This window comes from Triturus cristatus, chromosome 6, assembly GCF_964204655.1.
Source record: "Triturus cristatus chromosome 6, aTriCri1.1, whole genome shotgun sequence".
Lineage (NCBI taxonomy): Eukaryota > Metazoa > Chordata > Amphibia > Caudata > Salamandridae > Triturus > Triturus cristatus.
In genome coordinates this window covers 144,982,778-145,054,866 of record NC_140589.1, presented here as the reverse complement: position 1 = coordinate 145,054,866, position 72,089 = coordinate 144,982,778, and positions in this window count along the sequence as shown.

Genomic DNA, 72,089 nt, shown 5'->3' with positions numbered 1-72,089 from the left:
TGCTCCTAAGAGTTTCACAATTAACCAGAATGCCTTCTCATTCACACACTTTCACACCAGAAAATGTAGTACATTCACACAGAATCCTGTCTTTCCTGAGAACAGCGAACAGTCTGTTCTGCTACAGAATTATATCATACGTTAACAAAGCAGCGCTTACCTCTGCTCTGTCCTTAAAACAAGCTCAGAGAATACCTATTACCTTCCTAGTGATAAGTGTTAACGGAAATCCCAAAAGGATCCCTGATACCTAAGACCATAATTTCACAGATAACCTTCGCTATCATACACTCTTCTCGCACACAGAGAATACGTTTCTAATGGTAACACACGGCGATGCTACCGAATCGAATACAGACAATGCGACGCGCAACTTCAATTGTTACACGCTTTCCCCTGCATACATACAGGGCCAACAATTCCGCCTTTCCCGAGAGCAGCGCTTTCCTCTGCCCTACTACGGAATTGTCACCGACTCCCTACATCCCAGAAGCCGTACACACTACATAAAACTCAATACGACTTCAACATATAGTGTTAGTACATATATCAACATCAATCAATAATCAATAAGCTTATGTACACGCAAATTCACCAGATCAAGACAATAGTTAAACCATCATTCTGCTACCAAGAAACTGGTGCAGATCGGAGCTTCCGAATCCCCTCTACTTCCACGGACGGAGTGATTTAGCAGTCACACGCACACACACACATCACACGCTGGTGGGGCCCATTACACCAACATTCAACCTACCACTCTATCCGTGCCATGTATAAGGAGAAACCCTTTTCAATTCTCTGTACCTAACCAATCTGCATATACCCTGAGGTCAATGCGATCAACTGATTGCTATAAATCTGGTGAAACAATTCAAACAGTATGCATTTTCAATAAATCATGACAATGAAATAACCACCCGACACAGTAATTCAAACAGAATATATTTTTATCTAAATTAATTTGTAAGGAAAGCCAAATAATGCAAAGTCATTTCTTCTCATATTTACCTATTCTGGCTAAAAGTCGTTTTCTAAGTCAGAACTGGTCCTCAGCAAAGTTTAAGGTTTCTAGCCGTCATGTAGAGTCACCGTCCTCTCCGTCAGCAGCGGGACCTCTGATCATAGGTTCGGGAAGAAGTGGCACTAGACCTCTCTAGTCTGCTAATATTTATACTAATTTTTACATTCCGAATGTTGCAAACATATCGTACAAATCGGACAAATGGTGGAAATTATGTTGTCTTGGTACATTGGGATACATCAGTAGTTTTTCACACACATTGATCATCAAAAATAAAGAATAAAAATAAGGAGTCCATAACTATTTCGTTACTTCTACGGATGTCTCTTTTGGATAAAAATGTATCATCTCGTGAGACCACTAAAAGTTCATGTAGTCGGATTATTCAGTGGCTACAAATTTTCACATCCAGGGGTATTTGGCTGCCATCCCGGATTTGTCGTCATGTTCATGGCTTTTCAGTTCAAATAGAAGTCAGGGTCGCAGTCCGTGCAAAGCCTCTTTCATTATTATATCTACTCGAATGCAGGCTGCGGATGGTGGCCATCTTTCAGCAGGCCACAATTGTCAACTTAAGAGCAAAGAAACACAAAACATAATTACTGCACAGAAATGATGATACAGTGTTATTCCCCTGCTAATACCCTTATGTGTATGTATTTATCTAGCCATTTGCGACATCAAAAGCCATTAATGCATTTTAATTAAAGCGCAAAACATCACATAAGCAACAACTATGTTGTCAATTTGCTCACCAATTTAGTTCACTTATTATTTTAGCCATGCAATAGCATTCCCGCGTGTAATTCTTCTGTTAATAAGGTTGATTAATCAAATACGACAAACCTTTAGTAGTTACTAATTAATCAGTAGTATTTTTAATAATGACGTACAGATATTTGGGTTTAAAAAGAAAACCCCGCTCCATCACTAGTGCTACATGGCAACAGTACTTGCCTGCAGTAAATACATCCTTGGCTAGCTTTCCCCGGAAGCATGCCTTCTTCCTCTGATGCACTTAGTTTTGTTGCCAGCAGTGCTCCTGCTGGATAACTAACGAGCCGTTTATGAGAACAAAACTAGCATTTTTGGTGGTTTGCTCAATGTTGCGTTGTAGGTGTACTGGGTGGTCTTTCCAAGGGAAATCTCGCGAGGAGGAGGGGACTTGGACCACTGATGTTCGGGGCCTTACAGTAGTGAAATCATCAATTCTATAAAATTGCAGGTACTCAGTACCGGCCCATTTAAAGCACTGGCTGCTTTCATTGTTGCGTCCTCTGGCTGCTTGCATAGGGTATTCTGCAATCTTAGCCAGCGGCGCTCTTGCTGGAATGGAAGTGAAAGGGGAACCCCACAGTATACCAGAGATTTTCTAACACATTTATACATAAAGACATACGCTTGATTGACACAGTAAAGAGTAATTATGGCAAAACATGTATTATAGCATCGAAAGCGCTATCAAGGCATTAAAGTTGCCGGTGGAACAGCATCCACACTCTGACAATTGTTCCAGCACCTCTGGGCGGTGGGGTAAGGGGGCCTATAGATGGCATCGTCTAGAGTAAAATGCTGCGTGATACCTCTGCTACTACCCCTAGCATGTTGGTGAACTGACGTCCATGCGTAGATCAGAGCGCTTTACAGGTTATGCGAAGACCACAAAAAAACATGCATTACAGCATTGAGGTAGTCAACAGTCAAGTAAAAATATATATATACATGTCCTTGGTGTATACGACAAGGAAGGCGAGCTTATCGGCCCTCCTATCAAAAAAGAGAACACAAAGAACAAGGTCTAATTTGATTCTAAACACTGTAAACATGAACTCTCCTCTGCATGGTATTTTTGAAACTCCACATTTTGCAGATTCTATTTCGCCTCAGCAGGTGCAGCCATGCCGTCTGACCCTGGATTTTTATAGCTCCTGTTCTTCCTCTGCGTGCTGTGAGCACACCCCGAGCCCAGCAGCTGCTCAGGCACTGCAGCGTGACCGGTGACCCTGCGTCCGCATAAACCCCTTTGTCCCCGGACAGAATTAAAGGATTACTATGTGCAGCGTCACCGCGCCAGTGCGCTACTGTCCACGCGCCATACGTGCTGACTCGGCCCTGGGCCCGCGCGCGCAGGGACATTTAAAAATAGCTCACGCTGTGATGCGCTCCCCTAAATCCAGCAAGCTCTTCTTGGCACTGTGAGGGAGCAGGAGAGAACAGCCTGTGTGACCGGCTGGGAAGAAATAAAACGCTCCTCCTGACTGGTCAATAGTGAATGACAAGCAGAACAGCAGAACATATTTTCAAAGTTCATTGTTTCAACCAAGTGCACGAAGGATTATTTTTGTGGTAATTGTTTTAGATGCTTAACATAACGTGCTTAGCTCCACTGAGCAGCAGCGGTGGAGTTTACAGGAGGGTGGCAGCTGTTTAGATGGCCAGAAAGGTAACACTTGCATTGCAGGAGGGACATCTCAAACGTAAGGGGCTGTATATAAAATATGATGGTGTGTTTGATCCAGTGGTCGAAGTGGGGGGAAAAATGTAGGGGAACAGTGGGCGGAGAATCAGAGGGTGGGAATAACCCATGGATTGGCTCAGTGGGCGGAGCCAGAGGTGTGGCCAGAATGTGCAAACATCCCAATTTTTAGTATTTGTTTGGCATTTCACTGCCCAGTTTAATCAACCAATGGATACACATGATTATTTAAAGTTATAATGAGTTATTGACATTAAAACACATTCACAAAGTGGGATATGCTTCTAATCACAGAATGTCCCAAATACGATAAAATGTGGAAGCACAAGCCATTTGTCGCCGAGCTATGGAGTTTGTCATCAGCACTTCTCCCGTTTTCCACAACAGCAGTTCAAACATGAATGTCAAAATATCCTAGTTTGCAAAATGTTTTCTATATAATTATGGCTTTGCCATATTAGCCTCCTAATGGAAGATCTGCTGCATGATCTGACCATTTCAACTAATAAACGGTTTATAGCTCAAACGTATCAAAAGTTAATAAAAAATGTGACTTGTTTTCTGCGGAGTAGATGGCTTATTGCAAAGGTTGACTGATCACATTTCTCACTGTTGCATTTGTATGTTACACTGGTACTAATGAGGCAAAATCTTTCCAAAGACTGTTAGCATGTGTACACACGTCAAAATAAAATATCAAAAAATATATTGCATTACCCTGCAGCCTTTTTTTAATGCATAATTTAGTCAACACTGCGGCATAATTTTGTCTTCCTTTGCTGCATATATAATTCCAGTGGCCCCACAGCAAGCAGCACATGTTAAAAGTGCTTGTGAATGAAACAGAGAGACTGTGAAGTTTGCGAACTTAGTTTGGTGTGCGTGCAAATTCTGCATTGCCAATCCCTGGTGAGTTGCAGCTACTACTTCTGAAACAAGGCCAATGGAGGTACCTATGGGTGAGGCAGACTGGCCTGAAGGGCAGGGCCGGCCTAAGCACTGGTGGTGCCCTGTGCATTAATGTTTGTTATTGCCCCCCCAATGACCACCTCTGCCATGGATTCCCTCAAGACCACCCTTTAACAGTGCCCCTCAAGTCTCCATAACCACACTCTCTCTCAGATGCATTTAATTTGATTTATAGCGCCACTCATACTAGTGTAGGGTGTCAGAGCACTTTACATCACACACATTACCCAGAGACAATCAATATGTGTGTAAATCACTGTATAGAAAATGTTACATAAGACTAAGGACTACAAGGTGTAGGAGTCACATGACAACCATACTAGTAGGCTGTATAGTTTAATAGTGATTGGTCTGGAGAAACATAAACTCAGAATTTAAAACGTAATACCATGGTTGGGGGTTCTCTTTAATAAACAGAATTGATTTCTGACCAGAAGAACACTTTTTGCAACATTAGGATAATCAAAGACTGGGGAAAAAACATAACGCTTTAATTTATACCTTGCTGTTTGTATGCAGCTCTTAGATGAAAGTTAATAGCTTACTGTTCTATGTTTAACAAAAGGTAACAGTGGAGCCTTACTGTTCTATGTTAGGATTTTAACTTATAAACTGCAAGTAACAAAAGGATCTCTCTGACAAAAGCAGTAGCCCACTGACCTATTTACATTATGTGCACTTTGTGACCTGCATGATACATGTTCTTTGCAGCAGGCACATTAACCCTCTGAGGTACCTTTCCATGAATCAAAACTTCCACTAGACAAAATGATCTCTCTCTAGGAAGAACATTAAACACCAGAGTCATCATGACATTTTTTATTGCTGTCGACAATTGCTGGAGGCCAGGAAGGAGGCAGCAAGCGCTTTTAAAACCTTAATATACTTGCAAACATAATGCCTCTACCCAAAGTCAGCACCCGGTGCGGTCACACCGGTTGCACTGCCCTAGAGCTGGCCCTTCTCAAGGGTCCTGTGACCACAGTGACAGAGTCACTGTTGTTCTAGGCTGTGCTGCTTCATTGGCCTGCCCACAAGACTGGAGGTGAACATCAGTATGGATTGTGGTGGACAAACCTTGAAGGTTAACCCACACTTGCCACTGCTAGGGTCCACCTGCTGGTGCTAAGACACCTGGGCTTCTAAGGTCTTGCGCAGCCTTCTAAGGTCTAGCATGGGATTGTGATCGCTCAGGAGAGTGGTCTGGTGGACTGGTTATTAAGGCTCAACATGGTTCCCCCGTTCCAAATTCAGCAGCTCTGGCCATAGTGCCACATCCTCTCCCCCACTGAACACCATACTGCCCCACTGAGAAAAACTCACACTGCCTTCAACTACAACCCAATTGCTGCCGGCTATAAACACCTGGATGCGGCTCAATTTGAATGACGCAATAGACAAGAGCAATATGCGGCCTACAAAAAAAAAGTAACAACATCCTGGAAAAAGCAAAATCTCATAGGGAATGCATAATTTAGCAAACCATGTGAAATGTAAGCAGGAACAACATGGTTACCTTAACGCTTTAACACTCACCATTCAGAAATCAGTGAGTGCTTTTGCCTGAAAAGTTAGGGACATGACTACAGGGCCCTGAATAGACCAATTTCAATGTCCATTGCTTATATCCTTACAAAACGTAAGCAGTATGGTAAAAAGACCACATCCCTGGACGCAGAGCCGCAGTACACATTTTGTTTTCCAATCCACACTTTGCAGTACCTCCAGGATTGGTGCACTAGTTGCAAGCCCAGGGAAAACAAAGACATGAAAACAAAAAAAGCGCTTCACTGGCAAACTCTGTAAAATGGCGCTAATGTGTTTTGGTGTGAATAAAATCAATCTGGCCAGTTTGCTACCACTCTGTCTTACTTTATTTCGTTATTTTTCATATTTTTAACCTTTTAATCCAGATGCTGCACTTTGGAATTAAAATACGACATTTCCAGCAACAATGTTTTTCTTTTTTGGATCCATTTCACAGGGGAGCAAATAATCTTGAAGTCAGGGTTTTCAGTAAGAGAAGAACTGCTAGACAGAAAGAGAGGGAAGAAGGAAAGAGTGGGGGCGAGGGGGCAGCTGAAGCGGCAGAGCAGAAGTGGACACTGTATTTTTCTTCTCAGGGCAATAAGGAAAAGACAGAGTCCTGTTAATTCTCATCCGCCCGTCAGGAAACGCCGAGCTTTATTTAAAGGCGATGGTGATTTCTTTTTTTTCTTTTGTTGCATATTTATATAGCGCGAACTCGAACCGAAGGTATTGGAGCGCTTTACATAGCACCGTATTTACATTGCACATTCAGGCACGGGGAGATTAAGTGATTTGCCCAGAATCAAAGGATGTGGACGCGACCTCGAGGCTCGAACCCTGGTTTCCTGCACCAGAGGCGGCAGCGCAGCCGACGAACCACATCCACTCCCCTTCTTGCGTCCTGGGACGCATTTTCAAAATAAACAAGCATTGGCATAGCCAATAGGTCTCGCCTTTGGGACCTTATAAGTGTTTAGCCATGCAACAGTTGCATAACTAAATACTTATAAGGTCCCAAAAGTGAGACCTATTGGCTATGCCAAGCGGCCGTGCGGCCGCGAAAGTGAAAGCAATCGTGGTAAAGTGCGGCACGCGCGCCCGCACACATGCACTGTAGCTCTAGGCTGGCCTGGTAGCACTTTTTTGAGCCCTCTCAATAAGTCTTGCCAGACCAACGCATGCGCTGGGTCAGGCGAGACCTAAAAAGTAGGGGAACGGAATCCTTGGAATTGAAGAAGTAGGGGCACGCCGTGCCCTGCCGATCCTGCCCACTTCGACCACTGATTTGACCCAGCTCAGACCTCATTACCTCCTCGTCCACTTCCTTGTACCAATCCCTACTCTCTGAGGAGGATGCTGCGCCCGGCCTGGTCTGCAAGCCTATAGACAAGCTTGCATTAGTTTGTAATCCCTCCTCTGGCACACTCACTGCTTGATCTTAGGCGACACTTGCATCTAAAGCACATCCTGTTCTAGTTTGCTCCCATCAATCGGTGTTCGCTTACCGATTTTTAAAAACTTTGCTTCTCAGTAACCAGTTTTTTTTCCCAGCTAGTCTTGTCCGAGCCGCATAACACCACATCACAATTTATTACATTTGAATAAAGCTACATGGTGAAGCATTTACTAAGGCTACATTTGTTTCTGACTTCTCGTTTTGGTCGCATTTCAATTGGGGAAAGCAGACGTAAATTACATGTTTTAAAATTGTACCAACGAGTGAAATTAGTGCTTGTCTATATGCACATGTATGTGTGGTGTTAGTTCATGGATTGTACATCTCAATAACATGCCATACCATACTCATACCGTCGAATACGATACAATAAAACGCCATGATATACCAAACTATACCATACAATAATAGACCACAACATACCCTATTATACAATGACAAATCATAACATACCATAGTGTATAATAATAGACCATACCATTTAATATAATGGCATTCCATACTGTAGCACATCATATTATACATAGTATACAATAACAGGCCATACCATTCTAAACAATCATTGGCATAGCCAATAGGTCACTCCTTTGGGACCGCATAAGTGTTTAGCCGTGCAGAGCCGGCTATGACCGATAATAATAGATTGGGGGCAGGTGGGGTTGGTGCGTAAAATAAAATAACTAAGTGAACTAAGGTTGCTTGAAGAAGCCGACAATCTGGTTCTCCAACTGGCCTTTCAGACCTTGGGCTGGGGCTCGCACAATCCGATCATTCAGAAGCGTACGATTTTTGTTTGTTTACAAACATACACTCGCGTGCACACCACCATCAATCTTAAACACAAACTACATCCGCGAGAGCGTGGTCACGTGGGAAGGGAGCAACGTGGCCGGGGAGAAAGGAGCTCGTGGCCAAGGCATTAAGGACTGCACGAGTTAACGATGACTAAAAAGGGGCGGGCAGCTGCCTCGTAAATGGAGAAGTAACAGAGATGCAAGAGTCCTGTCACAGAGATCTAGGGGGGAGAAAGGGGCATAAGAAAAAATATTAAAGACACAGCGGAGGGACAAAGAAGATAGATGGAGGGAGATGGCGCACAGTGCATTAGGGAGTTTTGCAAAGCGAAAAATAAGTAAGTATAGACGTCATACTCTTGGATTGTAGTCTTGACTAATATGTGCATCTGTTTACTTTTCGGCTTTACAAATCCAGCAGTAAGGGCCCTTTTAATGGCTGTGCCGTGCATTTGCACTGCTTGGGCACATTGGTGACAGTGGTTAACGGCGTGGCGCTACATTGAAGTAACGCATGCGCCCTGGGTCGCCTGCCAGCGCGCTGCGGGCTGCTCAGATTTCCACGCGTGCGCACAGGCACGGATGGAGACATTACTGCAGGAGGCGCAGTGACCCAGTGACCCAGATCGGAGAGGGGCTGGGATCTCTAGTCGGGGAGTTATATAAGGAATTAGAGAGATACTGTACGCCAACCTCCGGGAATTAACATCCACCATAACACAACTGTTTGGTTGACAAACGGCTCCCCCCGAGTCCCATCAGCGCACAACAGTGGGAAGAACATAAAATGTATGGTGACAAGCATAACGGAGGCCCATGCGAGACCATTAAGAGGGATAGGGCCACGGCGCGTGAGTGGCAGGTTTAAGAGGAGCAGAGGGATAAGAGGTGGAGGGGAAACGATTGAGTCAATTAGCACTGGCAAACAGTAACACCGGGGAAAAGGAAACAAAGAAAATATTTGCTGGAGGAAATAGAATCAAATAATGAAATAGACAGGAGGGAAAGAGAATGGAAACCGTGGCAGGGGTAAACGAATGCGAATGATGAAGTCGGGGGTCCCGGGCTGCTTTAAAAAAAAAAACAAGCCCGCAAGTGGTATGCGCGCTGTAAGGAATGCAGCTGCCATCGTGCCCGCTTCTGCACGCGAAAGTGAAAGCTAATTAGAAACCTGATCCAGAACAGATGACACCCTGCGCGCACCCGAGACCCCTTGGCCCTGGGACTGAAAGTTTTGAGGAAAGGCGGGACATGCACCCGTCTTTGGCCATTTGCGTGCTTTCAATTATTGAAAGCCACAGGCAAATGCCAATGGGATGTGTAGGAGGAAGCACACCCACACGGAGACGGCTTTTGGGAGTCTGAAGTGATTCCACGAGCCCTCTCCTAGAGCAGCGCATGCGCGCTGGCTAGGCGAGACCTAAATATGGCAGCCCGTATGTAATTTTTGGCTCAAGTGTTTGGCTTCTTCCTTGCACTGTGCACTGCGCGAGGATGTCTTGTGTGTTGTGCAATGTACAAACCTGGTTCCACGATTGGACTCTAAACGATGCGTGCCATCTTTTCACTCCACCATACCATACCATCCCACCCCATACTGTACAAGGACAAGCTGACCTATATCATTCTATACAATCAAGCCACCCTCACCTCCTCTTACCTCTAACTAGCGCTGAACCCTCAAGCCACCCTCCCTTCCTTCTTTACCTCTACCCACCCCTAACCCTCAAGTCACTCTCACCTTCCTTTCCCTATACACACCCACAATCCCTCAAGTCCCTCTCACCCACCAGTACCTCCACCCACCCCAAACCCTCAAGTCACCCTCACCTCCCTTTACCTCTGCTTATCCTCAAACTCTCAAGTCACCCTCACCTCACTTTACCTCTGCTTATCCTCAAACTCTCAAGTCACCCTCACCTCCCTTTACCTCTGCTTATCCTCAAACTCTCAAGTCAACCTCACCTCCCTTTACCTCTGCTTATCCTCGAACTTTCAAGTCACCCTCACCTTCCTTTACCTTTACCCTCCACTGAACCCTCCAGCCACACTCACCTCCCTTTACTTCTATCCACCCCTTAGCCCTCAAGTCACCCTCGCCTCTGCTTAGTCTTGAACCTTAAAGTCGTCCTCAGCTCCCTTTACCTTTACTGATGCCTGAGCCCTCAAATCATCCTCAACTCCCCTCAGTTCTACCAAGACTTGAAGCCTCAATTCACCCTCACTGTACTTTACCTCTACCCAAGCCTGAATCCTCATGTCACTCTCACCCTCACCTCCCTTTACCTCTACTCACCCATTGGCCCTCAAGTCACCCTCATCTCCCTTTACCTCTTCCTACCCTCCAGCCCTCAAGTCACCCTGAACCCTCAAATCACCTTCACATCCCTTTACCTCTACCCCCTGAACCATCAAGTTCACCCTTACCTCTACTCACCCTAAACCTTCATGTCACCCTCACCTCCTTTTGCCACTACCCATGCCTAAACCCTCAAGTCAGCTTCACCTCTCCTTAACTCTACCTATCCCTGAGCCCTCAAGTTATCCTCACCTCTCTTTACTTCTAACCAACCACTGAACCCTCAAGTCACCCTCACCTCACCTCCCTTTACATCTACCTAGCCCTGAATCCTCAAGTCACCCTCACCTCCCTTTAGCTCTACACAGTCTGAGTCCTCAAGTCACCCTCACCTCCCTTTACCTCTACCCATCCCGAGACCTCAAGCCTCAAGAAAGTGCATGTACTGTTGACATCAAGATGTGATGTTTAGTTTACTTAAAGGGGCTGGGAGCCTGCTATTTCTTACCATTAGTTGGCTTCATTGTCACTTTCATTTCCTAGCTCCTCTTTGGCCAGCAATTGCTGGCTTTACTTTCTCTTTGTGTGATTGTCCCTGCTCTGGAGCACAGTCCAAGTTCTGCTTCCCTTGCACAGTGTCCTTACACTGCTTACACTGCTTGTCGCTTTCAAAGGTACTTTATTTTCCTCTTACATGCACATCTTATTTTGTTTCTAACTTTCAGCCGTGATGCACAGCAGTCTTAGGCAAAACTGCTTTGCTTTGTCAATTGTTGAGAATGGTATTCTGCCTAGATCTAAGAATGTAAGTCTCTACCACACTCCTACTGATTCTTACATAACTTTAAATGCTTAACTATGTACCCAATTATGACTTTGGTGTCACTATGGTAGATCTGAACTCCTAAGTACGAAAAAGTCCCTTGCTCCAGTCTAAGGGGTATGCTTGGCAATTCATTGACGTGAAATGCATTAGAGATTGAAGGGGGAAGAGGCAAAATGTGCTTATATTGTATTGTATTTTTCGGTGAGTAGCACGCTACTTTGGAACCCAGAAAGGATTAGTGGTGAATTAGTATAGTGAAAATAGGAAAGTAATTTGAGCGGTGCATATGTTAATCACTTATTTGGATTGAGAAGGATAGTGGAGGGATAGAGAAGGTAAAAGGGTTTGCATTTATAGAGCGCTTGCTACCCCTCTTGGGGGGTTGAAGTGCTTTTTTTCGGCGAGTAGCACGCTACCCTGGAACTCATGCAGTGTTAGTGGTGAATTAGTATATTGAAATATGAAAATCAATTTGAGTGGTGGAATGTTAGTCTGTTACTTGGATTGAAAAGGAAAGTGGAGGGATATAAGGGAAGGATTTAGATTGTTTTATATTTTAGGAATACCCCCGCCATTGTTTATCACTCAAACAGCAGATTTAAATGTATTTTGAAAAACCAACCATTCTTCTCCAAACATCAGCCTATTCTGAAATTACACAGATTTTGATCTTGAATACTCACTTTTTAATTAAGGGATATATGTATTAACTTAACCAAGCAAAGGCCTCTGGGTAGGCACCTAGGAGAGGTCCTCCCAGGCAGGGGGAGAGACACTCTTTAGAGGTTTTCCCTGGCCATGGTGACAGCAGAGGCACCTGTGCCCAGGGCTCAAGTGGAGGGTAGATGCCTCCACCCTGCTGCAAGGCTGTCCACTTCCTTTCCTACTTCTCCCAGAATTCACAGAATATGAACTCAGGAGCAGCAATGTGCAGGTGGGGAAGGGGCTTGTCAGATTCCAGCTGGGACCCAGTGGCATAATGAAGTACATACAGGGCCCCCAAGCTCTAGATCCTGTCCGGAGCTCCCAGACCAGGGCGGTGTCACTGTTGGAGGGGGTCCCATGGAGCTCGGTCTCACCTTCTAAAGTACATGCACAGAGCCCCCCCACGCTCCGGACCCAGTACAGCGCTATCAGCCTAGGGATCTGCCAGTGCCGAGGGGGCTCCCTGGATCTTGGTCCCCCCTTGCAAAGTACATGTACGGAGCCCCCCACGCACTGGACCCGGTACGGAGCTCTCAGCCTAGGGACCTGCCAGTGCCGAGGGGGCTCCCTGGATCTTGGTCCCCGCTTGCAAAGTACATGCACGGAGCCCCCCACGCTCCGGACCCAGTACGGAGCTCTCAGCCTAGGGACCTACCAGTGCCGAGGGGGCTCCCTGGATCTTGGTCTCCTCTTGCAAAGTACATGCACATTCACTCATAATGGTCCTGACGAGACAACAATTTAAATCAGGAAAACAAATTCACCAGTGAAATAAAAGCGAGGCATCAATTGTCACTTAATAATCTCTGTGGAGAAATAAGAGAAGACAAGAAATACAACACTAGAGCCAAACTTTGGAAATATTGTATTTATTGAAGTTTTTTATATTTTATACACATAATTGAAAGAATGATAGCGGTTGCCCCATTGAGTGAAAAAAGTACAAAAAAGGTGCTCGTGCAAAGTGACAAGTGATCAATATTTACAAACAAAAATATGGATTGCAATTCCAGTGCACACAAGCAACTGCATTGGGCTTGTCAGAGCTGGGGTTGAATATCCTAATCAGTATCCTTTAGAAAGAGGTAATGTTCCACTCAATCTAGATCCTCTGACAAGATAAAGATACAATCCAGGCCAAGCAGTAGGATGTTGAGGTTTTGACCTAAAACATAAGTGGTCTCTCATAACTTTCACATGGGTATTCATCAGGACAGGTGAATGGTGCAACCTGTTCGGGGATATTACCTTGTTCTCCTATACCTATCATGCAAAACTCACCTAGAGTCGCATAGCACACCCCTCATATGGGCGTGATCATGGCTTTAAGTGGGCTGTGTCTCACCGGTGCTGAGCACCAGCAGTTTTTTTTAAAGGGGGCTCGAAACGGGTCTCTATTGGGCTCTGTTTTGTGCCCTGGCACAGGCGGTCTGTTTTTTTCCGGACTGCAGTGACAGCAGGCACATGGTGCTCACACTGCCCACTTCTCACTAGTGGGGAAGTTACGGCTTGACAGTTCATAGATCCAGCAGTTTCTGGAGGGCTGGAAAAATCCACGTCAACCAATATTTCTGCCAGATTAAAAGGAAAGGTTACCTATTGCTGCCGTGGAGGCGCTCACCCATACTAAAACAATTAGTTTGCTGGTGCGGCATTAGAACAAATCCTTCTTTATAAATGTAACCAGGGATAAAAAGAAGAAATTAAGAATCGTGCTTAGCCCAATGGGGCAGCCAATGTATGCATGTTGAGGTTAAACGCTTCATTAGGTACCATGTCAAAATAAATTAATGCAGAGCACACGCCGTATCTCGTTAATTATCTGTGAAATGTTCGGGTGGGAGAAGAGCCCTTCGCAATTACTGCAGGAAGGGCTGTAATCAGCAATAATATAATGCTACTAACATGTTCCAGTTTAGTAACAAAGTGGCCACAAAATTGAAACCAAACTTTCAGAACAGCATCACTGTAATCTTACTGCTTGAACCACAAGCATTTCCTCCTCCCGCTCTGCCGCACTGAGAGTGAGCAGGCCCGAGGGAGGGGGAATAAAGGGAGGCGCTCCGTCGCGTGAGCATGCACGCAATCGGATGGCGCTTGTTTCTGGGCTCCTATCGCACTGCAGCGGTCTAGATGGAAATCAATGTGCGCATCTTTCTGTAAACATATCATATATGTAACATTGTGTAAGTTGCATCTTTTTTTGGCCATGAGTCACTATATACCTGTCAGGGTGAAAGGCAAGAATAGTTGCATAGAATTTAGGCAGTGCTTAGTTTCTAAATATTTCCAAGGGCCCTCCTTGGAACACCAGGGCAGCCTACACCACTCATACCCTGCCTGCACCGCCAACATAGCCCCCTAACCATCGAACTCCTACAAGTGTGACAATTCTATTTCAGGCCACACAAAGCTATATTAATGGCTTGAGAGGCTGGTATTATTAATTTTCAATGCATATTGACTTAATAATGATGGTTGGTGAGCTCTTCTCTCAATTAAAGAGACAGTGCTATTATGTTGTTGGCTGTCTAGAGCCGGTGCTGACAATTAAGTGCCGGAGTCGAGCACCGGAAACCACAGGCGCAAATTAAGCACTGAATTTAGGTAACGCCACTGCACACAGCCATTTTTTAGGACCCGAGGTGCCCAACTAAACTACATGATAGTTCTAAGCTGACTGTGCCCATGGTATGATAAAGATGTCTCATTTTGCATAGTATCGATAACAGACGACACAATGTTATTCAAACTGTAAATGTGAGAAGACAACATATTAATGCAATTATCAACAACAGCAAGTGCTTTATCCAAATTATCTTGATCTTATCTTTATCAATTTGCCTTAAACGTGCAGCTGCTTCCATTTGTGAAACTTTCCAAATTTCATCGTAAGTAACATTAATAAATCTTTTTGAGCGCAGAGGCTTAGGGCCCAACAAGAAATCAGTTAGGTCCATGTCTTCCGACAGGAGGGAAAAATGTTGTTTTACTGCAGACAGTGTGGAATTTTCCAACCATTATTGGCTTAATTTCCCTATCGAATAGGTGGTGACTATCTGTTAGACCTCTCAGCCTTAGAGTAGTCTTCCCCCAAACTTTTTGCCTGCTTTGCTGTTCTGTTTTGTTGTCCTTAGGACTCTGGGCACTTTACCACTGCTAACCAGTGCTAAAGTGCATGTGCTCACTCCCCTAAAACATGGTAGCATTGGTGTAACCACAATTAGCATATTTAATTTAGTCCCTTGTAAAGTTCACTATATGTACCCAGGGCCTGTAAATTAAATGCTACTAGTGGGCCCGCAGCACTGATTGTGCCACCCACTAAGTAGCCCTTCAAACATGTCTCAGGCCTAACACTGCAGTGCCTGTATGTGCAGTTTCACTGCCATGTTGACTTGGCATTTAAAACCCCTTGCCAAGCGTTAAACTCCCCTTTTATTACATATATGTCACCCCTAAGGTAAGCCCTAGGTAGCCCATAGGGCAGGGGGCTGTGTAAGTAAAAGGCAGGACATATACTTTTTAGTTGTACATGTACTGGTAGTGAAAAACTCCCAAATGTGTCTTTCACGACTGTGAGGCCTACCCCTCTAATAGGTTAATATTGGGGATTACTCAACATATCTATTAAGTATAAATCCTGATTGAGCAGGATAGTCATGTTTGGTACCTATGAACTTCTAATGATAAACACTCTTAAAATGCAAAGTCAAATTTATCATTACAAGTTTGAAAATGCCACCTTTAGAAAGTTGGCATTTTCCTGCCCTTAGCCATTTGTGTCTGCAGCCTTTCTTGGTTCACATGACTAGGTGTAGCTGACAGTTAGACTTTGTGAATTCCCTCCAGACAGTCACACAATAGTGGGATTAGCAGAGCCTGAATTGCCAATTAACTTTGCTTAACGGGGAGTAGGTGGGGGGCGGAGCTAAACAGAGCCCCACTGGAACCTCCATAGGCTGTGCCCTGACTCCACACAATAGGCTTAATGACTCTGATTTGTCAGTGCAGGCAGCTTGGAGCCAGGACTGGGGAGGCAAGAAACTCCTAGAACTTCAAGGACTTTTCCAGAAACTTTTCCCTCCTTCTAGGAGCAGGGGGGCAGAGCAGAAATACTGGACCTCAGACAGCACCACTTCAGTACACTGTTGGACCTGTGGATACTCAGCTAGGAAGAAGGACTGCTGTGAGGCTGACGGACTGCTGCTCTGTAGAACTGCTGCTATGAGAGAACTGTTTTTCTGCTGTGCTGCCCTGCCTGTTGCTTTTTGCTTGGGAGAGAAGGACTGGACTTTCACCATTTGAACCCAAAGTAACTCAAAGGGATGCCTCCTGTTCTGCAGTCTCAGGGACATCAAAGACTGCCTGCAACTTTCAATCCAGCACCTGGACTCTGCTAGCTGTGAGTCCTACCCTGCCAAGTGGCGCCACCCCAGTCCTGGACCCTTGGAAGTGGGCCTAATGTGCTCTGCCTTCTATGGATCTCACCGTAACCACCGCAAAGCAACATCACACCAACTGCACACCATTAGTTAAGGTATTGTGTTCAGCGATCCCAAGTGGATCCCTGTAGCATGCCTGTGCTCCATCACGGTCAGCCTGAACTTGTGACTTTGTCCAGGTCTGGCGTGACCGGATACCCACAGTTGGCCCTTTGCGCTTTTATGCGCTAATTCCACCAAAACCTTGAAAATTGCATATCTCAGGATCTACTTATTGGACCTTTGTCATTTTGGCCTTGTTTTGTTTATTAAACTAAGTTCTATGTTTTTAACCAGGTGTGGTATTTTTTGTGTGGTGTTTCCACTGTTGTACTTTAATACGTGTTGCACAAATTCTTTACACATTGCCTCTCAAGCTACCAGAGGGTGAGCTCAGGTTAATTTAGGGAGTGTATGTGAATTACCCTGACTAGAGTGGTGGTCCCTACTTGGACAAGGTGCATACCTCTGCCAACTAGAAACCCCATCTCTAACACTATCCCTGAGTGTTGAGACTGGGAATAACGAGTCAGGCCTACTTGTCTTAAACCTGGATGTGGAATTAAAAAATATGCATTGATACAGCTACTGGCCAGCTTCAATAGTGGACTCTCGCTGGGGAGGAGTTTTTGGCAAGCAGATTACACTGGTGAGTGCGTCGTGAGCACGTGAAGGAGATCGCAATGGGAAAGAGAAAGCCCAGAAGCCGACTGGATCTAACACCATTACACAGTATACGACCGCTAGGCACCCCCCTCAGCGGCTGACCAGGCAGACTGGAGGGTCGGAGAGGGACTCATTGGGGGGAGGGAGAGCCCAGAGCCCACTAGGGTGAAACTCATGGCAGCCATACAGGGCTCTAGGGAGGACCGAATAGATGCTGTTTCTGTGGATGTGAATCTACTATGCGCGGATCTCCGTAAGGTGGCGGATAAAGTCACAAGCGCTGAGGGGGCAATAGCAGATCTGAAAGGTGAGGTGGTCACCCTAAAGCAGCAAGTGGCACAGATGACCGTGGTTACGAAGGGCTTGGAAAAAGTCGTGCTGAAGAGGCGGGGAGGAGGGCGAGGCGCACTAATATCCGAGTTCTGGGCATCCCAGAGAGGGTGGAACAAGGAGCAGCTGAGCAGTTCCTGGAGCACACGATGCGCACCCAATTGTGCCCCGAGGGACTGTTGGATGTGTTTGTGATAGAGAGAGCGCATAGGGCCATTGTTCCTCCCCCACCCCGGGGGGCGCCGCCTCGAGCTAATATAGCTACAATTCTGTGTGTCAGGATGGGGCCTGCCGGCAGCACCAGAATCAAGCGGAATCGCAGAGTACTCCGAAGATATCGCAGCGGAGGATAACGGTGGGCAATGCTGGAACACTGCAGTCAGATCCTCTTGTGGAAGGTACTGTGGATATTGACTCGCTGGGAGCTGTTTCCGCTGATCCTGATGCACAGGATCAGACTCTATAATTGACAACGGACACTGTCGCCGAGACTTTGTTGGAAGATCTTCCTGGGAGAGAGAGTGATTAAACATTCAATACAGGGCCCCACCTTTGCTCACTGCCCCCAGGACTACTTCATAGAACTGCAGTAATGCTGTACAGTGCTGTCTGTTGCTGTGGGGGATGGCGGGTGGCCTGGGTGTGGGGGGCGGCAACGGAGACACTTGCATGCTTGAATCGCTTCGGGGGGGGGGTGATTTTCTCCCGGCTTACGTAAGGTATGTACTCCGAAATGACAGCGGGCTTCTAGATCAGAAGAGGGATTGGGGATGAGCCTTTCCTTGTTGGGCTTAGTGGGACGCTTTGCACATCCTGGCATGAGCTGTGGGTGGGCAGAATCATCTGTGATGTTAGTCGAGTATTGTCCGTGGGTGGCTGGGGGGTTTATTTGATTAGTTGTTATTGTGTGAACGTATGCTGTGTTATGAAAAAGGTTGTGTAATTGCAGAAGTGTGATGAGTCCTGCAACATTGCCAGACAGAGTGTGCGCATGAATGACTATGGTGTGTGCAGTAAAGTTTCTTAGTTGGAACGTTAGATGATTAGGCACCTGTGCTAAACTGCATAGAGTCCTCTAATTCCTTAAGGACATAACATAACGATTGCATGTTTGCAAGAGACGCATCTGGATGATGCTGGGGCTTTGCGTCTGGCGAAAAAGTGGAGGGGTCAGGTGTTCCACTCGTCGTATTCTACTTATGCTAGGGGGGCACTGATTTGGGTGGCACCTGGTGCCGCTTTTACGCTACGGTATACCGAAGCGGATGTAGAAGTTTGCTATGTTTTATTAAGGGGCAAGCTGGATGGTAAAGACGTTAGCATACTAAATACTTATGCCCCCAATATTAATGAGCCAAACTTCTTTGTGGCACTGCAGGATTTGATAACTGCAGATTTGGACATCCCTCTGTTATGGTTAGGAGACTTTAACTGTGTGCTGGACCCTGAGCTGGACAGATGTACGCCCAGAAGGAGCACCAAGCCGCTTATGACCAAGCAGTTACAGAAGCTAATGAGTGACCTGGGCCTCCGGGATGTTTGGGGGGAACACCACCGACTCAGAAAGTATTTATCTGTTTTACACCCACTCATAACACACATAGTCGGTTAGACAGGGTGCTGGCGACGGAGCACCCAGCGTTTGTGGCAGCGGAGATTACTCATTTGGCACGTTTTCTGTCCGATCATGCACCAGTGTGCTGCTTGGTATGGTGGGCGGCGGGGGAGCAAGGCCCCCGTAGCTGGTGGCTTCCTGCCAATATCCTGGAGGACCAGGTTGCGAGAGAGGCAATCTCAAACGCGTTGACAGCGTACATGTCCTTTAATTGGGGCACTGCAAGCAATAGCGCCAATGAGTGGGACGCGATGAAGGCGGAGATCAGGGGAGTGGCAATGGGGTTGACATATGGCGTCCAGAAGCAATTGCAGTCTGAGCTGCACGATATGGAGAAATCAGGGCCGAAGGGGAAAGATGATGCCCAGGAGTGAGAGCGTGCACTGCGAGAGCAGGTTGGAGATACGTGGGATAGGCAGGATAAGTATACTCTTATGAAGTATCGCCAATGGCTGCATGCAGTAGGAGACAAATCTGGTTGATTACTGGCCTGGATATTGCATAAGGAATATGCCCCCCACTGGTTACTAGCCTCCGCAGCCGGTCGGGTGAGCTGGTTTATACTCGGGCAGCTATGCTGGAGGTGTTTCGGCAACACCTGCAGACAGTGTACAGGACTGACCCCCTGGTCAGTGCTGACCTTTCTATCCCTTTTTTGGAGGGTCTCCAGCTGAGGCAGCTGTCTGAAGAAGTTAGGAAGGAATTGGATGCGCAGATTACTGAGGAGGAGTTGATGGGAGACGATAGCGGACATTCCTAGGGCCAAGGCCCCGGGCCGTGACGGGCTGCCCATCGAGTATTACCAGGCATACTCATCAATGCTGGTCCAGCCGTTGTTGCAAACCTTTAATGGATCCTTCAACAGTGGAATATTGCCTCCTACGATGCGCAAGGGCGAAATTTGCATGATCCCAAAGCTGGGTGGGGATGTTAGGGACCCGGTGGCATATCGACCTTTGACAATGATCAACACAGACGTTAAAATATTATGCAAAGTATTAGCCAAACAGCTGGGACCGCACATGGGCTATTTAGCACATCTATGAGCATACGACGGTTGGCGCATATACTGCACGAGACGCAGTCGGCCCCAGAGGAGATAGCGCTGGTGTCTATTGACCTTGAAAAGGCGTTTGACACGGTGGACTGGGGATATTTGTTGGAAATTCTCTGAAGATTGGGGAGTGGACCACTCTTTAGTAGATGGGTTAAAATATTATATACGAACTCTGCGTTACGTGTGAGGTTAGATGAAACCAGGTCAGTGCAGTGGTTGCTGGGGCGTGGTACGTGGCAGGGGTGACCGCTGTCGCCGCTGCTGTTTGCTCTGGCCATTGAGCCCATGGCAGTATGGGCAAGACAGGACCTCGGTCATTGGGGCCTACAAATTGGGAATAGAACACACCATATCCCGCTGTATGCGGACGATGCGCTGTGAGGCCACTCAGACATTTCTGTGTTTGATGGACCAATTTGTGGCTTACTCTGGATTGCGCATAATAGGTGTAAATCCCTGGCGTTCCCCCTGGCAGGACTGAGAGAGGGACGGAGGAGCTGCGTAGTCTGGATCTGAGATGGGAGACGGAACAACTTTAGATACCTGGGGGTGCAGGTGGCGCACGGAGACGCTAAGCTACTTCAGCTCAATATGACCAGGGTAGTTGAGTAACTGAGGAGCTCTGTGGATTTTTGGAATATGCTGACACTGTCCCTAATGGGTAGAATAGCTGTGGCAAAGATGGTGACGCTGCAGAGATGTTTGTATGTCCTGCATAATGCGGTAAACCCGAGTCCTGCGAAGGTGTTTCGACAGTTGAACTCCCTCCTGGTGACCCTGTTTTGGGCGGGGAAGCACTGTAGAGTTGCACTAGAGCTGCTTTTGAAGCGGTATGAGGAGGGGGGCTAGGGGTCGCCAGGTTTGATCTCTACTATTACGCGGCGCACCTTCAGCATGCTGTGCAATGGTTGGAAGAGGGCGATAATTGGGAAAAGGGCTTACTTGGTGGTCGAGTGCAACCAGGGAACCTACCTGCGACATTGATGGAGGGTGCTGGGGTGAGTGTGGAGCTACCATATGTGGTTAGGCAAATGGCCTGCCCGTGGCAGAAAGTTTTGTAACAAGTGTTGGGGTGGGCTCCCTTTCACCCGTAGTTGTCCAGCTGGCAGCTAGTACCAGTGCGAAGGACGGTGGAAAACATGTCTTTCCAGGCATGGAGAGACGGTGGCTGCATGGTTTTAGCGGACTTATATATGAATGACACTTTGCTTACTTTTGAGCAGGCGTGTGAGGGGTTTGACCTGGGGCGGGGGCAATATCTTCATTACGCTGGCCTAATGGAGCTGGCGAAGGTCATATGGCCCACTTACCCAGACATGCCCCAGACTACTGTGGGCCCGATTCACAGAACAAACTTAAGACAAAATCCTAAACTTACTACCATTTTGGTATTCACAGAATGCACTTACTACTTCTGGCATTCACAGAATGGACTTACTACTTTTGCTATTCACAGAAGGGATTTACGACTACTAACTTTGCGTCCGCACTCAGGACGGAATTTCCGCCTCCGAAGTGGAAGGTCCGCACCCGGAGCGGAAAGTCCGCGCTCGAGCCGGAAGTTCCGCTCACGGGCCGGAAAGTCCGCGCACGGGCCGGAAATTCCGCTCTCGGGCCGGAAAGTCCGCTCGCGGGCCGGAAGGTCAGATTTGGGGCCAGACTACATTAAATGTGGCCATTGATCATTTGAGCCAAGGGTAAACACCTGTCCAAGTCCCTACCATCCCCCACCATGCATCAGCTGACACACTCCAGCCAATCCCAGCCAACAGCTCCAGTTTTCCATGATGTTGCTAGTGCCTACCATCCCCCACCATGATCCAGCTGAAGCCAATTAACACTAATTGACCAGCAGCAAAAAACATTTAAAAGCAGCACACAGTGATAGGCCAGAATCAACATCAGCCTCAAGAGTGTATGATGGGAAGATGTCTCCAGTTAGACAGCCCATTTTCTTGCCGCTTTTGTCGAGCTCAATTTGGCATACTTTCACAGGAGACTGGTTTTAATAAAAATACTCATTTTTCAAGCGTTAAAATGAATGGAAGTAAACCCTTTGTCGGAAGGAAAAATTTACTATGTAACATTAGATCCCTTTCTAAACATACGTCTGAGGTATGGGATCTAATTTCTACCTGTGAGCCTGATTTTTGCTTTCTCACAGAAACTTGGCTTAAACCCCATTCTAATCCAGCAATTGCGCTAGCAATTCCCTCAGGTTACAAAATAATTAGACTGGACCGTCCGAGCAAGATAGGAGGGGGGATAGCCATTGTACACAAACATGACATTTACTGTACCATTTTGGCTGAATTGAGCTCACCAGTTATTGAATTATTGATTTTTAAATTTCACTATTCTCCCAAAAACATCCAGACAGGTGCCTTAGTATATCGCCCCCCAGGTCCTTGCACTAATTTTTCCAACACGTTAATTGAGGCTCTTGCCCCCCATATTACTATTGACAGGGACTTCTTATTGGTGGGGGACTTCAACATACATAGTGACGTGATAGATTGTAAAGAGGCACAATCTGTGTTAAATGATCTCTCCTTACTGGGGCTAACCCAAAGGAACTCTGGGCCAACTCACCGGGCAGGACACACATTAGACTTGATTTTATCCAAATTTCCGGCAGTTACCTGCCCTCCGCCCACTCAAGTTAGTTGGACTGACCATTATATTATCGAATTTTATTCTTCCTACTCCACCAACACTTTGTACAAACCAACTGCTCTTCCCTGTCTCCGTCGGCAGTGGCATAAAGTTAATAATGAAGTTTTTTCAAACAACTTTATTGCGCCCTCCATTACTCGTTTGGACAATGTGGAAAGTGCTTTGAGCAAATTGGAAGCGGCATCTGGAGCAGCCATAGATAATATAGCCCCCATAAAGAGCTTCAAATCCCGGCCGAATCAGAAACAGGAAGTTTGGTTCTCCAATGACCTGAAAATACTAAAACAAGCAGCTAGAAAACTGGAGAAAAGATGGAGGTCCTCCCATTTGGAGAGCGATAGAAAACTCTATTGGGTTTCGCTATCTAGCTATCATAAAGCAATCCGGAATGCGAGGAAAACACATATAACTTCTCAAATCACGGCAGCAGGAAATTCTTCCAGGGTTCTTTATCAGGTACTTAACTCTTTTGTTAAACCTGTAGCGTGCGAAAGCACCGAACCTGTATCTCAGCAGCTCTGTAACAACATATCCTCTTTTTTCTCTAACAAAATTGATGTTATTTACGAGAAGATTGTGGCATCCAATGCTGTTATGGTTGCAGATGTGGCTTCTGCCTTTCAAAATACAGAGTTTGATCATGGCACACATACTCTGGACTCCTTTCCCCCCATTACTGATGAAGAGCTATCTGTGTTGGTTAAACAGATTAAAAGTGGTAGTCCAGACGATACCATTCCAGCCAGATTAATACCCTCTCTAATTGACACATTATGTCCCACTGTCATCACACTTATTAATCTGTCTTTGAGTACAGGGTCTGTTCCTAAAGAATGGAAACGTGCACTTGTCAGGCCCATCAGGAAAAATACCACCATTGCCTGGTCTGAACTATCTAATCTGAGACCAATTTCACTGTTACCTTTTCTTGGGAAACTTACAGAAAAGTATGTCAACAGACTCCTTTCCAACTTTATTGAAACTGTGGGCGGCCTTGACCACTCGCAATCTGGTTTTAGGCCGAAACACAGTACCGAGTCTACATTACTTTCTGTTATGGACGACCTACACATGTTCCAGGATAGGGGTTATTCAGTGATCTTGGTCTTACTGGACCTGTCAGCAGCGTTCGACACCGTGTCACATAACATTCTTACTGACCGGTTGTCGAACGTGGGGGTGAAGAACAAAGATTTGGCATGGTTGGGAAGCTTCCTCTCTGATCGTACCCAGACTGTCACCATGGGTACGTATCGCTCAGCAGAGATGAAAGTCTCGAAAGGGGTGCCACAGGGCTCTTGTTTAAGCCCAACACTTTTTAACATCTATGTGGCACCCCTAGCGAGAGTGATGCGTAAATTTGGCTTTATCCCCGTGTCTTATGCGGACGATACGCAGCTCCTCTTCCCTTTTAAGACTCTTACTCCGGAATTGAGGAGGTCTTTCTCTGCTGGCATGGAAGCTGTGGCATGTTGGATGTCCTCCAACTACCTACAGTGTAATGTAAATAAAACGGAGGTCATGCTGTTTGGTGAAGCAAAAATGCTCTGGACCCCTGACTGGTGGCCTCCTGGTCTAGGCATAGCACCTGAGCCCAAACAGATTGTTAAAAACCTGGGGGTTCGCCTTGACCAGGAGTTGTCACTGAAACAACATACAAACTATGTCACTGGCGTATGCTTCCACACCATTAGCTTGCTGCGGAAAGTTTTTCCATTGCTGCCTGAGCAATTCAGGAAAACGCTGGTGCAGGCCCTTGTCATGAGTCGGATTGACTATTGTAATGGTCTCCTACTTTCTGCAAATGAGGGAGTACTGAATAGACTTCAGGTTATACAGAACACCGCGGCTCGCCTCGTTCTAAATGCCCCCCCAAGAACAGCATCTAAGCCTCTGTTAGAAGAACTCCATTGGCTTCCTATCCGTCAAAGGATAAAATTTAAAACTTGCTGTTTAATACACAAGAGCCTACATAGACAAGGTCCACTCTATTTGGAAAAGAAATTTATCCCATACATTCCATCTAGAATGCTCAGATCCAGTAATGGGCACTCACTGGTAGTGCCGCGTGCTAAGAAAGCCAGGCACGGAAGTAAGGCACTCTCAGTGTTGGGACCTAAATTGTGGAACTGCCTCCCTGTAGCCATTCGCTCCTGTTCTGAACATCTGGTGTTTAGGAAACAACTAAAAACTCTGTTGTTCACAAATGCAATCTAATGCCTTCCACATGCTCCACTCTTGATATAGGATTCTTATGCCAGTAGCGCAGAGATACTCCAGTTGGAGTCGATTCCAGCACTTTACAAACCTGCAAATAAATAAATAAATGAACAGTTTTGGCCACAGAGAGTTTGTATTTGCAAGCTGACATTGGCTGAGAACAATAGAGCTACTGAAAAGGAAGAGGAATTTCACAGCAGAGGAGACCACCATGCTTGTGGAGTTCATAGTGAGGCACCACAAACGCCTCTATGGACTCCCACCCTACTGCACCAGTGGGACACAGAAGGCAGCCCTGTGGCAGCAATTATCCACTGCTGTCACAGCATTGGGGGAGGAGAGGCGCACAGTCCAGGACATTAAAAAAAAAGTGGCAGGATGAGAGGCAGAGGGTGAAGGAGAAATACTCCCGAATTGAATTACATCAGATCCTCTCTGCTGCATACTCTGGACCCCGCATCCGCCTCACCCCACTGGAGGAGGATATCCTGACCACGATACACTCCTACTTGGTCCATGGGCTGCCTGTTAGTGACGTCCGCTACGTGGTACCAGGTAAGTGGGATGAAAAGAAAAAGTGCTTGAAAAGATTGTCTGTGTTGTCTGTGTTGCACTGTCATTGTGAATAAGGAAGTAGTCCAAAGTGTATATAAAAATTATAGTCAGTCAGAGACTCATGTGTCACCCTCTGTATGTAGCACCATAAGTCCCACATTCCTTAGCGATGGAAATGGCAAATCCCTCCCCCACTTTAGAAAACATGGGCACTGTACTGTTGCAGTAATACACCAGCCTGCTAAGTAGCAATTGACAAATATCAGCAGAGATGCGCCAGTAACAATGCGACACGCAATCCAACTCTTGTGCAACCGCGGATGCGTCACATTTACAATGCGGTGCACTGTGGCGCTGGGATAGACAGATGTGTATCGCAACTGATGGCATTAGGGGGGTGCTTTGCTGGAGTAGTGTCGCAAGTGTGACGCAACTCTAACAATGTCCATGGACCGCCTACACCTAACGTTCTGGGCCACTCATTACATGTGCCTCAAGCAGGCGTAAGTTTGCATAGCACCACCCTATGAAAAGTGACTACGTGAAATCTCGTCGATTACACTGCATCACTTGAACGTGGCATAACCAAAGAAACGCACACCCTGCCTACATCACAGCTGATGCATGTTTAATGTTGCACAGGACTGCACAACGTGACGCATCCCCATAGATGCATTACGTTGTGAATACGTCTAAATGTGTCACCTGTATTACCCCACCGCTGTGTCACAGAAGTGACGCAACTGCGGTGTAAATGTATTACAAGGGGCGTGTAAACCTGCCACAAAGTATCAAAGAAGTAAATCACCCCGTGCCAGCTTGAAGCACAAAGCAGAAGGTGAGAGAATCATCAGATCAAAAAAGTCATACACCTATTCTGTTGTACATTTCCCACCCTGCCACGCCATTACATCCCCAACGCACCACTGCTCCTTCCTGCCCAGAGTGCGGCAGTACTGCACAACACTGTTAGCATGCAGAAGAAATTGGGAAATCACAGAAAAGTCCCACACGCACATTTCCCATTTATTAACTTTTCTCTCTTCTCACCCATTGACACATTCAGCCAGAGCACAGACAACTGCCGTAGCAGAGGTCCCTGCATCTACTGGGAGGAATCGCCACCATACAGAGCTAGGCATACCACCCTCACCAACTGGTAAGTCAAAGTGGCCAGGAGATGGTCAAAAAGCATAAATTGGCAGGAGTGACTGAGGGACATATAGTGCCCACATATGAAAGTCAACCAGAGATGAAAAAATAGCTGCATTACTATTGGAGTTGTCAATGGACATCCACCTTTAGCAAATTATAATTGCGAACAGCGAAAGACAAAATATTAAATGTCTTGGCTCATCAAACCTTCGTAATTGTGGAATATGACATGTTTTTCAGCAACAGCCCCAGACCTGGGAATCCAATCCTGTTATTGAGTGCCACAACTAGTCAAAAGGGTGTCCCCACTATGTTGTAATGGTGTCTGTAGACCTAATCAATAAATCTAATTTGCAGAAATATGGCAATGATGAACAAGAAGTGAGATACCAGGGTCAGTAGTATTGACAATGCACACACTGTCCAACTTTGAATGTTTCCAATATAGCTCAAATGCCCAGTCCACACAGCTGGTCATGTACCACTTACATTGGCTGGCTTTTGTGTTGTCCATCAACAAAACACGATAGTGGACCTCACATCATGATCCGTAGACATGCCATTGTGATTTAGGTTGCATCCAGGTAGTGGGCCCATTCGAAGTTATGTGGGCGCAACCATGATATTAAGTATAACACACTTCAGCAACGCTGGTGCCCACAACTGCTTGTGCTCATCCTTTGTGCCAGAAATCTAGTGCATCACATGTGGCTGCAGAAATGTAAAGTAGCAAAACACACTTATCTTTGAAGGAACAACGAGGTCCTCCCATAATCTAAGACACACACTGATTTCTGCTACAAGGTTGGCTGTGACATCTGTTCAGGGCCCACACACTGTTCTGGTGCTGGGCCAAGGGAAGTAAACCCAAGAATAAATCAGGCTGAATGCTCATTAAATGTGCCTTTCACCTCCACCGTATGTTGTATGTGTTGTACAACACTGTTATCCTGCATCACAAAATGCTCACATATAGCATTTGAACCCATGCAAGATCAGACCCTGGTGGCTAATGAAAGGATGACACAAAATGTATGCCAAGTGAGTGCAGAATGGGCATACAATAGTACAATGTGTCATATGAAGTGACCAAAACACAACCGGCTTGCAATTCAATGATCGGAAACACCATGATGAAAATAGCATGGCTGAGGCCAACACTGATGCCAGTTGTGTACCTTTGAGATGGATGTAGGGGCTGCTAAGGTGAATCTTCATGCAGTTACACCTGCAAAATGACTTGGCTGAAGAGCAACACTCAAATCCAGTGCAGGCGGAAGGCATCAAAGCTTCTCAGCCTATCCGCAATGTGTGAGCATAACCAAATGTTACATTCTGCTTGCCTCCTCTCCTACCGTATACACATGTATAGGTGAGTGTTTGACATATGAGGTTTGGAATTCTGCTGTACAAGACACCAATTGTCGTCAGGTAAGTAGTGCCATGATATTGGAAATAGAGTATGCAAAGAGAGGACACTCAAAGGATGGACATAAGACATCTGTGTTCATTCAAAAATGAGCTGTGTGACTACATGCGTGAGGAAGCACAAATGAGCAACATCATGTCCCTGACTATTGCACATCTCACACATGAACCCCTTTCTGACTTGTCAACAGACAATATTAGACTCTGGAAATATGTAAGTCTTAATGGCAAAGGTGAAAGCAGTGTAATGCGGAGGATTCCGGGTCATTTATCCCTTCCTATCTGTAACCTTCTCATACAAGTGTGTCTGTTGATGTGTCATCTTATTGATGTCAGTGCTGTGTGGAGGAAACGGCTGGCAACTGCTGCATGTGAGCAGGTGCCCACATGTGAAGTTCAGGAGCTAAACATGCTGCACATTGTTCTGGATTACCCACAAATGGTCATTGAGAATGACGTTGGCTCAGAGCTACCATCTGTGGTTGAAAAATATAGACCTGTATGTCTCATCACAGCTGCTGACAGGATGACACTACAGCAGCGGACACCATCCAGGGGACTGCATGACAACATGGCTGCTGCTGTGAAACCCTCGCGCACCTGTCCTTCAGGTAATTCTAGCATGAGGTGTGTCTGCTGATGTGTCATCTTATTGATGTCAGTGCTGTGTGGAGGAAACGGCTGGCAGCTGCTGCATGTGAGCAGGTGCCCACGTGTAAAGTTCAGGAGCTAAACATGCTGCACATTGTTCTGGATTACCCACAAATGGTCATTGAGAATGACATGTTGGCTCAGAGCTACCATCTGTGGTTGAAAAATATAGACCTGTATGTCTCATCACAGCTGCTGACAGGATGACACCACAGCAGCGGACACCATCCTGGGGACTGCATGACATCCTGGCTGCAGCAGTGAAACCCTCGCGCACCTGTCCTTCAGGTAATTCTAGCATGAGGTGTGTCGGTTGATATGTCATCTAATTGATGTCAGTGCTGTGTGGAGGAAACGGCTGACAACTGCTGCGTGTGAGCAGGTGCCCACATGTAAAGTTCAGGAACGAAACATGCTGCACATTGTTCTGGATTACCCACAAATGGTCATTGAGAATGACATGTTGGCTCAGAGCTACCATCTGTTGTTAAAAAATATAGACCTGTATGTCCTATGACAGCTGCTGACAGGATGACACCACAGCAGCGGGCACCATCCCGGGGACTGCATGACATCCTGGCTGCAGCAGTGAAACCCTCGCGCACCTGTCCTTCAGGCAATTCTAGCATGAGGTGTGTCTGTTGATGTGTCATCTTATTGATGTCAGTGCTGTGTGGAGGAAACGGCTGGCAACTGCTGCATGTGAGCAGGTGCCCACATGTAAAGTTCAGGAGCTAAACATGCTGCACATTGTTCTGGATTACCCATAAATGGTCATTGAGAATGACATGTTGGCTCAGAGCTACCATCTGTTGTAAAAAAATATAGACCTGTATGTCTCATCACAGCTGCTGACAGGATGACACCACAGCAGCGGACACCATCCCGGGGACTGCATGACAGCCTGGCTGCAGCAGTGAAACCATCGCGCACCTGTCCTTCAGGTAATTCTAGTATGAGGTGTGTCACTAGTTTAGACTCCGAAGCCATGACACAGAACCAGATTCCCCTCTGCATGTAATCAGCAGTTGTTGTTTACAAAGTGAAATACAAATCAGGAGAGTCATGTGCCTGTCTGTCAATTAGTGATGCAGATCATTGAGAATGTTGTCACTTTCCTCTACAGCTGCTGGATCAAGGACAGCTATGTCTACAAAAGCTGTGAGGAGACAGGTCCAGCAGGTGACACTAGGGGGGGACACCAAGTGACAGAAAGTTGTGGCTGGAGCTAGTGAGTTTGCTTGTATCATGTACATCTCTGTGTAACACCTCAGTGCTATGGTGTGAGCTGTCATTTGTTGGTGGTACCCTACACAGGTCACATGATCCTCATCTGTTGATGCAAAGTACAGTTAATACAAACCCTTGTGTTGCACCACATGTCATACCAGGTCAATTCCTAATACGGTTGCAACCTCTGTTCCAGGGGATGCTGAGGATGACAGGCCTATGACCAGTGCGGGCCGACGGGGAATCAGAGGGGAGAATCCCCTGATCCTCCAAGCAGTGATGTCGGCAGCAAGTACTGCTCAAGAGGAAGAGGAGGATGAATTTCCTGAGGACGTCGACCTGGTGGATGATGAGGACAACATGTCTGATGACGATACAGATAACAATGCGAGCTTTTGTGCCAGATTGGCAAAATCGGTCAGGGCATCACATCCTCTGCCAAGCAACGTTTGTCAGCCTCCTCCAAGCAAAGCATGGCCTGTCCCCAGCATCGAGCAAACCAGCCACAGCTCCCACGCATCACAACACAGACATCACTCCCTCACAGCCCTCACGTCCAGGACCAACATGGTGGTTCCCCTACCCGCTCTTCCCTAGACAGTGTATCCCTGCCATCCTCTCCACCATCTGGGGGAAGTACCAGCCCTGTTGTGGTGCCGGTATCCCCTGGGCACCATTCTCCTGCCCACAGGCTCCCACCTGCCACTCCCTCCCCTGCTGTTGGACCTGCACGTCCCATCCATGGCAGACAGCTGCAGAGAGTGCCTGCACCTGGCTATGATGGCCAGTGGGAGCAGGACTTCTACCAACAGCAGACAGATGTGAGGCAGGACATTTGTGCCATAGGGGCTACCCTATCCGACATGTCGGAGCCCCTGCAGGACATGGTCCACTTCCCTCAGGTGGTGGACAGGCTGAGCCAAGTTTTGGATAGGATGGATAGGACTTGGCAGGACATGTCCAGAAATATGTGAGACATGATATCCATCCAAAGGGAAGAGGGTGCAAGACACCATGGCTTGGCCATGAAGATGATGGAGGGCATATTGAAAGTGATCCAAAGTCTCCCTTCACGGTCAACGCAGGGAGGGGAACCATCATATCTGCCCACAGGACAGCACATCCCCACACCTGTACCAACTGCACAGCAACAGAGCAAAGGGAGACATCCACACCAGCGGGCTGAACAGGCACTCCCACCACCAACCCCTGTACAGGCACTCCCGCCACCTGCACAACCACCACCTACCCCTGTACAGGCACTCCCACCACCTGCACAACCACCACCAACCCCTGTACAGGCACTGCCACCACCTGCACAACCACCACCACCCCCTGTACAGGCACTGCCACCACCTGCACAACCACCGCCAACCCCTGTACAGGCACTGCCACCACCTGCACAACCACCACCAACCCCTGTACAGGCACTGCCACCACCTGCACAACCACCAATAACCCCTGTACAGGCACTGCCAACACCTGCCCAACCACCACCAACCCCTGTACAGGCACTCCCACCACATGCACAACCTGCCCTTGTCCAGGCACAAACATCAAGTGTGCATACACCATCTGCCCCAGCACATGTAGATGACCCTGGACAGTCCCAAGGACAATACCCACCTCCACGTAGGCGACGAGCCAGACCTGAGCACTCCGAGCAGTCATCCCCCCCCAAATTGCGATGTCGCAAGCACGATCGCCAGTGACAGGAACCCAAGACAATGTAACCACGTGAATGTGTGTTGAACAAATAAAGACCTACAAAAAAAAATTCTGTTGTGTATAATGTCCTGTGTAACGATGTAGGTGGCCTAGAGATGTGAGAAGATATGTGTGTGTGTGACACAGTTACAAGTGTAACCCATCATTGCAACAAGCCATTATGTGCATAGCAGATGACTCACCAAATATGTGTCCATATTCTGAACCAGACATTCAAAATGAAGTCAAACAAGTGGAAGTAATTAGAATTCCTCATTGAAATTTATGAAGGTACAAAAGAACAACCGTCCGTTTGGAAGGGAGAAAGGAAAACAAATGATGGTCTTGATGCAGAGGGAGAAGGGAACCTGGATTGGGATGGGGCAAAAAAAATATAACACGTCAGGGAGTGTCAGGGAAAACAGTCTATTTACAAGGGGAAAATGAAATAATAGTTCACGTCAACGTCTCCGTCAAAAGTCAAGTGTCCTTCTAGTCATCCTCTAGGACCACAATGTCCAGATCCTCTGAGTCCGATGCAGGCACACGTTTGGCGGGTGCAGGACCAGGCACCACTTGTGTTCGTGACACACGAGGAGTATGGGGGAAACAGTGTGGGGCAACGGACAGGGGGAGACATTGACGGTGGTATGGGAAGGGATTTGGGAGACAACAGACGACATGGCTGTGGTCATTGAATTGATGCTGGTGGTGAGGGTGGCCAGAGATTGGAGAATGTCCTCTTGCATCATGCGTACCTCCATACACACTTGTAGCATGAGGTGAGCGGACATGTCTGGCTGACCCTCACACATCCACATCAAGTCCACTGGCACAGCCACAGGAGGAATTACACAGGGAGGGTCCTGGGGGGGACAGGAGGGATGTGGTGCCTGAGGTCCGGAGCCAATAATGTTGTCGAGCTGGCGGCTACGATGAGGGGGACTGGTTGCAGGGGATGCAGCTGGAGCCCCCAATGGAATGGGGGACTCTAGAGGTAGGGAGGGGCTGATGGCAGGCCCAGATTGTGTGTTGGCCTGCCCCGAGGACACCTCTTCAGGGCCCACAGGTGAAGAGTCTTGGGGAGAGTAGCTCTCCACCACATCATGGGCCGAGGTGTCATGTTCACCCCCCCCCCTTCAATGTCCGCAGCCTCCACCCGGGATGTAGCACCAGCATCAGGGTGTCCCTTGTCAGTCCGGGTGGGAGCAATCCCCTTGCCTCTTGATGTTGAGGGTCCCTCCTCATCCTCCTCTTCCTCGCTGGTGGAAAGAGGGTGTAGCCGCCGCCACACTGGTGGCCTCGCGCCTCGGACCTGGTCCTGCTGCCCTTCCGTTTCGCCAGCTGTGCCTGCTGAAATGTAAGCAAAATCCTAATGTTATGGTTGTGTCATGCAGGACGAGACACATACATAGAGGAGCCAAGGTCAAACTTATTTTCCTCTGATCACACTCTATAGTTGTCAGTGTCTATGAGCTCACATTACGTGTATGTTCACTGTCATTTACTGGATTGAGTCTGACATGGCCATCTCACTTGGATGTTTGTGGCTTACACAACTGTATTGGCCAACCCTCAACCTGGCATTCTGGTGATCTGTGTGTCCTGCCACTGCTACATGTGCAGGTTCCAAAAGCAGTCCACCAATGGAGAACATGAAGAGTCCTGATTTCTTGGATTTTGGCCATTTATAGGGAGTCGCAGCTATTTAACGTCTGGACAAGTGTCATCTGCTTTGTAGCATTGTATGGGACAAGACAAGTGGCGAATGTGGGTCACACATCCACAGAGGCTCTGGGCTATTTCTGTAGCTACATTGTGAGTCTAGCCTTTTGCTGTCCCCACACATGATCTGACAATCCAGTGGCACATATTGGCTTTGGTGACTGATATGGTAATGCAGTACACCGCTGAACAGTGGGGGATTGTTGTGACGGCTACCTGTATATGTGAAATGTCAAACAGGCCACTGAGGGTGAGACGTCTGTCAGTGGACACACCTTGCAAATTTTGAAGCGCTTAAGAGTGATGCAAGGATGTAAAAGTCTGTCTTGACTCCATGGCACATGATGATTTGTCACAATTGGAACCCAAACTCTACAAATGTAATGCAAGTCATAGCATCGAATACCCTTTGGCCTGCCATGCGCACACTGGACAGTGTCTGCACCATTGCTCATCCAATGCACACATGATTTCCTAGTGCCAATTGTTGTGGTGCGGGAAGAGCAGATTTCTGTACAAATGCACAATTGTGGCTCTTTTAGCCAGTTGTCATGACGAAACTACAACTCCCAAAATGCACTCTGCCCTGTACAGTCCATATGCCACAGTGTGCCTTTTTAAGCTTGGTGACTGCTGCATGGACACGGAATCTGTGAATGGAGGCATCGGACACACAATGGTACAGCACTGTTTCACTCACATCATACTCCCAGACACATTTAGCATATGATGCACTTACCATGTCCCTGCTGCTCATGCTCCTCCAGCTGAGCATGGAGGGTCGGTCAAGCTGCTCGCAGGACCCTCCTGTACAGTGGGGAGAGGCGAGGACGATGCACATGGTGCTGGGAAGACTGGCCCACCAGCTCCTCAGCCTTGTGCCGGGACCACCGTTTTAGGGACTCCCACTGCACTGCAGCGCTCACCGATGTTGGCCCACAGCCTGGCCCGGGCTGCATTGCTCAGCTGGTGTTCAGTGTCCCCATATATCTGAGGATATTTGGCCAGCACTCCCTCAGCCAAGATGTCTAACTCACTTTCAGTGAATGGGGGTGCCTTCTCTTCGTAACCCTCAGCCATTATGGGAAAAATAAGGATGATGAGAGCAGCAGGATGTCAGAGGATCTGATCTCTGATAGAGGATGACTCAGAAAGAACACAAAATGGCTGCCAACTATTTCCTGTGATGTATTTCCTGCCTCCCACTTCCTGTAAAACATTTCCTGTATGAAATAATGTGTTCCGGGTCATTTTCGGAGTTTACGGCTCGTAGCGCAGTTTCTGGTTCCGGAGCGGAGGGTCCGCACACGCGCATTACGCTCCGTAATCGGGACTTCCGCTTTCGGACCGTAAACTCCGAAAATGACCCGGAACATATTATTTCATACAGGATATGTTTTACAGGGAGTGGGAGGCAGGAAATACATCACAGGAAATAGTTGGCAGCCATTTTGTATTCATCCAGATCCATCCACAATCAGGAATCAAATCTACTGCCATCCTGCTGTTCTGTTGGGGATAAAAAAGAAACGACAGTGCATGTGAGAATTATAAAAATGTAACAAGAGGGGGAAGAGACCATTTCATGACATTTCTGCACGGATGGGGTGGGGGGGGGACTGACACAACATCAAACCCCTGTTTCAGTTTCTCCTACTTTGCAGTATGGTACATGCAGTCCATATTGGGTGCTCATTAGCAGAGTTGTGTGATGTGTTACGTGACATTGGGGTGGAGAAGTGTGGATATATCACAGACACATGGTGTCTGATTCACCCATGACATCACTCACGTTGTGGGTGCATCATTTGTGGGGGAGTCACATCTGTTGAGGGCACAGTCCTGACAATGCTATGGTTATGGCCTTTTCTGATTAAGTGACCCATCCTCCTGAGGTCTGGCTAGGTCTCTCAGTACATGTATCATTTTCCATCTGCGTCAATAGATTCTTTAGGGACACCCACTACACTGATCGCTGACATGGGCACATGAGCTGAAGCACGATCAACCTTTTGACTGCTGGCAACAGCTGTGATTTACATGCAGTTAGTGTGGCTTGCAAAGTTGTCTCAGGAAGGAATTTGTTGACACAGTCGTGTATATCCAAGTTTCATCATTGGCAACAGACAGCAATCCACATTTAGTCCATTCCACTACAGGTTGCTCATGTGAAAAATGTGGCAACAAGCTGCTCACAGACTTGCATGCCCTGACCTCGGTTATGTGTAATGGCCCGGTTTTCCAGATTCAGAGCTAGCCGAGGTTCCAGCGGTATGTGTAAGCCATGCGTTGAGGCAATGTTGTGCAAGACACAACAGGCTAATATGATCTTGCACACGACTTCTGGGGAGTACAGCAGCACACCCCCTGTACGGTCGAGACATCTGAATCGCGACTTCAACAGACCAAAAGTGCGCTCTATGATGGCTCGAGTCCGTATGTGTGCCCTATTGTACCTACGCTGTGGTACAGTGTTTGCACGCCTGTAAGGGGTGAGGAGGTGTGGGGTGAGTGCATACCCAGCATCACCTGAGGAGAGGAGAAAGGGCAGTTGGTTACATTTCCCTCTTTGAATTGCACAGGACATGATCTATACTGTATTACATGCAGTATCTGTTGGGCCATGTATGTAGCTTTATGATTCTTATTGTACAATGGTTAATGTTGGGGGGCATTGAGACATTTCAAAACACATTTTCCTAATTTCTAACGCTTGGTACTTACCCAGTAGCCACATGTTGCCAAATTATCCCGCAGCCATCCGCCGGGCAAGAGGTGACATGCGGAATATGAAGCTGTCATGGGTACTGCCTGGGAACACCGCATGCACATTAATGAACCTCCCACTGGCATCACAGACAGCTTGCACGTTGATGGAATGCCATCGGTGTCTGTTGCAGAAGATGTGTGCAATGTGGCGGGGTGGATGAAGGGCCACATGGGTACAATCAATTGCACCCAGCACACGTGGGAATTGTGCAATGAGATAGAAACGTGGATGTTTGTGTCTTACACAACTGTGTTGGCCAACCCTCAACCTGGCATTCTGGTGATCTGTGTGTCCTGCCACTGCTACATGTGCAGGTTCCAAAAGCAGTCCACCAATGGAGAACATGAAGAGTCCTGATTTCTTGGATTTTGGCCATTTATAGGGAGTCGCAGCTATTTAACGTCTGGACAAGTGTCATCTGCTTTGTAGCATTGTATGGGACAAGACAAGTGGCGAATGTGAGTCACACATCCACAGAGGCTCTGGGCTATTTCTGTAGCTACATTGTGAGTCTAGCCTTTTGCTGTCCCCACACATGATCTGACAATCCAGTGGCACATATTGGCTTTGGTGACTGATATGGTAATGCAGTACACCGCTAAACAGTGGGGGATTGTTGTGACAGCTACCTGTACATGTGAAATGTCAAACAGGCCACTGAGGGTGAGACGTCTGTCAGTGGACACACCTTGCAAATTTAGAAGCGCTTAAGAGTGATGCAAGGATGTAAAAGTCTGTCTTGACTCTGTGGCACATGATGATTTGTCACAATTGGAACCCAAACTCTACAAATGCAATGCAAGTCATAGCATTCAATACCCTTTGGCCTGCCATGCGCACACTGGACAGTGTCTGCACCATTGCTCATCCAATGCACACATGATTTCCTAGTGCCAATTGTTGTGGTGCGGGAAGAGCAGATTTCTGTACAAATGCACAATTGTGGCTCTTTTAGCCAGTTGTCATGACGAAACTACAACTCCCAAAATGCACTCTGCCCTGTACAGTCCATATGCCACAGTGTGCCTTTTTAAGCTTGGTGACTGCTGCATGGACACAGAATCTGTGAATGAGGCATCGGACACATACAATGGTACAGCACTGTTTCACTCACATCATACTCCCAGACACATTTAGCATATGATGCACTTACCATGTCCCTGCTGCTCATGCTCCTCCAGCTGAGCATGGAGGGTCGGCCAAGCTGCTTGCAGGACCCTCCTGTACAGTGGGGAGAGGCGAGGACAATGCACATGGTGCTGGGAAGACTGGCCCACCAGCTCCTCAGCCTTGTGCCGGGAGCACCGTTTTAGGGACTCCCACTGCACTGCAGCGCTCACCGATGTTGGCCCACAGCCTGGCCCGGGCTGCATTGCTCTGCTGGTGTTCAGAGTCCCCATATAGCTGAGGATATTTGGCCAGCACCACCTCATATAAGATGTCTAACTCACTTTCAGTGAAAGGGGGTGCCTTCTCTTCGTAGCCCTCAGCCATTATGGGAAAAATAAGGATGATGAGAGCGGCAGGATGTCAGAGGATCTGATCTCTGATAGAGGATGACTCAGAAGGAACACAAAATGGCTGGCAACTATTTCCTGTGATGTATTTCCTGCCTCCCACTTCCTGTAAAACATTTCCTGTATGAAATAATGTGTTTCGGGTCATTTTCGGAGTTTACGGCTCGTAGCGCAGTTTCCGGTTCCGGAGCGGAGGGTCCGCACACGCGCATTACGCTCCGTAATCGGGACTTCCACTTTCGGGACATAAAAAACCGAAAATGACCCGGAACATATTATTTCATACAGGATATGTTTTACAGGGAGTGGGAGGCAGGAAATACATCACAGGAAATAGTTGGCAGCCATTTTGTATTCATCCAGATCCATCCAAAATCAGGAATCAAATCTACTGCCATCCTGCTGTTCTGTTGTGGATAAAAAAGAAATGACAGTGCATGTGAGAATTATAAAAATGTAACAAGAGGGGGAAGAGACCATTTCATGACATTTCTGCACGGATGGGGTGGGGGGGGGACTGACACAACATCAAACCCGATTCAGTTTCTTCTACTTTGCAGTATGGTACATGTAGTCCATATTGGGTGCTCATTAGCAGAGTTGTGTGATGTGTTACGTGACATTGGGGTGGAGCAGTGTGGATATATCACAGACACATGGTGTTTGATTCACCCATGACATCACTCACGTTATGGGCGCATCATTTGTGGGGGAGTCACATCTGTTGAGGGCACAGTCCTGACAATGCTATGGTTATGGCCTTTTTTGATTAAGTGACCCATCTTCATGAGGTCCGGCTAGGTCTCTCAGTACATGTATCATTTTCCATCTGCGTCAATAGATTCTTTAGGGACACCCACTACACTGATCGCTGACATGAGCACATGAGCTGAAGCACGCTCAACCTTTTGACTACTGGCAACAGCTGTGATTTACATGCAGTTAGTGTGGCTTGCAAAGTTGTCTCAGGAAGGAATTTGTTGACACAGTCGTGTATATCCAAGTTTCATCATTGGCAACAGACAGCAATCCACATTTAGTCCATTCCACTACAGGTTGCTCATGTGAAAAATGTGTCATGAGCTGCTCACGGACTTGCATGCCCTGACCTCGGTTATGTGTAATGGCCCGGTTTCCCAGATTCAGAGCTAGCCGAGGTTCCAGCGGTATGTGTAAGCCATGCGTTGAGGCAATGTTGTGCAAGACACAACAGGCTAATATGATCTTGCACACGACTTCTGGGGAGTACAGCAGCACACCCCCTGTACGGTCGAGACATCTGAATCGCGACTTCAACAGACCAAAAGTGCGCTCTATGATGGCTCGAGTCCGTATGTGTGCCCTATTGTACCTACGCTGTGGTACAGTGTTTGCACGCCTGTAAGGGGTGAGGAGATGTGGGGTGAGTGCATACCCAGCGTCACCTGAGGAGAGGAGAAAGGGCAGTTGGTTATATTTCCCTCTTTGAATTGCACAGGACATGTTCTATACTGTATTACATGCAGTATCTGTTGGGCCATGTATGTAGCTTTATGATTCTTATTGTACAATGGTTAATGTTGGGGGGCATTCAGACATTTCAAAAACACATTTTCCTAATTTCTAACGCTTGGTACTTACCCAGTAGCCACATGTTGCCAAATTCTCCCGCAGCCATCCGTCGGGCAAGAGGTGACATGCGGAATATGAAGCTGTCATGGGTACTGCCTGGGAACACCGCATGCACATTAATGAACCTCCCACTGGCATCACAGACAGCTTGCACGTTGATGGAATGCCATCGGTGTCTGTTGCAGAAGATGTGTGCAATGTGGCGGGGTGGATGAAGGGCCACATGGGTACAATCAATTGCACCCAGCACACGTGGGAATTGTGCAATGAGATAGAAATCTCGTGCTGCCCTTTGTCTCAGGGCCAGTGTACATGGCATTTGTATGTAGTTGTGGGATCTTGCAGTGATGCATCTCAGTACCTGATGCAGGCACCGTGACTGGCTCACCTGGGATATGCCCACATGGTCACTGGAGACCCTTTGGAAAGACCCATTGGCAAAGAAATGGAGCGCAGAAAGGATTGCATGTGGGCAGCAGGTCACAGAGTCAAGTTCCTGCTCCCACTCACATACCATATCCAAGATGACTTCTGGAGGGAAACGGTACCTGGCCCTTACACCTTGGCTGGAAATTCCAAATAGGTTGATCCTCTGTCTGAAGATCCTCTCTGCTCTCCTCCTCCTCCTCCTCCTCCTCAAGTAGTTTTGCCGCATGGCAAGGGGCAGTGCAACAAACACATTCAGTGACATGTTGAAAGGGTTTGTGTGTGTCTGCTCTGCAGTTATACATGCTGCCGAGCTAGGATTGGCTGGAGTGTGTCAGCTGATGCATGGTGGGGGATGGTAGGGACTTGGACAGGTGTTCACCCTTGGCTCAAATGATCAATGGCCACAGTTAATGTAGTCTGACTTTCCGGCCCGAGAGCGGAATTTCCGGCCCGTGAGCGGACTTTCCGGCCCGTAAACGGAACTTCCGGCCCGAGAGCGGACTTTCCGCTCCGGGTGCGGACCTTCCGGCCCGAGAGTGGACTTTCCGCTCCGGGTGCGGACCTTCCGCTTCGGAGGCGGAAATTCCGGCCCGAGTGCAGATGTAAAGTTAGTAGTCGTAAATCCATTCTGTGAATACCAAAAGTAGTAAGTCCATTCTGTGAATGCCAGAAGTAGTAAGTGCATTCTGTGAATACCAGAAGTAGTAAGTGCATTCTGTGAATACCAAAATGGTAGTAAGTTTATGATTTTGTCTTAAGTTTGTTCTGTGAATCGGGCCCTGAGACTTTAGATATATTGTTAACGTGTGGCGGTGGGCGTAGATTGGTGTCTTTGTTGTATAAGGCCATGAGGACGTCTCGGGGTCTCTAGCCCTTAGGGCATGGAACGCTTGCAATGAGGATTTGCAGGTGCCATTGCCAGAGAAGGACTGGGTGAGAGCATGTACACTAACGCGTAAGGTGTCTTGTAAGGCCCGGCTGAAGTTGCTGCACTATAACGTCTTGCAGCAGGTGTATATGACCCCGGCGAGGCTCCACCATATAAAAGTCACCCGGTCGCATGAATATTCTAGATGTCACAGAGCCCACAGGGGATTTATGCACCTGGTGTGGGAAGCCCAGAAGTCCACCAGTATTGGCTTCCTGTAGTAGCAGGGCTCCGTGAAGGGGTTGGAATATCACTAGAGGCTACACCTGAACAGTGCCTCCTGGGGCTGATACCGCAATGCAAAAAAAGGAAAATGGCCAATAAGTTATTACAGCTAGCGTTGGTGTTGGCCAAACAGAGGGTGGCCATTTGCTGGATGGGTGAGTGGGCCCCATCGTTCGTGAGTTGGATGAGAGATGTGTGTGAATGGTCCCTGGCGGAGGAACTGCACATGAAATCCTGCCGCAGGGAAGAAAAGTTGAAGGAGGACATAGTAACTTGGAGAGAGTTATGCAGGGACTTGTTGAAGCCAGTGGGGACTGGTAGTGAGCAGGCTTGTGAGTCTGATAGTAGCAGCAGCATGGAAACATTGGTGCTTGTGTCAACCCTAATTGTACATGATGCTGGATTTACCGCTGAGCCATAAAAAGTGTAAAGCATATTCAACTGTGCAATGGGTATTGTCTCGAAGGATTCTGTGTATGACCACTCAGTTTTGGTATGAAACTTCATAAATAAAGTTTTTTTTAAAAAGTATAGCGTGAAACGGTGCTTTATTTACAAGGCAGCGTTAACTGGTTTAATACTGCCTTGTACATAAGGCAGAGCCCATATAGCCACAGGAACGTCTTTAAAAGTGACGTTCCTGTGGCGATAAGGGCTTGTAAATATGCCCCATAGTCTGTTGAACTGTGTCACTTAGAAAAATAATTTGTGTTGGAATTAAGCAGGCTCTAAACAAGGTGTCTGTTCCCTGAACCTGCCAATGTTTGGTACCCCAAATTGATTTCATTTGTGTTATGTTATGTTAATATAATTTATAATGCACATGAATCACCCCCACAGGGGTTTCTCAGCTCCTCAGCGTACCATAGGCAAGCAACATTAATATCTGAAAAGCTCAGTTTTGAGAAGCTTTCTAAAATGAAATTGGTCTGTGCGCTTCTGTAAATGGGAGGGTAGCTGATTCCAATAGAAGGGGGTCAGATAAGAGAAAGCTTTTCCCCCGGAGCGTGTTTTTCTAATGTGGGGCATAGTGAGAAGAGATTTCACCCTGGACCACAAAAGTCTGCTCGGCTGGTACGGAAAAAGTTTCTCTGTCAGATATCTGGGTCCTCTGTCTTTCAGTGATTTGTGCAATATGCAACAGATCTTGAATGTAATCCTCTTGTGTATGGTAAGCCAGTGGAGTGAGCGTAAGAGGGGGAGAGCGGCGTTCTGGACGGCATATTCTGAATGAGGCGGGACACTATGTTTTGGGCAACATTGAGTTTGTTGAGTAGAGACTCCCTACTGGTGGTCAAAAGGGCATTACGGTAGTCCAGGCAGCTGATCACTAGCGCCTGTACTAGGGGTTTCACACTGAAAGTGGGAGTACAGGAAAGACTCTGCGCAACAGACTCATCATATGAAAGCAGGTGCCAGTGGTAGTCACTACCTGTTCTTTCTGCCCACTGCATGTATACTGTATGCCACTTTAAATACTAGGGAAAACTAACAACAACATTAATTATTCCCAAACCACATGCCTTGAGTTTTTCATTGGTAGAACAAGGAAAGAGGTCTCTAGTTGAAGAAATATGCAGAAAATATGTGCAGTCAAATGACAAGTTTAATCAATTAAACAACTGAAGTCACAAAAACAGCCCAGAGTGTCAGTGTAGCACTATGTGCTCGCTGATCCTTCAAAGTGATACACGCATGCGATAAATGTCATAAAAAATCATATATTCCAAAGTGTGTCTGCAGTATAATCAGTTGACGGCGTTTCACTCCTCAACAAATAACAGGATCACCGTCAGGACTTTAACATCTATCATGAGCCCAAGACCATATCAGCAGGCACTGTAAATTGAAATTGAAGAAGAAAGTAGAGTGAGTAAAACAAAATAATTAAAAGTGCTGTCCAGGTTCAGAAACGGAGAAAAGTAGGTGAGATCCCCTGAGAAGCATAACAACTCCCCCGCAAACATCTATGGAGGAAACGTCAGAATAGCCTGTGAATGGTAGTACTAGCAATAAGAGAATTGAAAGGGCCATGGTACTAGGAAAAAGTAGGAATTATAGACACAAGTTCCAAAACGGGCAACAGTAGCCAGAGGCAGGTCGTGTGCGAATGTGTGTGGAATCACCAGAAGGAAGGCAGAGATCTTGTTCTACCAGTTGCCCCAGGTCCCTGGCGATTACTGGGTTTCCATTGTGTTAAAACAAACCTCACATTTTGCATTATCACGAAGAGATGAAAATTACCATTGATAAAACACCACACACAAGTAGACGTCATGCATTTCTTGTACAGTGCAAATGGCTTAAATTGTCACCTCTAGCATCCTCCAGCTGTGATTTTGTGCACCTTGCCCTGTAGTAGTTTACCAGTGCTTTCACCAATGCCAGATCCACAGAGGTACACTGGATACTGTCATTCTGATGTGCAGAGTATCCCTTTAGCTGCACCCTTGGAGTTACAGACTAACTCAGACTGGAGCCCTCAATGTTATCAAAGACTGCTGTAGATAGAGAGACGGAGGGAGAGGGAAGATAGAGTAGATTGAGAGATAGCGATAGATAGATAGAGAGAGAGAGAGAGAGAGAGAGAGAGAGAGAGAGAGAGATGGCAATAAAGAGTGAAGCTGAGGCTGAGACTAAGAGCAAAGACGTAAATCAGTGCACTTTTTACCCTCAAGAGTTGTGGTTAAGCCTACAATGCCTGCCTGCATGATATAATAATATCCAGTAGATTATGTGGGTTTAGGGATATGCAATTGTTTAAAAGTGCAAACTATTGCATACATCTAACTGTACTGCTGCGCTCTCAATATACTGTCATACATTGTGTCACTTTAGTAAACAGGTGTGGCACAATCGTTATTTTGAAACATAAAAACTAGAAAATTCATTCATAGTATGAATGGAGGATTACCTATGATCACATGTGCTCCCCAATGCCTGCCTTCTGGGCATCATTATATGGTATTTTTGGGACGTGCATTAACAGATTTCACTGTTTGCTAAATGTCATAAATAATACACAGAGACAGCTTTCGGTCAGCCCCTTCAGCTATTGTCTGCTTTGAGGCAGGTCCTTTCAGTCACTGCCTAGAAAGTTCACATTTTGAAACAGCCCAGAGGGGAATTTCAGTCTCACAATAATGCTATTGGCTCTTGGTTGTATCATTCCACCTTCAACAGGGTGCTTCTATTGAAATGCACTAGGCACACTGTTTTTGTGAGCAGACAAGGACTATTTGGCGGACGCAGAAACAATCTTGAACAGAAGGGGCTCCCCCCACCCCCTACCAAAAAAAAGCAACACGTGGTGTATGTTCACCATAGGAATATGTGAGATATGACCTACATAAGCATGGAAATGCTTTATAATTCTGGTCCGGTCTTATTTTTCCAGAGTAGTAAAAACAATATGGAAGAAAAATAAATAAAATTATATATAAAAGAAATATGAGAAAAAAAATACGATAAAAAATCAATTTGTGACTCCTCTAATCTCCCCAACCATTTCCCTAAAACCAAACATTTCTTAGCTAGAAGGAAAAACCATCTATGTGTTATCTGAAGTAGGGGCGTGACAATGAAGGCTTGTATTAAGGGAGTTGTATCACACACCTCAGGATAAGAGTGTAATTCCATTCATCTTACCCTAACTGAACAAAGTGTAGGTGAGACCCTCACTTAATACCAAACAGTGCCAGACTGATGCTTTTGGCCTGGGTCACCGATCTACCAGCTGCAATATATGCGATATTGCCAAACCCTGCTGTGTATCTGGCATGGGGAAATTTGGTTCAGTGATACATGCAATATTATTCTGGTTGCATTTTTTACATCTTTAGGTGCATTTATAAGCAAATCTTTTGATAGATAGGATCCAGCCTTACATTCTATTCCATTGGTTTAAATCAAACAGCTGCAGCCATTTGGAGGTTCCAAAGTCTCACTTTCACCTGAGAGGGATCAAAGGGTTTGCAGTGCAGTCCTTACTGCCCCACGCTCTTGAATTAGTTACTTGCCTACTTTTGCTCGGTTGAGAAGATCCCAACACGCTCTTATTTTTAGTTGGTAGTAGTTCCACCTGCCCTTGTGGGTTTTATCGGTTGATCCTGCCTGTTCTGTGATGAGTTTTATGTATGTGCATATTTACATAGAAGTGACGGAGTGCGGTGTTAGCCTTCTTGGCTTAACATGCGCTCCGCCACATCTAAAACACAGGGCTGCACCATATTTACAACAATACAGAGCCAACGCAGGCACCCTTGCACCATAGTGCTAGGGTATCTGCATTGAGGGAAAGACTGTTTATGTGCAGGAAGGTGTCCCTTCCTCCACATAAAAAACCTTTAAATTGCGTTGTGAAACTTCTATGTGTGCTGCTTAATGCAAAACGTGGCAAAACGTCATTTTATTTCATTGATTGATGATGTGCAGGAAGGGACACCGTCCTGCACATAAACAATCATGCATGGTGTTTTGCTGTTTCTATGATGAGAAATAAAGCATTCCTCCTCATTTCACCATGTTAAGACCAGGTTTTTGTTGTCCTAATTTTAGCACTGCCTCCTATTTACGGCACCCTTGTAAATAGGGGTAGCGTCAAAATCGATGGGTGTTGCGGTGGAACGCCCACTGCAACACTCATTACCCACCCCTTTCACGCCAAGTATAGCGTGAAAGGGTGCCTTAGTTACAAGGCAGCGTTAACTGGCTTAACACTGGCGGAGCCTATATAGCCACAGGAACATCTTTAAAAGTGATGTTCCTGTAGCGATAGGGACTAGTAGATAATGCCCCGTAGTCTGTTAAACTGTGTCACTTATAAAAATAATTTCAGTTGGAATTAAGCAGGCTCTAAATAAGGTCTGTTCCCTGAACCTGCCGAAGTTTGGTACCCCAAATTGATTTCATTTGTGTTATGTTATGTTAATATAATTTATAATGCACATGAATCACCCCCGATTGGGGGTTTCTCAGCTCCACTGTGTACCACAGGCAAGCAACATTAATATCTGAAAAGCTCACTTTTGAGAACCTTTCTAAAATAAAATTGGTCCGTGCACTTCCATAAATGGGAGGGTAGCTGATTTCAATATAAGGGGGTCAGATAAGGGAAAGCTTTCCCCCGGAGCGTGTTTTTCTAATGCGGGGCATAGTGAGAAGAGATTTCACCCTGGACCACAAAAGTCTGCTCGGCTGGTATGGAAAATGTTTCTCTGTAGGTGCCACACCCAAATCAGTTGGCCAGCAATCTGGGGACCAGAACAGTTGGGCTTTGCCAAAGAGCATAATCCTCATCTTTCTCGCATTCAGCTGGAGAAAGTTCTCAGTCATCCAAGCCGAGATGGCTTTCATACCCTCAGAGAAGCATTCTTTGGTAGTGTGTAGGCCATTATTAAAGGAGATGAGAAGTTAGGTGTCATCCACATATCAAAGGAGGGTAAATGCATAGGCTCTGATGGTTTTAGCAAGGGGGGCTACATAAATGTTAAACAATGTGGGGCTCAGACAAGAGCCCTGATGCACCCCCTTGTTGACCTCTATGGTGTGGGATCTAAAAGGGCCTAGATTGATGGTCTGGGCTCGATGAGTTAGAAAACTTGCTAACCATTTTAGAACTTTCAGTGGTATCCTTTCAATACTCATAGCCTTTCAAGGCTAATTGTTTGACAAACAAATCTGTATATATTAGCTTGGTTTGTATCAGCATATATTTGTTTGCTGGTGTAGGGACCAGTTTAAAATAAAAAGATTTCGGGTCTAATGAATCATGTCCAGACAAATATGTGAACTTATCCCTATTGGTTTTTGAGCTCCCTTGTGGGCGAGTCAGACAACGTTCCCATTATGTGTAATTAAAAAGTGTGTGCTGAACACTAGCTTGATGTGAATAATGATGTCCATAGTACTGATAACAGAACATTCCACCATAATTGACAGAATTCAGATACAGGTATTCACTTTTAAAACAGTATAATATTCCAGCTCTGAGAGCAGGGAGTTTACAGTATCAACATCTAAATCATCAGAATGTAACCCAGGCACAATAGACGTCTTGAAGACGTAAGGACTCGGCAATATTTCAGTAGGTCCAAAAATATCATAGGGGACCTTATCTCAAACAATTCCATTAGTTACTGGGACAGCTGAAACATTCACAAGGGACAGGTCTCTTTTCAGATTATGTTAAGATGAGTGAGGCATTAACACCTCATCAACAAGTTCTGTAGTAGAGCGTTCTGGAAGGTAATGGCCATTTATCAGCAAGAAAAAAACAGTCACAAGTCCAATCCAAAGAAATAGAAAAACCAAGGAAAGTGTTAGCCAAACATTTATCCAAGGAGGGACCATATAATTGTTTTTCAGCCATTAAAAGAAAACACAGGCCAGTGTTTGCGGCGTGTCTAGGATGGTGGAACTGTCAAAAGGGTTGGATGAAAAAACATCTGTTCCTACATAATAACCAGAAACAGTTTGTTGAAAAACAGGAGCCAAAGGTATAGTAAAAAAAAACTGGTAACTTCCACAAGAGGTGAATTAGTAGAAACAACATCATCTGTAGAAGGTACAGCAACAAGTACTGTACTGGCGTTCGTCGTATGGCTGGCATTTATTGCGGTAGTAGGAATTAGCTGAAATTCATTCACCGCCCTCCACCCCCAGGTGGGGGAGAAATAGCTTCAATGTTGCTCACAAGTTGTAGAGTAATTTCCTGTATGGTAGAGAGAGAAGTTAGGGAACTACCACGGACTCCTCATGGCCTACTGTACAGAATTGGCCACATGATGTAATTTGATGTGATCAATGGAGACTAAATGATTGCCTTCAGAACCAGCAAGCGGTGGCAATATTACAGTTCTTGTACCTTGAATGCCAAGGTCTGGCACTAGTTTCACTATATGATGGGCCAAATTCCTTCTTTTCTGTAACCTTTTCTCGAACAAGATCCTCAATTTGTTGAATCTAGATGGAAGGTGTTGGCTCCTCCTTGATTCCGGTAGAGGTAGATGTCTTCAATTGTTTGTTGGATTGGCAGTCGCGGAAGGTTTGTAAATTCTGTATGACAGCACAATGATCAATTACGTCAAAGGGCGTGACTGCTGCCACAATGTCTGGACTGTCAAGGTCTAGAACATACTTTGTGATACCAAAGAGGACCTCGCATGGGGGCCGGCCACCCAAGGATCATTTAGGGAGATGTTTGTACCCTATATAGGTGATGGATCCAGCTACGTCCTGAACATAATACTCTAGCTGTTAAGGACTGCTTTAAGACACGGTTCATCCTCTCCACTACTGAATTTCCCTCAGGACGATAGGGGGAAGAGTAATGCACCTCTACACACAGGGAAGCCATGATTTCCCTGTAAGCCTTAGAGGTAAAAGCAGGGCGCTGGTGTGAGTGAAATGTAGTACAAGCCTGTGTTCCAATAAAGACTTGCAAATCTGTAATAACAGTGTGAGCATCAACCTACCATTGTGGTAGCACCCAGAGGAACCTTCAGCAAGAATCAACTGCAAGTAGGATAAATTTAAACACTCCATCCGATTGAAGAAAACCTGTATGGTCCAAATAAATGCAGCAGAAAGGTTTGTTGGAAATTAACAGGTGTGACGGGGGTGTGTGTGTCACGGTAGACATTTTTATTTGTTGACAAATGTCATAACAAAAGACATATTTTTTAGCCTGTTGAGCCATCAATAACGTTGCTGTAGTAACAAATATGTGGGCGCCACGCCTGCATATGCAGTAGCAGCACCTCCATGCGCAGCTATCACTAAGTCTAGCATGCGGTCTAGGTTGGGAATCAAACAATCACCAGCCCCTGGAATCATAACAAAGGGAACATCTTGTTTGCTTAAATTATATGTATATTTAGCAGGAGAGCCCCTAGGCAAAGGTGTTTCGCTGCGAGTAGCATTAATGGAAACAGTATATCGTCATCTACCCTCATATGAGAACGAGTAATTGCAGCAACTGCCGCAACTGCGGTTTTGGCCGATTCATCTGCCAAAGTATTTCCTACACCGTGTGGTCTGACATGCTGATGACTCAATGTATGAATGACATGAGCCTACAGCAACCTATCTTTTAGGTCTGCCACCTTCACCCAAAGAGATTTGTGCTTTATAGTGTTGCCTTTAGAATCTCTGAATCTATACTGGCACCAATAATGCAAATTGTCATTAAAAGACTGGACACAATAATACGAATCTCACACTAGAAGTGTGAGGAATTCGGGATCCGTATGTTCTAGTGCATGAAGCAAGGCTTTTAGTTCAGCCAACTATGCAGTACAGTCGTTAAGGATTCTGTGTGAGTTTTTGTGGTTGGAAGTTTACATCCACCATCAAACCAAGAACGGTGGCGTATGCCGCCGAATATTGGTGCTTGGTCCCTATAGCGGGATGGGCTAAACCATCAGTATTAATAATATATTTATACTGCTAGAGTGGCAAACATGTTGCTGGGCATGGTATAAACATGCTCATATTGAAGAAATTCTTCTGTCTGTAAAGACGGGTCAAAGACGATCTCTGCATCTGTAGCTGCTAAGGTTTTTGCCCATTGTATCCATCGCAGTGGCGTAACACAGACCCCCGCAGCCCCTACGGAGCGAAGGGGCAAGCTCCAGGGTGCCCTCTCAGCACAGTACTCTGGCCAGAGAGCTCCTGATTGAGTACGGAGGGGGCCCCTCAACGTGCCTTGCTGGGGGGCCGCTCAAGTTTCTTTACGCCAGTGATCCATCATGGACGGAGGGCTTTAGCATTTGGAAAGCTTACTCTTGTGACAGCCTCTACGGCTGGAATGAGAGTAAAACCAATAATGTGTTTCCCTTGTGCAAGAGGCCTTTCTTTAATTATAGCCATCTGCACTGCAGTCAGTAGTTTTTCATTGGATGCAAAACACTTCTCTGCATTGGAATATAAATGCCATTTATATGCACTCACCACTGTTTCAACTTCATTAAAGGTGACATAGGTAAAGCCAATGGCACCCACAACTATACAGATAACTCGATTTGTAGTATTTACACATGTATGTAAGTGCCGTGTAGCAAGCAAGTCATATTGTAATGATCTGAGTATGTCTGTGTGTTCTAATGTCCAATGTGAACTGGAAAAATCAGGGTGAATTAATTCATATAATGATTTAATGCGTTGTGTATAATCAGGTATGTAAGTTCTGCCAAAATTAAGGAATTCTAATAAGGATTGTAGTCTCCTTAGAGTATTTGGTAGCTGAAGCAGAGCACACTTCTCTAGGAAGTGTGATGCAATGCCTTTTCCTTCATGGGTAAGTTTTCATCCTAAAAATATGCCACTTAGAAATGCTATATTATATGTTTCTTGAAGTTGGACTTGTAACCAGATGCAGTAAATCCCAATATTATGTCATCTACTCTGACTAATTGTGTGTTTAACTCATCGCCATCAGGTAAATATCATCCACATGGAGCAATGCATCTGGGTCGACGTCATGTAGAATTGACAAAATGCGGGTAGCAAACAGCCCTGGACTGCTCTTATACCCCATGAGGGGTAAAAGAACAGTGATGTTGAAAGCCTAGTGCCGAGAAGGCAGTCCAATCCCTGCCTTTAGGCACTATATTCTGGCCCCAAAAATTGGAAAGATCCAGGTTGTTTTAGATTTTTACAGACTATATTATTTATAAACACAGTACTGTGCGTATTTTGTATTGCAAATGTGCGTGTAAGACTATTCAAATTTCTGTAGTCTAAGACGATACAATATGAATGATCCGATTTTAAGATAGGAAAGGGGGTTATTAATTTGGGAGACACAGGGTTCAACTACTCCCTGGTAATCTAATTGTGAAAGTATTTCTGTAATAGGTGCTTTAGCATCCCGTTTTATTGGGTATCGTGGTTGCACTTGTGGGCTGAACCTTATGTGTATTATTTGATAAGGAGAGTCCTAATACCAGCTGAGATTATTGTTATGTAAAGCTGGGGCAAGTGCAAATCCCATTCTGCAGCATATGCTTGTTTGACCTCATCACAGACAAACTCTGGGAGCCAATAAACCTCTGCTAGGAGAATATGGTATGATAATGTTAAATATTCCTAGAATATTACCTGAATGATGCGCTGTGTGTCACCCTCTCTTTGTATATCCAAATTACATAATCAGTCTGGAGGGGCTACGCGCCTGTCTGGGGTTTCAACTGTAAAATATTGATCAGTTGCTTTCACTGCTAGAAACTCCTGGAGATCCCAGCACACTATAGTGACTTCTGCTGCGCTGTCGAGGAGAATTCATCACCCACCTCTCGTTCAGGAGGAGAATTCTCATTATTTGTGGCATATTTTGATGTTAAAGCCTCAACTTTCTTTTGGGTTTAAATTGGTCAGGGGAAACTACATCAAGTAAAACGTGTCGGCCTCTTGGCTAGTACTGTGCCAAGAACTTTGAGATCCAGATTCAACGTGGACAGAGTATTACGTGACATCATGAGGCTCTCTCTCTGTGTGATATGGCAAAGCCACCAGTAAAGCTTCTCTTGTTGGGGAGAGTGGGATCAAGCAACAGTCCTCCTCCCAAGTACATTCCTAACAGTCAGCACGCTTGCAACTCTTTGCAACAGGAGTCAAACCTGGTCAGCAGTGCCTTGCTTTCAGGAGATTTTCCAGTAGCCACGCCTTTGATTGCAGATCAAGTGAATAAATGAACTCCCTATGGTTGGACACCTAGGGCCCGATTCACAGAACTAACTTAAGACAAAATCCTAAACTTACTACCATTTTCGTATTCACAGAATGCACTTACTCATTTTGGTATTCACAGAATACACTTACTCACTTCGGTATTCACAGAAGTTAGGAGTCCTAACTTTAGGACTCCTAAATGCCTTCTGTGAATACCGAAAGTCTTAAAATTAGGATTTTTCTCAGTTTAGGAGTCCTAAAGTTAGGACTCCTAACTTTACTACTACTAAACTGAGAAAAATCCTAATTTTAAGGCTTTCGGTATTCACAGAAGGCATTTAGGAGTCCTAAAGTTAGGAATCCTAACTTTACTACTACTAAATTGAGAAAAATCCTTATTTTAAGACTTTCGGTATTCACAGAAGGCATTTAGGAGTCCTAAAGTTAGGAATCCTAACTTTACGACTACTAAATTGAGAAAAATCCTTATTTTAAGACTTTCGGTATTTACAGAAGGCATTCAGGAGTCCTAAAGTTAGGAGTCCTAACTATACTACTACTGAACTGAGAACAATCCTAATTTTAAGGCTTTCGGTATTCACAGAAGGCATTTAGGAGTCCTAAAGTTAGGAGTCCTAACTTTACTACTACTAAATTGAGAAACATCCTTATTTTAAGACTTTCGGTATTCACAGAAGGCATTTAGGAGTCCTAAAGTTAGGAGTCCTAACTGTACTACTACTAAACTGATAAAAATCCTAATTTTAAGGCTTTCGGTATTCACAGAAGGCATTTAGGAGTCCTAAAGTTAGGACTCCTAACTTCTGTGAATACCGAAATGAGTAAGTGCCTTCTGTGAATACCAAAATGAGTAAGTGCCTTCTCTGAATACCAAAATGGTAGTAAGTTTAGGATTTTGTCTTAAGTTAGTTCTGTGAATCGGGCCCCTAATGTTTTTACTGTATTACAGTGATTACCCTAATAGGCAATACTTACTATGCACCTCCAGACTGGTTTCGCTGGTCAGTGAAATACATTTGTGCCCTTGACGGAGATGGTGCAGACTTGCAGAGCAGAAAAACAATCCCACACTGCTTCTACACATATCACAACCAAGTGCTTTAAATGGGCAAGTACTGTGCGGTACTGAGTACCTGCATTTCTGATGGATACATCTGCCAGTGGATTCCTCACCTTGTGAATATCCGTGTGCCAGCAACATTCGGAAACTTTTGTAGCAGTCCACGCCGATGAGGTCGAAGACAACGTCACAGAGACACGGCTCCGCTCGCGACTCCGCTGACGTCACCGGCTCCATAAGAAGACCTCGTCGGCGTGATGACGTCAGTTCCCTTTTTTCCGCGCCGTCGACGCCAACGGATTTCGGGAATCTCTATCTGTAGCATCACTGTTACTTTTTTTTTTTTTTACTGCTTTTCTTTGTCTTCTTCTGTGAAAATGTCGACAAAGAAGTCAGGATTCAAGCCCTGTCGTGAATGTGGAAAGCATATGTCCATTACGGATCCACATGACGGCTGCGTATGGTGCCTATCATCGGACCATGATATAGAGGGATGTTCTTGCTGCCGCAAGATGAGTTCTAAGGCTCTCAAGGAGAGAGAAGTGAAGCTGTTTATCGCGAAGATGAAGAAAGAGAAGAGAGGCCGGAGAAAATCTAGGACGATGTCAAGATCGAGGTCGAGATCGAGGTCGGCGTCGAAGTCGACTTCGGGGCATGCTTCAAAATCCAAGAAGCACAAGAAGAAGAGGAGGCATTCTTCTCAGCGTCACTCGGACAAGAGTACGGCTCTGAGGTCGAAGTCACCCTCTCGACGCCGTAAGGACTCTGTATCTCCCTCGTCCGTTCCGGATTCACCTGTTGGCCTTTCTTCTCCAGTGGCTTCACCGGAACATTCTCCAGCTTCGGCTCCATCTCCGACGCCGGCTCCAACTCCGACGCCGGTTCCATCTCCGGCTACGGCTTCGTCCCCGGCTCCAGTTAAGGAGCATCCAGTTCCGGTTGAGCCTTCGGCCCCGCAGATTCCACAGTCGGCGCCTGTTGGCCCGAGTCCGGTGATGCCTGATCAGTATCCTGCGTTCCCTGGACTAGGTCAGGACCCCACGCATTATCTTAATGCAATGTATGGGGTATTTTCAAGAGCCATGTACCCCGCTGGTGCACCTTCGGGTCCTATGGGTCCTATGGCCTTAAGTTTGGGGGTGCCTCAAGCCTATCCTCAGGCCCCCTTCATGCCATTTTTTCCGGCGACGCCGTCTTGGCATCTACCGGCGCCGAGGACATCGACGCCGCTCCCTTCTTCACCGGCGCCGACTCGACCTCACTCGACGCCGGCTGCTCCTGTGGATCCACGTTCGACGCCGGCACCGGCGCCGTCGGATTCGATCATGGCGCCGGCGACGCCGGTTGTAAGAATCCGGTCTAGGAGGGAGGCTCAAAGGTACCTAATGGAGGAGGTAGAAGAAGGGGAGCTTATGGAGTCAGATGATGTTTTTGAAGAGCTAAAGGAGGCTAGTGGCCTGGACTTGTCTCCTGAATGGGAGATTACTCCTCCTTCTGATGAACCCTCAAAGGATGTGGCACCATACCATGCGGTCATAAGAAAAGCAGCTGAACTTTTAGATCTGCAGTTGCCTTCTACTGAATTCAAGTCGAACATTTTGACAGAGGTGCTGCACTCTCCCACTATGGTTTCTGAGCCCTTGCTGCCCTTTAACGAAGCCATCATAGAGCCAGCGATGGAGGTGTGGTGTACGCCCTTTTCTGCTCCGGCAGTTTCGAAAATCATTGCCAGGAGATATAGGGCAGCTCCGGGGGACCCAGAGTTTTTTAACTTCTCACCCGTCTCCTGAGAGCCTGGTGGTTCAGGCGGCATGTTCAGGGAGATCTAAAGGTTCATTTCCCCAGGTCCCGAGTGACAGGGAGGCTAAGAAACTGGATCAGTTGGCCAAAAAGGTCTTTTCTTCGGCCAGCATGGCTCTTAAGTCTACGAATGCCACTTGCCTCTTGGGACGCTATATACATGCGCTCATGGATTCAGCGAAGCAACTAGCCCCAAAACTATCAGAGGAGGATAGGGTTGGTTTTAATGAGGTACTTGCGGATGACCAGGCGTCAGCGCGTCAGGTAATACAGAGTGGATTGGACACAGCTGACTCAGTAGCAAGAGTCATGGGGTCTTCTGTTGCCACTAGGAGGAGTGCGTGGCTTAAGTCATTGGAGTTTTCCCCTGATGTTCAATCAACGCTGTTGGACTTGCCTTTTGATGGCTCCAGACTCTTTGGCAAGAAGGCGGATGCTGCACTTGAACGTTTTAAAGAAAGCAAGGCTATGGCTAAGTCTTTGGGCCTTCAATCCCAGTCGAGGGGTTCGTTCAAGAGGTACAGGGGTTTCAGAAGGGCAACCTTTCGTTCTTACATGCAGCCCCAGCAGCAACAGCAGCAACAACAGCAGAGCACTCTGTATAAGGGGTACAGAAGCAGAATCAGGGGTCGCACACGTGGCCGACAGCTCTCCTCCTCCTCCTCTTCCTCAGCCCCTCCCACCACCGCAACGCAGCCCTAGATCCACCATTCTGGATCATGTTGGTCCTGTGGGGGGTCGGCTTACCCATTTTCTACAAGATTGGGAATCGGTTACTACAGATCTTTGGGTTCTAGATCGTGTAGAAAATGGGTATGCCCCTCCCTTTCGGGAATTCCCTCCAAATTACCCTCCTTGTCAAGGGGCTTGCTCAGAGAACCACCGTCTTCTCCTGCAGGAGGAAGTCCTGAAGTTACTAGAGAAAGGTGCGATAGAGGTGGTTACAGAGCAGGAGTGGGGTCAGGGATGCTACTCCCGGTATTTTCTGATTCCGAAAAAGGACGGCAGATTGCGTCTGATATTGGACCTCAGGATCGTGAATCTTTATCTGAAGCAAGAGAAGTTCAAGATGCTCACCCTTGCGCAGGTTCTTCAGGCGCTGAATCAGGAGGACTGGATGGTGTCGATCGACTTGCAGGATGCGTATTTCCACATCCCCATCCTGAAGTCGCACAGGAAGTATCTCCGGTTTACGGAAGGGTCGCAACATTATCAGTTTGCGGTCCTTCCGTTTGGTCTTACTACTGCACCCCGAGTCTTCACGAAGGTGATGGCAGTGGTGGCAGCCCATCTCAGAAGGTCGGGGATTTCATTTTTCCCCTATCTGGACGACTGGCTGATCAAAGCGGAGTCGCCAGAGAAGGTGCTTCATCATCTGCAGGATACAACTCGGCTGTTGTACAAATTGGGTTTTTCGATAAACGTGCCCAAATCTCACCTGGTGCCCCTCAGCGCAACCTGTTCATAGGTGCGGTACTGGACACTACTGTGTGTCGGGCATTCCCACCTCCACAGAGGATTCTCGATATACAGGAATTAATTCCTTTATTTTACAACGGAGCGGTCGTTCCAGTCCTGAAGGTCCTTCGCCTGCTCGGTCTGTTTGCTTCCTGCATTCTGCTGGCCAACCATGCACGCTGGCACATGAGGGCGCTCCAGAGGTGCCTCCGCAGGCAGTGGTATCAGCACAAAGGAGATCTCTGGGAGTCTGTGAGGATCCCCAGAGAAGCTGCAGCGGATCTGTCTTGGTAGAGTGTGGAGGGCAATCTGTCGCAAGGAAAGCCCTTCCATCTACCTCCATAGGTGGCCACAGTAATAACGGATGCATCCACTTTAGGGTGAGGTGCTCATCTGGGGGATCTGGAGATCAAGGGTCTTTGGTCTCCAGAGGAAAGGTTGCTTCACATCAACCTTCTGGAGTTGCGGGCGATACGTTTGGCACTCAAGGCCTTCCTCCCATCCCTTCGCGGTCAGTCGGTTCAAGTCCTGATGGACAACACTACCGCAATGTGGTATGTCAACAAGCAGGGAGCAGTGGGATCGCATTGTTTCTGCAGAGAGGCTCTGCGTCTCTGGTCATGGGCTCAGGACCATCGGATTTGCCTGATGGCAAATCATCTGGCCGGAGTTCTGAATGTGCGTGCAGACAGTCTCAGTCGGCAGTTCTCCACCGACCACTAGTGGAGGCTTCATCCGGAGGTGGTTTGTCACGTCTTTCGGATGTGGGAAACTCCTCGGGTGGACCTGTTTACCACTCACGAGAACACTCACTGCCCGTCATTCTGCAGTCTCCAGTATCCGATGCAGGGAGCGTTGGGGGAAGCGTTACAGTTGAGTTGGGGCTCACAACTCCTTTATGCGTTTCCTCCCATACCCTTGATTCCTCGGGTTCTGAGGAAGATTCGCCAAGACAGGGCCCAAGTCATATTGATCGCCCCGGATTGGCCAAGAAGGGTGTGGTATACAGATCTTCTCCACCTCTCCTCGTGCCCTCCGCTCCGTCTCCCTCTGAGGGCAGACCTCCTCTCGCAATCGGAGGGGCAGGTTCTACACCCCCACCTCCAGAGCTTACACCTTCATGCCTGGAGATTGAACGGGGCAACCTGAATTCCATCTCTCTCCCGCCTGATGTGGTAGATGTAATTTTGTCTGCCAGACGTCATTCCACCAAATCTATCTATTCTTATAGGTGGTCTAGATTTGTACTCTTGTGTGGAGAGAGATCAATTGGTCCTTTGAGGGCTCGTTTATCTGACATCCTGCAGTTTTCCCTTTCTCTTGCTCAGCAAGGTTTTGCTGTGGCCACTGTAAAGGGATACTTATCTGCTTTGTCCGCTTTCCTTTGCTTGCCGGATCAGCCGTCTTTGTTCAAATCGCCTATTGTTTTGCGATTTCTGAAAGGCCTTACAAACAAGTTTCCTCCTACTCCTTTTATTGTGCCTCAATGGGACTTAAACCTGGTCTTAACTTATCTTATGGGTTCTCCCTTCGAGCCCTTGCACAAGTGTCCCTTGAGGCTGTTGTCTTTTAAGACGGTTTTTCTCATTGCAATCACCTCGGCAAGGAGGGTAAGTGAGCTTCAAGCTCTGAGTTCAAAACCCCCGTTTTTGACCATTCATGCTGAAAGAATGGTACTCAGGACCAGGGCTGCTTTTCTGCCAAAGGTGGTAACTCCTTTCCATCTGGGGCAGTCCATTACCCTTCCTACCTTCTATCCTCACCCGTCCAAGGAGGAGGAGAAACTTCACCGCTTGGACTCTAAGAGGGCGGTGAGCTTCTACCTTGACAGGACATAAGGCTTTTGAGTTGATGACCAGCTCTTCGTGGGCTTTGTTGGCTGCAGGAAAGGCAGAGCGGTGCACAAGCGCACCCTTTCCAGATGGATTGACTTGTGCATCAAGATATGCTACTCTTTGGCTGGTAAGGAACCTCCAGAGGCTTTAAGGGCCCATTCCACTAGAGCTAAGTCTTCCAATTCTGCTTTGTCTAGAGGTGTTCCTGTGGAGGACATTTGTAGGGCGGCAACTTGGGCCTCCCTCCACACTTTCGCAAAACATTATTGCTTAGACACCGAGGTGAGGAGGGATGGACACTTTGCTCGTTCCGTCCTTCAGGACTTTCTGGTATGGAAGGGTGGACACCCTCCTCCGGGAGTGGGGACTGCTGTGAGGAATCCACTGGCAGATGTATCCATCAAAAGAACAAGTTACTTACCTTTGGTAACGCTTTTTCTGGTGGATACACTATCTGCCTGAGGAATCCTCACTGAACCACCCGCCTCCCCGTTGTCCACCCTAGTATACATTCAGAATATGATGGTGTTTCAAGATGTATTTGTTACTGTCAAAGGCATTGTGTTGTTTCTTTTGCCTTTCTATTTATTCTCCACACTGTGTGTGTTGATTTGCATATTTTATACTGTGTATACTGTGTATATATATTGTTTGTCAGTCCATCCGTGTGCCTCGAAGGCACGGAAAAAAGGACGGAACTGACGTCATCACGCCGACGAGGTCTTCTTATGGAGCCGGTGACGTCAGCGGAGTCGCGAGCGGAGCCGTGTCTCTGTGACGTCGTCTTCGACCTCATCGGCATGGACTGCTTCAAAAGTTTCCGAATGTTGCTGGCGCAGGGATATTCACAAGGTGAGGAATCCACAGGCAGATACTGTATCCACCAGAAAAAGCGTTATCGAAGGTAAGTAACTTGTTCTTCTATGCTTTGAAAGGGAGAGCACCTGCACTCCTCAGCACTGCTTGAATACATTTAATGAGAGAGGGCCGGCACTTCTCAGGAGCAAGCAGGTAGTCTAAATAGTAAGTGCCTGCACTTCTATATTTCAGTTTAAAGCACTGACACCGCCCGCACATGATGAAGAGCCCATGACTTGAAATGCACAGGGGTTTTTAAATACATTATATCATAATCCATGGATGCAGGTAAATATGAAATCATATAATATAAAACAGGAGAGGGCAAAGATAACAAATAAGTAACAAATTTAAAGCAATAAAAGCCCAGCAAAGGATTATCTATTAAATGTGTTTCTGTTTTGAAGAAACCCTATTCAAGCGTAAATACTACTACACAATAATTCACTCTGGTGCCAGAGTAATGAGGAGCAATACCAGCTTGACATTTTCTTTGATAGATCTATATTTCAACCAATGACAATGCAGCACCCAATAGTTCTGATTGCGATGGTGAGAATGTTCTCAGTCGTGCAGTCTGAACATAATGTTCCAGATTCGAAAACCCTGGTTCCTTGCAGCAGTTCGGTACCTTATGCATCCGCGGCTGATATAAAATTGACATCACAGATAACACGATCTGCACTTGATATCCACTATAGAAATAAATAAGACACACCAATCTTCTGCAAAGTAATTGCTTTCTCAGTTGATGTAGAAATACGCAAACTGCTTTTTGTTGGAATATTTTCCCACTAAAATGTGAACATTTGGACAGTAGTGTAAATAAAAAAAAAGGTTTGCAATGTCATTAAACTGGAAAATTGTTTTCAATTTACATTTGTCGGGTTATAATTTTTTCCATCCCTAACTCTTAGGCCCTCATTCAAACTCTTGCAAAAAATTTGTGTCGAATCAGTTTCTAATCGGGCACTAATTGCCCACTCTGGGTATTTGCCTCTGAAATTCTCGCCACGTAAAACCTGTCACAAATCTTGTGAGCTAGCTGCTGGCATGTTTATTTATACCTGCCAATTCACATGCTGCCACCCTGTGACACACGTTATCCGCTCCCATCACACGGACACCTGGTGAGCAGCTGATATCACATGGTGCCAAGGAAAACAGGCAGAAAACCGCTAGAAGTAGTGGTTGTCCAGCTCGCTTTCTGAGGCTTTGAACTGCCGACGCCCATAAGGGGTGTGAAAACACCCCAGGACATCTGCACCAACCTCAGCAAGCCTTTGTGTTGGGGGAGGGGGAGAGCTTGGGGCAGGTTGTGGTTCAAAGGTGCCTAAGAGGCACTTCTCAGCACGTGGCACTCCCCCTCCAAGGCCACGCTCACCCTTCACACAGTGAGATTTTTGTTCAAGTTGGCAGGTATGTTTATTCCTTTTTTTAAACAATTTCTCATTGTATTTTCTTGCTGTAACTAAGCAACAAAGATCTCCTGTATGCTGATCGTAGGTAGAGAGATCTGAGCAATTTCTCCTTACCCGTAGTCACACTATTGTGCATGTTTTCCAAACATCCAACCAAAGAGAATAGCGCAGCGTTGCTATTATACTGACACAAGATACCTCGTTGTATTTCTTGTAGCAGTTGCGTAGGCTCTTTGGATGTCGTAGTAAAGTACTTCACTGGAGAACAAGGTGGGGTGATGATGCTGCTGTCCACAGCGTTGAACACTCCTAGCCAGTGTTACAAAGAGAAGTCCATAAACCAGGTTATGTGCCAACAGGTTTATTAGAACGGTACGTGCGCCATCACATTCCAGTCAGCTGTGCAGCATACGGGGTCTGTTTAGAATCTTGGGGGATGACAGTTGGATTGAGAAGGGAGGGGGAGGAAAGGAAAGGGAATTACCATCAAGTGATTACAACAATTGTCTTAGGAAGTGAGTAGGCATACTGTTTGTTCCCTAGGATCCTCAGCTACCAGGAATTCACTTTCATTGCTCAAGATTCAGCCCGCTAGTTTTTCCTCATCCAAAGGTAGTTTTTAGGTCTCGGCTAGCGTTGTTGCGCATATGCGCTCGCTCGGCAAGATTTAATGATTTTGAGGGGTTTGAGTAAAGGGCTTTAAGCCCCCCCCCCTTTATGCTAAACGGTGGCCAGCCATTGGAAAAGAGCTTTGGATGTTGCCTCCCTTTGGCTTTTTCAGACGGCCCACTTCGACGGGCTCGCCTGATTTCCGTGCATCGCAAAAGGTTTCTTATCTTTATGGGGCCATGTGTTTCAAACATATGGTCCCATAAAGACAAGCTCCGGTGCGATCCTCTTTCGATTCTTTCGTTTTCGGGACGCGCTTGTTTTTTTTGGGGGCTTCAGGGAACAACATGGCGGAGCTCTTCTGTGCGGTGTGTTTAAAATAAGGCTTCAAACGGCGTCTCTTGCACGAAGGTGACTAGAGAAGACAGCGCAAGAGTAAAGTATGAGTCTCGCGCCTCTGGAAAGATGTAAAAACAGTGGAAGAGAGAGCGTCGTATGACAGCTCTATTGTGGGACCTCTAAGTGCAAAGCAACATGGGAACGCTTTATGTTATATTGGTTGCTTCTCACCCGCGCACACTATTGGCTTAAATGTCTGTAGGTGAAAGGAATGAGGGAGGGGGCGAACAGAGAAACATGGGGTGACGGAGAGGCTTTGATGCCTGACAGGCATGAAGTGACAGTAAGAAAGATGCGACAGACGTAGCGCCGGACCGTAGAGTGACCGCCTCCCTTTTCTTCTCCACCTTTCACTTCCTCCCCACCCCACAACCCTCCCCGTGGTGTTGGCCGAAACTTCCTTCCCTTGCCCCCTACTTTCTGCATTGTCCAAGGTCCAGAATGATCTCTGCCGTCCTGTGCAAGTATCTGAGGTCCTTTGTCTACTGAACCCGGTTTCTATGCTGGTCTGTGCGTGTCTGTCAGGTGCCCACGAGGGCCAGCACCCAGCTGTGCCCAGTGTCTGAAGACCAGCACTCGCCAGTATCCGGTGTCTGGATGGACTATGTGTCATTGGCTTCAACCCTGCTGTGCCCTGTGTCATCATGCCATGCCTTATAAAGTCGAGAGCCGGGGCTGGACTGGTTTTGTAAAATGCCTGGCAGGGCTCATGGGTACTCCTGTCCAATTGTCACTTGGGTCAGCATGGACTTGGTGGATGGCATTGAACATCATCCCCAAACCAAAAGAGTCAGTGACCTAGAACTATCTTTGAAATAGACTACCTGGTAAAATAGCTCATTGGGATGATCACCCTGTTCCAAGTTTTGTGCCTGTGTATTTGACATGCAGGTAACTCTCTACTACTCACTCCCTACTACTCAAACTCTATTACTACTCTCTACTACTCTCCACTACTCTCTCTTTACTACTCTCTACTACTCACTCTCTACTACTCTCTACTACTCTCTCTCTACTGCTCTCTACTACTCACTCACTACTACTCACTCTCTACTACTCTCTGTAGGAGAGTAGGGTCTGCAATCCTATGATCACCCAGATTTTTTGCTTTTGCTTCATTGGTTTACGACTTTCCCTGGCTGTGGGCCTGCCAATCAGACCCACAGCCTAGCTGTTCTCTCTCGAAATTAACACATTAGGTGCATCCACTAATTGGAACTGGGCCGCCTTGTCAGTCCCTGTCTCAGCATACCACAGGTATCCAGGGCATCGGTGTACCCAGGGCCTACCAGGGGCTGCAGCATGTATTATGCCACCCCTGGATGGCCGCCCAAATCTGACACAACTGGCTGCACGACAGCTGGGGCAAGGTGGTGTAATCACCCGTTGCTGTAGGTGTAGTATTCCTATACCTAACCCTAAAATGGACGCATGGATTCCTGTCAGTCACTCCTATGGCAGGCCTTATCAATCCTGAAGGCAGAGTGCTGGGAATCATGTGAGATGGTGCTCTGGCGCGAGCTGAGCCCGTCGACGGCTTGCGGAACCAAATCCTAAATAGCCGTTCCATGGTGACGCGGGCCAACTACCTGAAAGTGCATTATAATCCTCGCGGTTATTTGCTAACTTTGGCATCGCATCACCCAAACATGTCGAGTAAGGTGTCATACGAATTGGAATACGAACCCCTCGCCAGTTCTGGCGACGGGGTTAGCATTCCACCCTTCTAGAGGGACACGACATGGAAGTAACCTTGAACCCCGGTTAAAGTTGACTCAAGCCTCAGCATCACAAAATGGATGCTGCCACCAGACACAAGTCTGACCTCCTGCTGCTGGGAGACCTTCCAGCGAGGGGAGCTTGGACAAAGGGTTTCCTGTCGAGGGCGGTGTTAGCACCATCCCAGACAGGGTTTGTGTATCCCAGGTAGGCAGGGCTGAAAGGAAGGTGATTGCAAGTGGCACCCCGGTGCTCACTGTGCATAGCCCGGCTCAAACCAGTTTTGGGGGCACACCAGCCCCTGAGCTGGGGCGAAGCCGGACAAAGGATAGGGGTGTAACCACCCCCCTCCTGGTCCCACCCATAGGTAGGACCTAGTCACGGGCCAGCCCCTTTTTTCCTAGAATAAAGGTGGGAGCGGGTCCCCTTCCCAAATTGGATAATTCTGAATCTTGAACTACTTTCCACGAAAGGAACTCTTGACTTTTCTGAAGACTCTCCCTTGTGGCTAAGGAGTAGCCACCCTGCACCAGCAGGCACCAACTAAGCGCTTGCGGTTTGCTGTACGTCTCTCCCACGGATCAAGACTGCCCAGCTCGACGAGACCCGGGTTCCCTGCCATCTCTGACCTCTACCTACATCGTCAGCCCAGCTGAGATTCGTAGGTGTGACGAGACCTGCGGGACCGGCCATCTTCAGAACCTGCACGACGCTTATCTAACACGCCCACCGAGGGACCCTCGAGTGAGTGTACCTAGGGTTTAAGAAGCCCTAACCCTGAGCGGCTCCAGCACCGAAGCCCGCCTCCCCAGCATCCACGAGATCTGCGTGGGGGCCCTTCTGCTCCTTGCTGTTCACCGCGTTGTCCGACCACTCGCCGACCGGCTTGTGGCCCTCTTCACGACGCACCTCGATAGTTTGTTTTCATCACTGGTCTAGTTGCTCCAGACTGGCCCTTGCTCCCCTTCAACAGAGGAGTACCTCGGACCCTCCTGGTCCACTCCAGACGCCATCTTGACTCCACCGCATGGGTTTGCCACTGCCAAGACCTGCTGCCCCACTCCTGGGCCCAGCATCATCGACAGCAGACACCTTCGTGGACAGCTCGCCCTCCATCCTGGTCGCCGCCGCGCCTCCTGGTCCGAGGAACAGCCGAGTCCGACGTCATCCACTCACCTGGTCGAGGTGACTTCAGCCGGTACCTTCCTGGTACCCACACGATCGCTGGCTAGCGGTTGAGAACTGAGTCCCCTCTGTTTCAGGTTTCCTTCATCACCGATCCAGGCTTGGATCTCGCTGAACATCGACACTGGTCGCCTGCCAGCAACTTCTTCTTTCAGGCTCCTGAGACTACAACGAGGACTCCCGACATCTTGCCGAACCTCACGCAGCCGCAGCCTCTGGGCTAGGTAACTCGAGCATTTCGGTGCTCCATCGCAGGTTCGCTCTACAAGTGTCCAGTTCCTTTTTCGCTTAGTCCCACTGATCGGATCACTCCGGAATCAGTAACTCCAGACTCTAACCACTCGCATTTCACTGTTAGCGTAGATGGTTTCTCGTGCCCTTCGGGCATTTGTGTAAATTGTGCAACTGAAGTATTTTCTAAGAGTTTTGTAGTGTGCTTAGCTCCCTGACTCATAAAGAGCCAGGGTAGTCTTGTTATAAATAAATATCCTTTATTTTCATAACAACTTGTGTGGTGTCCTTTCACTTGACGTTCAAGGGGTATACGTGATGGTAAACAGCTGGCTTAACACGCCCTCTAGAGTTTAGCCTAAAGACTGCTTGTATCCACGCTACTAGGATAGCTGGTCTAAAAGGTTGACTTACAACCAATCATCAATAAGGGTCGTTTGGAATGATACACAGTGATCACTAGAACGGTGAGCACTACATATCAGGCCAACTTCTCACATTGGTGAGCAGCGGTTGGGATTTGAGCTTGCTGTTGTTTTACCACACACGTATCCTAAGAATATCAAAGTGAAAGATCACATAAGTACCCAGGTACATATAACTTAACTTAGAATACTCTGAGTTCTACTGAACCAGCTGTTGTAGTGTAACAGGGCTTAGCACACCCTGACTACAACTCTTAGCAAGGGATCAGTAGGTAAACAAATAGTGTAGGTAGGTGCATCACTTACACCTCACTAGAAGCATGTCGGTCCACGGAGAGTCTGCGGAGACTCCCTTAGTGGTCAGTGACCCTCCACAGGTCGTGTCACGATATGCAGCTCTTAGCTTCAAGGAGATGAGACAACTGTGTGCCTCCAGGAAGCTAAACCAGGGTTCTAACCCTACCATCGCATTTCTGATAGGTCTCTTAGAGACGTACGATGCCAGGAGGTCCTCTAACACAGGTCCCCCCAATGCTGATGGGAACATGCCTCCCTTAGAGGGAACCCTTGGTGACCCAGACCTCGACCTCCATACAGAGGAGGAAGACGAGGAGGAGTTATCAGGAGACAAGGCAAACAAAGGTCCAGTGGTAGTCGGCAGGCTTACGAGGACCAACTTAAGCAGGCATGAGAATGGAACTGGGGGAGCCCCGGGCCCACGCTCAAGCAGGCCTAACATTGGGAACGGACGAGCTAGGTCTCTCTCCAGAGGCTCTAACAGATCTGTTCGAACACATGTCTCTCAGGCATCTTCTCAGAGAGGAATGACGTCCCCTCAGAGAAGGGAGCATGAAGCGAAGATGAGGGAAGTCAATCTGAGGATCGAACGGGAAGAACTTGCCCTCGCCAAAGAAAGACTTGCCTTAGCCCGAGAGCAGAAATTAAGTGGGTTAGATCCCACTGGTGGCAGCATTCACATTAGAGAGAAAGACAGGGGTATAGACACTAGACACCTGAGTAAAATAGTGCCCCCCTTTAAGCAAGGGAACGACATCCACAAGTGGATAACTGCTTTGGAGAGGGCCTGCACTGTCCAGTGCGTCCCCCAAAGTCAGTGGGCAGCTATACTGTGGCTCTCCTTTGAAGGTAAAGGTCGAGACAAGCTCCTCACTACTAGAGCTGAGGATGCAAACAACTACCAAGTCCTGAAGAATACACTGATTGATGGGCTCGGCTTAACCACCGAGCAGTACCGGGTGCTGTTCAGGGACACCCAGAAAATTCAGTCTCAGGATTGGACTGACTTTGTCGATTGTGCCACTAAGGCTTTGGAGGGCTGGTTGCTGGGTAGCAAGGTTACTGATTACACAGGATTATACAATCTTATCATGAGAGAACAGATTTTAAACAACTGTCAGAACCAATTGTTGCATCAGCACCTTGTCGACTCGGATCTGACCTCTCCCCAAGAATTGGGAAAGAAGGCAGACAGATGGGTCAGAACAAGGGTCAAGCAGAACCAGACTCAGAACCAGGGTGGTCAGAAGAAAGCAGACCAAAAGGGTAGTAACAAGAACGAACAAAATGACCAGAAGTCTTCAACAGGTCCCCAACAAACCAAAGAGGGTGGGGGTCAGGCTTCACAGAAGAAGAAGACTCAAGAAGGCCAGTCAAAAAGGTGGTGCCAATACTGTAAAAGTAAGACTCACTGGTTTAGTGAGTGCACCAAGAAAGGAGGGCAAACTCCTGCCACTGCGGCCCCTAAGGCACCTGCACCCCCTAGTACAGTCAGCAGTGGTAGTGCGCCTCCCAAGGCATTAGTTGGGTTAACCTTGGGAACCGAGGGGAGTGACGACTTAGTCAGCACGCTCACTCAGGCCGTCCTTGTCTGTACAGGGGATATGGATATGTCCCCTGATGCCAGTCCCAATACTTTGGGCAAATACAGACAGACACCTTTGATCAATGGAAAAGTGGCTCAGGCCTACAGGGACACATGGTGACGCCTAACTTTGTGGACCCTGGACAGATCATGCTAGGTACCGATTACCTAGTGACCAATGCCAGCAATGTCACTACCAATCACAGTATGGCAGTTGTTGATTTCTCCTGGGGAGGGGTAAGTGGCCCGAAAAAGGTTGTGGTTAGTTCAGACCTCCCCGTAGAATGTCTGTTGGGCAATGATTTGGAAACGTCACAATGGTCAGAAGTGGAGCAGAGGACTCACATGGAAATGTTAGGCTTGCCAGCACATGTCCTTGCTGTGACCAGGTCACAGGCCAAAAGATGCCCCACTGAACAGGTGCTGGATCCTGGAAGAACGGACCAGACACCTTCCAAGAAAAGGAGCAGTAAGGGTAAGGCTTCGCCTTCCCCCTTGCCCCAGGTCGTGGATCAAGTCTCTGAGGAGGCTGACCTTAAAGAACTGAGGGAAACTGAGCCGAAAGAGCTTGAACCTGGTCAGGTTGAGTTTCTGGGCTCAGGGGGACCCTCCAGGGAAGACCTGGGGAAGGCACAGTTAGACTGCCCCTCACTTGAACCCCTCAGACAGCAGGCTGCTGCTGAGGCTGCAGGGAACGCCACAGGTGCCCACAAAGTGTACTGGGACGATGGACTCCTGTACTCCGAGGCAAGAGACCCCAAACCTGGCGCGACCAGGAGGCTGGTCATCCCCTTGTCCCTGAGAGGTTTCCTTCTTACCTTGGCCCACGAGATTCCCCTTGCAGGTCACTTAGGCCAGAATAAGACTTGGGACAGAATTGTTCCACACTTTCACTGGCCCCACATGTCCGAAGATACGAAGGAGTTTTGCCGCTCCTGTGTCACTTGCCAAGCCAGTGGTAAGTCAGGTGGCACGACAAAGGCCCCCCTCATACCACTACCGGTGGTGGGGGTACCCTTTGAACGAGTGGGGATCGACATTGTCGGACCAATGGAACCCCAGACAGCATCAGGGCACAAGTTTATACTGGTGGTGGTGGACCACGCCACCAGGTGTCCTGAAGCTATTCCCCTTAGGACCACTACAGCACCTGTGGTGGCACGGGCCCTAGTTGGAGTGTTCTCCAGAGTGGGCTTCCCTAAGGAGGTTGTCTCAGACAGAGGTGCAAACTTCATGTCGGGATATCTGACTGCAATGTGGAAGGAGTGCGGTGTCAACTACAAGTTCACCACACCCTATCACCCGCAATGCAATGGGCTTGTTGAGAGATTCAACAGGACCCTAAAAGGGATGATTCACGGACTACCTGAAAAGCTTCGGCGGAGATGGGATGTCCTGATACCCTGCCTCTTGTTCGCCTACAGAGAGAAGGGGGTTGGCTACAGCCCTTTTGAGCTTCTGTTCGGACATCCTGTAAGGGGACCCCTTTGTTTGGTAAAGGAAGGATGGGAGAGACCTCTCAGAAAGCCGGCATCAAACATTGTGGACTATGTGCTCGGCCTCCGCTCGCAGATGGCGGAGTACATGGGAAAGGCATCTAAAAACCTTGGGGCGAGCCAAGAATTACAGAAAGCTTGGCACGACCAAAAGGCTGTCCTGACTGTGTACCAGCCTGGACAGAAGGTGTGGGTGCTGGAGCCAGTGGCCCCAGCAGCACTCAAAGACAAATGGTCTGGGCCCCACACGATCATTGAGCAAAAGGGAGAGGTCACCTACTTGGTAGACCTGGGAACTCCCCGGAGCCCCCACAGGGTGCTCCATGTAAACAGGCTCAAGGCGTATGTCGACAGGGAGGGCATGGGCTTGCTCATGGCCACAGATGAGGGACAGGAGGAGGAGAGTGACCCTCTCCCGGACCAGCTCTCTCAGAACCCTGATGATGGGTCAGTAGATGGTGTTGTCTTTTGCGGCAGCCTCTCTGGACATCAACAAAAGGATTGTAAACAGGTTCTTCAATCCTTTCGACATATGTTCTCTCTGACACCCAGTCAGACCAATTGGTGTACCCATGAGGTCGACACTGGGGACAGTCTGCCCGTAAAGAGTAAAATCTATCGACAGCCTGATCATGTCAGAGACTGCATCAAGACAGAGGTGCAGAAAATGTTGGAGCTGGGAGTCATTGAGCCCTCGGACAGCCCCTGGGCTAGTCCCGTAGTTCTCGTGCCGAAACCTCACACCCAGGGCGGTAAGAAAGAGATGAGGTTTTGCGTGGACTACAGAGGCCTCAATGCAGTCACTAAGACTGACGCCCACCCAATACCAAGAGCAGACGAACTTATAGACCGGTTGGCTTCGGCCAACTACTTAAGTACGTTTGACCTGACAGCTGGGTATTGGCAAATCAGGTTAGCTGAGGAGGCCAAACCCAAAACAGCATTTTCTACCCCGGGTGGGCATTATCAGTTCGTGGTAATGCCCTTTGGTTTGAAAAATGCACCTGCCACCTTCCAAAGGCTGGTGAATCGAGTTCTCACTGGGTTGGACGACTTCTGTGCGGCGTATCTGGACGATATCGCTGTCTTTAGCTCCACCTGGGAGGATCACCTGGTCCACCTGAGGAAAGTGTTAGAGGCCCTGCAAAAGGCAGGCCTCACTATCAAGGCCACTAAGTGCCAGATAGGGCAGACACAGGTTGTATACCTGGGCTACCTTGTAGGTGGAGGCCAGGTTCAGCCATTGGAGAGCAAAATACAGGCCATCCAGGACTGGGCTCCTCCAACCACCCAGACTCAGGTTCGAGCTTTCTTGGGCCTGACTGGTTATTACCGGAAATTTGTCAGAAATTATGGATCCATTGTGACCCCGCTAAACGATCTGACAAGTAAAAAGATGCCAAAAAAAGTTCAGTGGACAGCAAGCTGTCAGAAGGCATTCGATGACCTAAAGCAGGCCATGTGCACAGCACCTATCCTAAAGAGTCCAGACTACTCCAAACCATTCATTGTCCAAACAGACGCTTCGGAGTTGGGTGTGGGAGCTGTTCTATCTCAGCTGAATTTTGATGGTCATGACCAGCCCATAGCTTTTATTAGCAGGAGGCTGACCCCCAGAGAGAAGAATTGGTCAGCTATTGAGAGGGAGGCCTTTGCTGTGGTTTGGGCCCTGAAGAAGTTGAGGCCATACTTGTTTGGCACTCACTTCAAGATTCAGACCGACCATAAGCCCCTCTTGTGGCTAAATCAAATGAAGGGTGAAAACCCCAAACTACTTAGGTGGTCCATTTCCCTACAGGGGATGGACTTCACAGTGGAGCATAGACCTGGCACTGATCATGGCAATGCAGATGGGCTCTCCAGGTATTTCCACTTAGAGCAAGAAGACTCACCTGGTCAAGGTTAGCTTATTGTCCCAAAGTTTGGGGGGGGGTCATGTAGGAGAGTAGGGTCTGCAATCCTATGATCACCCAGATTTTTTGCTTTTGCTTCATTGGTTTACGACTTTCCCTGGCTGTGGGCCTGCCAATCAGACCCACAGCCTAGCTGTTCTCTCTCGAAATTAACACACATGTACATTAGGTGCATCCACTAATTGGAACTGGGCCGCCTTGTCAGTCCCTGTCTCAGCATACCACAGGTATCCATGGCATCGGTGTACCCAGGGCCTACCAGGGGCTGCAGCATGTATTATGCCACCCCTGGATGGCCGCCCAAATCTGACACAACTGGCTGCACGACAGCTGGGGCAAGGTGGTGTAATCGCCCGTTGCTGTAGGTGTAGTATTCCTATACCTAACCCTAAAATGGACGCATGGATTCCTGTCAGTCACTCCTATGGCAGGCCTTATCAATCCTGAAGGCAGAGTGCTGGAAATCATGTGAGATGGTGCTCTGGCGCGAGCTGAGCCCGTCGACGGCTTGCGGAACCAAATCCTAAATAGCCGTTCCATGGTGACGCGGGCCAACTACCTTAAAGTGCATTATAATCCTCGCGGTTATTTGCTAACTTTGGCATCGCATCACCCAAACATGTCGAGTAAGGTGTCATACGAATTGGAATACGAACCCCTCGCCAGTTCTGGCGACGGGGTTAGCATTCCACCCTTCTAGAGGGAAACGACATGGAAGTAACCTTGAACCCCGGTTAAAGTTGACTCAAGCCTCAGCATCACAAAATGGATGCTGCCACCAGACACAAGTCTGACCTCCTGCTGCTGGGAGACCTTCCAGCGAGGGGAGCTTGGACAAAGGGTTTCCTGTCGAGGGCGGTGTTAGCACCATCCCAGACAGGGTTTGTGTATCCCAGGTAGGCAGGGCTGAAAGGAAGGTGATTGCAAGTGGCACCCCGGTGCTCACTGTGCATAGCCCGGCTCAAACCAGTTTCGGGGGCACACCAGCCCCTGAGCTGGGGCGAAGCCGGACAAAGGATAGGGGTGTAACCACCCCCCTCCTGGTCCCACCCATAGGTAGGACCTAGTCACGGTCCAGCCCCTTTTTTCCTAGAATAAAGGTGGGAGCGGGTCCCCTTCCCAAATTGGATAATTCTGAATCTTGAACTACTTTCCACGAAAGGAACTCTTGACTTTTCTGAAGACTCTCCCTTGTGGCTAAGGAGTAGCCACCCTGCACCAGCAGGCACCAACTAAGCGCTTGCGGTTTGCTGTACGTCTCTCCCACGGATCAAGACTGCCCAGCTCGACGAGACCCGGGTTCCCTGCCATCTCTGACCTCTACCTACATCGTCAGCCCAGCTGAGATTCGTAGGTGTGACGAGACCTGCGGGACCGGCCATCTTCAGAACCTGCACGACGCTTATCTAACACGCCCACCGAGGGACCCTCGAGTGAGTGTACCTAGGGTTTGAGAAGCCCTAACCCTGAGCGGCTCCAGCACCGAAGCCCGCCTCCCCAGCATCCACAAGATCTGCGTGGGGGCCCTTCTGCTCCTTGCTGTTCACCGCGTTGTCCGACCACTCGCCGACCGGCTTGTGGCCCTCTTCACGACGCACCTCGATAGTTTGTTTTCATCACTGGTCTGGTTGCTCCAGACTGGCCCTTGCTCCCCTTCAACAGAGGAGTACCTCGGACCCTCCTGGTCCACTCCAGACGCCATCTTGACTCCACCACGTGGGTTTGCCACTGCCAAGACCTGCTGCCCCACTCCTGGGCCCAGCATCATCGACAGCAGACACCTTCGTGGACAGCTCGCCCTCCATCCTGGTCGCCGCCGCGCCTCCTGGTCCGAGGAACAGCCGAGTCCGACGTCATCCACTCACCTGGTCGAGGTGACTTCAGCCGGTACCTTCCTGGTACCCACACGATCGCTGGCTAGCGGTTGAGAACTGAGTCCCCTCTGCTTTCAGGTTTCCTTCATCACCGATCCAGGCTTGGATCTCGCTGAACATCGACACTGGTCGCCTGCCAGCAACTTCTTCTTTCAGGCTCCTGAGACTACAACG